Here is a 72,089-nt window from a genome sequence, read left to right as displayed (position 1 = left end):
ATTTTACTTTAGATTCTAGGACGTCTCACCCTAATTAAGCATCTTTTTGAATGAAACCATGGTCTGAAAGCAGAGTGCTCGGCTTGAGACTTGGCCAAGTTCAACAACAGAGCAACCCTTGCGTGATGCTAAGGCAACGGCTTTGAGACACACAAAGAGACTGACTATCTTGTTGATGGCGGTGGTGGGATGGCGCAGCGGATAAGGCGCTCGCTTTCCAGTCACGCAATCCTAGTTCAACTCCCGGCTTAAACTGGTTGTTGACAAACACCGCTCACCTCTACCCAGGGTGTAACAAATTGGGTGGGTGTAGTTGCTGAAGGAAAGGCGGCCGAGAGAAAGGAACTGGCCACCCTACTCTCGTTTGTGCCGAAGGCTTAGTCTAATGAGAACCTTATCTTCTCGTTCCCCGATGCTTGGATCGAGTATGGGACCCACCTTTACCTTTTTTTATCTTGTTGATGATTAATTGTACAATTTTTGAATATATTTTATAGACCGCTACACAGTACACACATAAATAATCCTCCAACTGGTGTGATGGACCTCAGACAGCAATGCAAAAACATAAGGTGTGGCTATGAAATTAAATTCATATTTTGTAGTTGCCCAAATCAAGATGATGCATTTATGGATACTATGAAAAACATTAAAGACTGTAAATTTTGATGCCGAGGCAACTGCATCATGCCAATTTGGGCAGTTTTATAAATAGACTATGATCAAATAATTTCATATTTTTTGTTGCCCAAATCTAAACGATACAGTTATGTAAATGGGAAAAATTAATGAATTTGTTCATTTTGTGGAAACTGCCTCACGCTAATTTGGGCAGTTGCATAAACAGACTAATCAGTTTCATCAGATAATTTCATGTTTTCAGCTGCCCAAATCAACACGATGCATTTATGAAAATTAATAAAATTAGCTGTATATAGGCTAGCAAATTTTGCGTTTTGATTTGGGCAGTTTCACAAAAGTATTAGAGACATATTTTGGTGGCTGCCCAGATTGGCATGATGCCGTTGGTTAAATGTATTTTCTACTACAGTTTGATCACCATTCAATACAATACATCAATACGGGTGTGCCAAATGAAACTTTCGCGGCACATGTCTTGTGCAAATAAGAGGCTGTACTTAGTTTGATAGGTAAAAGATATTAATTTATAGTTTATTTTATTTCATGCAATTTTGTAACTTTTCATATAGCAATTTTTGCCCTAATAATTGCAATATTTTGCCCGAATTCGCGACGTTTTGAAACAACAGGGGGGGGGCAGATGCCCCCCTGGCTCGTACAGCTATGCGCCAAGCAAACGCTCGTGAATTCTTTGCTTATATATTTAGTTTATATATATATGTAATGTCTCGAGAACGCTCATAATATTTTCAGTTCAGTTTGTTTTTATTTCTGACTATCACAACGAAAAAACAATATACGACAAACATAGCAGGAGTCTATAGAAGGTAGAAGCGACAAAGCGCAAACGTTATACCATGCATGATACCAAAGCAGGACAATCAGTTTAAAACATTGCACCGTCGCAAATCGCAACACCTTATTTTATGTGACACTCCGTCGTCCGTCTGCTGCAGCGACCTGCAGACGCTGACATGAAGGCGTAAGTAATTCCATGTTGCTTATGGGTAATTCGACGCTACTTATGGGGCTTATGGGTAAGCCGACACGACTTATGGGGCTTATGGGTAATTCGACGCGACTTATGGGGCTTATGGGTAATTCGACGCAACTTATGGGGCTTATGGGTAATTCGACGCGACTTATGGGGCTTATGGGTAATTTGACGTGACTTATGGGTAATTCGACGCGACTTCTGGGGCTTATGGGTAATTCGATGCGACTTATGGGTAATTCGGCGTGACTTATGGGGCTTATGGGTACTTATGGGTAATTTGTGGGACCGTCCAATTGTGACCCCAGCATTCAGCCAGAGAATTGATTATAACTTTGAACTACTTTGAAAGGTCGTCTTTAAATGTAGCAAACCTCGCAAACCACTAGGTTGCCAGATGGTATTTTTTATTGTATTTTATTTTTATTTTTGGGCGCTTTATTTATCGGGTGCATGTTTTTTAAAGCCCTTTTGAATATGTTATTTGTTTAGTGTTGATGTTGCAGATGTTCTATTCTCATCTATAAAAATATTGCAAAATCTCTGCTTTGTTGGTTATGGTAAGTTTTGATATAAATACATTTAAAGCAATGCCTTTGCGATCAACATTTGTGAGATATTGAAAGTTAATATTAACGCAATATTTGGTAGTCAGACATTCGGATATCAGTACTCCATCCCTTAGAGTTAGACCATGGTTGGATGAGTTCACTAATCACTGGTTTTCTAAAAACTGGGATGCAGACGATAAATAAAACTTAACTTTTGCAGGTGATCGTAGTTCCTGCCCTGGGCTACGCCGTGTGATACACAAAAAAGAAGTTCCTAATGACGAGTTTTTGTGTGTGTTTAGAAAGTAAGGGATATTTTGTGAACGAAACCGGTTTTTCCAAGTTTTGGCCATTTGAAGTGTGTTTAAGATACCTATATATATGCTTTGGCTCTTTTTTGGGCTACTTGCAAAAAAATTAGTTTGTTTTTGGGATTGGTTTGAAACGTGTTTTTGGCTGGATAATTTTGTTGAATCTGGCAACTCTGCAAGGTTTGCTTCTTTAAATGTAGCAAACCTCACAAGGTTTGTACAATTACCTAGTGAAGTGATGGTAACTACTATCTATGGCAGCCGTGGCTACGGCAGTAACTACGGCAGCCGTGACCGAGTGGTTAGCGCGTTGGGCTCGCAGTCGAGAGCCTGCATGTTCGACTCCAGCCACCTGCACTTGCTGTTGTTTCTCTGGGCAAGAAACTTAACGATAATTGCCTCTACCTAGTGATCGATTTCGAGTAATGGGTAGTACCAAATTTAAGTCATAAGTCAAGTAGACAACCGGAAAACAGACATTGCCGTCGGCTGCAGCGTGGGTCAGGTGTATGTCGGAAGGCGTACACCGATGCATAGCGCTCAAGTCCGCTTTCCCGCAATGCAGGATAAAGATAAACAAACAAACAAAACAAATCTATGCTATGACTTTTAATAAGGTTTGTGCATACGTCAATTGATAATTGTGAGGTTTTCTCAGCAGGCGTCTTTAAATGTCGCGAACTCCGAATTCCTCGAAGGTTTCTGCATTTGAAAGCCTACCCCAATAGGTTTTCATAGTCTCCCTAAAGAAGATAGATTTAGACTAGCCGCAAGTAATGGTAAGGTTGTCTGTAGTCTAGGCCTATCTATTTTATGCAAACTATGAACAGTTGAAAACCTCATCGGCCACCAATTGTAGAAACTTTTCTCAAGATTTACTAGGTTTGCTACATTTAAAGAAGCAAACCTTGCAGAGTTGCCAGATTCCACAAAATTATCCAGCCAAAACCACGTTTCAAACCAATCCCAAAAACAAACTAATTTTTTACAAGTAGCCCAAAAAGGAGCCAAAGCATATAGGTATTTTAAACACACTTCAAATGACCAAAACTTTTGGAAAAACCGGTTTTGTTTACAAAATATTCCTTACATTCTAAACACACACAAAAACTTGTCATTAGGAACTTCTTCCTTGTGTGTCACACGGCGTAGCCCAGAGCAGGAACTACAATCACCTGCAAAAGTTAAGTTTTATTTATCGTCTGCATCCCGGTTTTTAGAGAACCACTGATTAGCGAACTCACCCAACCATGGTCTAAGGGATTTAGTACTGATTCCCGAATGTCTGACTACCAAATATTGCGTTAATATTACCTTTCAACGTCTCACAAATGTTGATCGCAAAGTCATTGCTTTAAACGTAATTATATCAAAACTAACCATAACCAACAAAGCAGAGATTTTGATATCTTTTTATTGATAAAAATAAAACATCAATACCAAAAAAATAACATATTCAAAAGGGTTTTAAAAAACATGCACCTGATAAATAAAACGCCTAGGAATTAAAAAAATACAATTAAAAAACATACCATCTGGCAACTTTGTGGTTTGCGAGGTTTGCTACATTTAAAGACGGCCCTTTGAAATTACAGAAGAAAAAAGAGTTAAAGCAGGGGTGGGAGTCAAACCCACGTCAATGAAATGATTACCACCGCCCTAACCCTCTGCACCAAGTCAACCAATGGCAAAGCGATGATTTAGTTTAGCTAGAATTTGCATTTTTCCTTTGTTCTTCCTAAACGCAACCTTGATGATGTCATGAACAGTGTAGCTTCTGATTGGTTTATTAGAAATAACCTTGAGCTCGAGTTAAAGCCGCATAAGCCTACCATTTTCAAGACTGTGTTTTTTTGTAGGCTGTGGCTATATTTACACTATATAGTGTAATAATAGCCTTAATAGCGTTGCCGAATAAGGAATTCCGCCCTAATTTGAGAATTTTTTAATGCCTTTGAAAACAAAAACTTGTATTTTGGATTTTTTTTTAGTCCTGACAAAGATCAAAAATGTTGCATTTTTTTATCTAATTTTAATCCTTTCCTGTGCGATAGCTTACTTTGATCAAGCGCTTTATTTTATAAGCAAAAAACTTCAACATCAGTTGGCACTGGTTCAACTTTTGGATTGTGTGCTTGAGTAAAGCAGATCAAGGATAGCTCTCCATTCAGAAGCTGCTGGTGAATAGAATAATTCAAAGGCAATACTTTAATAACAAACAGAACCTTCAGTTTGTCAATGTTGGTGACCGGGCCTGCATCACTGGTTCAAAACAATCAATTCTACAAGTATGCAGCACTCTCAGGATTCAGCTCTCAAAAAAAGCTTTCTTAGTCCAAGCATAAAAATTCCTGCAATTTTGAACGTTAGAAGCTTGGGTAACTAATAGAGAATGCAGTAAGTACTGAGCAGCAACTGAGTTAAGTAGCCAGCACTACACTAGGATGTTGTATCAACAAATTTTGAGCACAGTAAATTTGTTTTTATATCTTCTGTAATTAAATATTTCTCGTCAGACTTTTAGAGCTTTCAAAATTGGTAGTGGACAATGCACCTCTAGGTGTGGTAGGTTGTGAGTTTGTGACGCAAGCTTTTCAAACATGTCAACTTTCTGCATCCATTTTACGATATAGATCATATCCTAAGTTGATTTGTTCAGACATATAAATCAGTAGTTACACACCTATAATAAAACTTAAAGCATGAGTTATCAACTGTACCGAAATACCACTCTTGGGAATAGTTTGCAAGAATCATTAGATGAACTTATCCAAGCACAACAAATTACCCCACAGTTGGCTTTGCGTGTGTTGATACAGTTTGACAAGGCAATCAACCATGGTCTATCTTCTCGAGTGAAAAACCGAGTAAACTTTAAAGGTGATTTAAATACCTATCGATTCTGTGACAACGTTTGGACATTTGTATTAAAAAAGGCAGACTTCAATGACTGTATTTCAAAAGTTAAAGTCGATAAAGTGAAGATTGTTGCGTGTGATGGCCGCAATGCAAGCACTACAAAAGAAGATTAATTCTTGACAATTGACATACTACCCAAAATCCAGCAAGAATCATTCTGTAGTATTCGGAGATTAACTTTTCTACTGTTGGTTCCAGAACTTTGTGTTTGTCATGCAGGGAAGACATGATGACTTGCGAAAATTTTATATTTTTAATTTGTTACGGTATGCAATATTTGTGGCATATTAAGATAAAATTAGTGAACCAGTTTCAAAAACACTTGAACAGTTTGTGAATTTTTTCATCTTTATGAAATTGCTCGTTTTAAACCGTCAGAGTTTTTCCTGTTTATTGACATGCTGATGTATCGCCTGCTGCAGCTGGACATGTTAGTAACCGTAAATAAAACGGTGAGAACTTAAATGAAAAAACTATCGTATATTGGTAATTTTCATTACTGTACCGTATTCCTTGATGCTATTTGAAACAAAGTCATCAAGTTTTGATTGCTCTTTATTTACTGAACAAATTGTTCTGCTTTTTGGTGGCAAGATACAATGATAGAAATTGCAGTCACAATGTGGAAAGCCTATGAAGTGGCATGTGTAATTGTATATACAATATACATGTTTGAAGCGGTGGGATGGCGCAACGGATAAGGCGTTGGCTTTCCAATCATGCAATCCTGGTTCGACACCCTGCTGATGCTAGTTATTGACAAACACCGCTCACCTCTACCCAGGGTGTAATAAATTGGGTGGGCGTAGTTGCTGAAGTAAAGGCGGCCGAGAGAAAGGAACTGGCCACCCTACTCTCCTTAGTGCCGAAGGCTTAGTACAATGAGAACCTTATCTTCTCATACCCGACACTTGAATCAAGTATGGGACCACCTTTACTTTACCTGATTGAATACCTTTGTTTCTGCTTTTGTGTGATTGTACCACAATTTTAAAGTGAATGCCATAAATCAGTTGTGTTGAATCACATTTACTTTTTATTTAAATTGCCAGCTGAAAATAAGATTGAAATACAGAAATAAGTCAACTGGTTGTCATCGTTTTCCTTTGCATATATTTTTTATTCACTTCATTTGCTTTCTTGTCGTAACAGCTCAGTGTTGTTGAAACGGGTCTGCTACTATTCGGTGAGTTCCTAACCTCTAAACCTAAAACGGCAATGTTATTTAGGCTACGGTACCCAATAATTTAAAAAAAAAATTGAAAAAATCACCGAATAGGGATCGGACTCACCGAAACGGACCATTCCGTGTTGAAACAATATTACATCAACACAAACTGTAGTTAAAAACAAGAGTATATTATTATATGCGTTTGATAGGTCGAAATATAAGATGCAGGAATGTATATTTTTGAGTTGCACCAGAAGATATTCAGTAATTCCCAGAGTTTAACGAAGTATAATCACAGGTACGTAATGAGATTGATTTGTTAAAACAATTTTATAATCAAGAAATCTGCATAGCCGAGTCGGTCGGCTGCATAGCCGAGTGATGAGAGCACTGGAACGGCAATCGAAAGGGCGCCGGTTCGACACCGCTCAAGACCATGCGGCTGTGTCTTTGGCGGGACACTTAAAGGCATGCCTGAAGGTGGACATGAAGATTGGCTTCCTTGCCTTCCCGTCCACTTAATCTAAATTTTCAACCACCGGGTGTAAGCCTGGATACGACAAACATTCAAGAAATGAAGTATCTTCTGACAAGTGTCAAACTCACAACAATGTTCGATATGAACGACTCGGTTACGTGTCTCGTAATGCAAAGAAATTTATTTTCACGCGAGTCAGTTCAATCATGTTTGCTGTCAGCTTAACTGAAGATGATCTGGCCTAGCTGATCGAAATCGATTTTTAGCTGTATGTGATTGAGCTGACTCGTGTGAAAATAAATTTCTTTGCGTAACAATTTCATAAGTTTTTATTTTAGAAATCACTAAATGCAAGATCGTTTTTTTCGCTTCCCAAAAGGCTGTTAACTGCTCATGTCTGCTCCCTCTTTTCTATTACAGTAATATCGAGCGCAGGTTTCCTGAGAAATTACGGAATCATTGTTGATATGCTCCATCAGTTAAACAAGAAGAAACTTCTTTGACTGAATAAGTATGAATGGTTCGCTGCAGATGAAAAAAAGATTGTATACGGTTGATAAATCGCAATGTCGAGAAGGATCAATGCTTATCTGGAAGCTGGAACAATTGTAATAGCAGTTTCCAGCGGTTCAAAGCTTAAGCATGCTATACCATTAGTGAACAGAAATTTACAGTCAGATACAGAAAATGACTCGGGATTATTAGACTGGTGCAGTTTTCAGTACCAGCATAGCCTAAATATCAGTTGCTTTTATCATTGAATAGGTTACAAAAAACCCTTTGCAAACAAAATATTTGAATTGCTAACGCACGGTTCAGCAGTTTCACGCCAAGGGGTAGGTCAATTCCACTGCAGCGGGGATTACCTTCCTGAACAAAAAAGACTAACTGCTCAGACCACATCATTGTTGCGTACTCCATTCTGAGTGGTGCAACAGTGAGGACTGTTTAAACATCGTGTGTTTTCGCGTAAAGAAAAACTGTTACCTATTGCATGAATGAAGAAAATAATCATGTAGGCCAGGGGTTACCAACCTTTTTTGCATGCGGGCCACTTTGGCACTAAGGAGAGCTGTGGCGGGCCGCACTAATAAAATGTTAGGTAGGTTGACTCTTATGCTAGAAAAGAACGCATTTCGTACCCAGTATCCAGCGTTACATGTTGTTCATATTTATGTTAGAATACCGTAGTAACAAAATTAATCGAACAACGCTACTGCCAGGCCAAGCTCCTTTTACAACACTTTTGACTTTTTTAACAATGCCTAATAAATAGAGGCCACTTGTTTTGTGCACTTATAGCGAGGCGAGCGGTTTCATCAGAATATTCATCGCCAAGCAAGAGTGGTGTTGTCACTTCGCTTCGCAAAAAATATCTTGCAATTAACAGTTTCAGTAAACAAGGAAATGTTTGACACATCGCAATACAGGCAACAATAGTGACCTGCAAACATATCAGCGAAAAATAGGCTCCAATAACAGGGAAAAAGAAACCAGGTAGGCTACCATCTTCTCTTCTCTCGTGTTGTCGCTATATGTCCAGGGCATCCGTTGGTTAACCACTGCCTGGTGTCGTCATCGATGAAAATTAGGCATTCCATACCATGAGGAGGTCTGTATAGCCGGCAATCCTTGATAATGTGTGCTGCCGTCTGCATTTCACCACACTCACAAGCAGCACTCTCTGCCGACAAAAGCAAGTATGTCCACGTGGCCGCCCCCGCAATGCTACAACTGTCGCTATAAAGTTATGCGGAAAAACAATCATCAGAATGGCACTCCCAGACCAAGCACAGCGCCCTTGTCAGGGCAAACAGCACCAGCTATTGTAGGTCAAGGAGTGACCATTCTGCAACTAAATGTTGAAGGCACCACCAACGCTAAACTAGACATCATCACACCAGGTACCATGAAACAAACGCTTGTGGAAATCACCGAAAAATTGTAATTTATGAACAGTCTTCCCTCTAAAAAAGCAATGAGTTGGTTTTTCATCCTTTTTGTGAGAATCTATAAAACCGTTTTTCTTTTATTATAGACAACTGTCACTTGCGGTGCTCATCAGCGTGGCAAGAATTTGTTGATTAACAACATTTTGCAGTACTTGCTTCGGCAGTACATATACTATAATAGTCCTGTAGAATTTTCGGTCAACCTAGAAAAAATTCTTATAAAGACGAATTATATATCGTTGGAAAGATAATTTTATCAGCTTTTCAATGATGGGTTTTGTCATTTTTTTTACCTTGGGGAAAAAAGTTACGGTCAAAAACGTGCCGGGGGGGGGGGGGGGGGGGGGTAAAACACTAATTTGCTCAATATTATAATACAATTATAAGCTAAAATACGTTTCCTTCGTAACATAATACAACACCATACATTGGAATATTACTATCAACAAAGCAAACTAACAATCGGAAAGCAAAAAGATTAAACATAACCTAATTAGGAGGTATTTAGGGGAAAGGTGTGTATTTTGAACCCCTTAAAGAAAAATAAGCACAACTCAGCCAACTTCCGGTCAATGTGTATTATTTTTCACCCAGATTCAGTCTAGGTACTTGCAAACCAGTGTAGAAAATATAAATCACATACAATAAAAAAATACAGAATAATTAAGCAATAAAAAATGTTCAAAAATGGTCCAAATTACACATATGGTGTGTATTTTGGACCATTGGGGTGTGTATTTTGTACCATTGGAGTATGTAATTTCAACTGAAGTTGCTTGAGGTCTTCGAAATGAAATTTCTGGATGACGGTTCAAGAATCCCTTAAGCCAATCTTTTTCAGCCAGACCCTTTTCACTGTTGAAGCGGGTATTGATATTATTGGCAGACGCAATGTCATATGCAAGCTTTCTTAAATCTATGGCCCCTAAACCATAAAATCTTCACTCCATTTCCAAAACATGTTTGACCAGTTGATCTTCAATATTTTCGGGAAGATCAAGTTGTCGACCAATGGTTTTTGACACTTGTGTAGCATATTTATTGGTAGCCTGTTATGGACATGTTTTAACACTACAGCTTTGGGAATTTTGAACTGACGCGATGCTGCATAGGTGAGATGACTGGTCCAAATTACACACTGTCATGCACTGTTAAAAATTACCAATTATGACTTCCACACTTGGTTACAAGTCTTGTAATTGAGCACAACATCTCCTTATAGGTTAAAGATAATACCAACATCATATCAGACTCAAACGTCATGCCAATAACGTCTCAGCGCTTAGCAACCAACTCCCCAAAATAACATCAGCATACCCAAAACCACAAATTCCAATCTCCCGTCCACGTTTCTAAACCTAATGAGCTGAGTTTTTCACATCCGGGCTATTATTATTTTTTTCTTTCAAGCTGTTCAAAAATACTGACAAAACGATTTTTATTTTTTGAGTTAGGGGACTGGTCCAAATTACACACTGGTCCACGTTACACCACTTTCCCTATCACACGTCTAAGGAAGTAAAAGTTGACCGAGACGGAGATAACAGGATAAATTTCACCGAAATAAAAGGTTTTTCTTTTATAAGCAAGGATATGTAAGCAACACATAAAAGCTAGGACGTATTGAAGAAGGTTATAGTTAAAATGCTATTTCATAGGGTGTTTTGTTACAAAAACACTGTGTCCCCCAAGTCCTGGAGTTCCAAAAAAGCCCGGTCTTGCTATAGGGTTAAACCAGCTGTGAAGATGTAAAAACGACATTTACAATTTTTAGTTCTAATAAAATGTAAACACATTTCAATCAAAGTAATGCAAACGCATCCATAAAATTTCTCTTTTCTCCCAATTCGTCATCAAACACGACTGTAATATTTGTGCATGTCTGATGATGGGCTATACTCTGAAGCCGTGGTGGTATGCAGCTCGTGGTGATTGTGGAAGGAGAGCCGGATCAATGTGAGAACGATTAGACATGACCATTTCCTCGTACTTCTGTTTAGTGATTTGTGGTAAAGTATATGTAGACAAGTTTAAAAATTCGAGGAACCGTATCCAAGCCCTGCCAACTTGGTGTGGAGACATGTCGTCTTCGTAGAAACATCGGCAACATTTCGCAAACTTGCTTGATTTCAACTTCTCAAATAGACATCTTGCCGAATTTATGAACTGCTGAAGTTGTATCACAGCCACTCCAAAACAAGAACATCTACCTTCGCAATAACATCTCTAACTCTGTGGCACTGTCTTTGCTGATAGTTTTTCCCTCTTGTAATGTTTGGCAAGAATATATTAGAATAGTCGCGGATGCACTAGTAAGAAAAGGACATCAGTATCGTCAGAGTACACAGTTACAGGTGTCCTACCAACCGAATCAAAGCAACTTGCACGATTGTTGTATCTGCAACACTAGGGCACAAATGAACTTTAAAACCATTCAACTCCAGTTGTTTCGTTAAAGCCACCACAAATCTTTGTTTGTATACTGTAGTTTGAGAAAAAGATGTTCCTTTCAGTTTGGCAAGAATTTTGATCATTCAATTCAACAGTTTGAGACGTCGTACCAGAGCGTTTTTGATGGGTGGAATCTTTGGTTGACACCGTGTCATTCTTTGCTTGATGATGTGCCTGTTAAGCCCGCTTTCCGACAAGAGCAGCGTCTGTCACATGATTCCTTACAGCTACATCGAAAGATTTTCAAGACATCTTCTGGTGCAGCAGCTACATCCGTCATGACTGGAGAAAACATGTCATCTTTCTTCTGCCAACCCCATGACAATGGTTTCAAATCTGAGTTGCTTAAAGTTCTCCAAACTTTCAGCTGGTGATATACTCTGAGGCCGTGATAGTAGGCTATGCAGCTCGTGGTGATGGTGGAAGAAGAGCTGGATCAACAGGTGAACGATTAGACATGACCATTTCCTTGTACTTCTGTGGTCGTTGCCCATGTGAGTCCACCCCGATAGCTTAATTGGTTAGCCCGTGACTTCGTGAACGAAGAAGCTTCACCAAGCTGCGCTGGTTCGACTCTCGGTGTGTGCGGTTGAGCAACACATTTCAGGACTGCTTTCCATTCAGTGGGACCTAATGGATGGAATAATTTCCCGGCAATAACACTTCAACAATCAGAAACTTCACTCTGTCAATCTCGGTAACCGGCCCTTCGTCAAAAGCCTCTACAAGTATGCGAAACTATCAGGAATAACCTGTCAAGGCTTTGTCAGTCCGAGGATAAAGATTCAAAACCAACCCTGTAACCATCAAAAACAATAACGTAGGCGCGCAAGTGCTGAAGAAAACTGATGTATTTTTGAAGATCTCATGGAACTTCTCATTCTTCTATCAGTCACAACAAGGCACCGCCATCAATAATTTTAATGAAGTCAGGTTCTTTTGTCATTTCAACTTTGTGCAAGATGTATGACTTCAGTTTTGATTTTTGCGCAGTTCGTAAAACTCCATCTTTGAACAGTGACATTGGGTAGCCTACGGTGATAACTCGTAGAAGAAGTAGCCTATCGGTAGTCTGCAGTTTCGTTTTCTGGCGATATGGATGGTGATAGTGATAGATGGTGATAGTATCATGATCAATTTTTAGACTGGCATAAAGGCTCTGTCTGTATAGCATTTATTTGCTTCTTCTTCTTGAAGGAACAACTAGTAAAGGTTTTATCATCAAGTTCAATTTGGATAAACGTCCCTATCTCCTCAGATCGGTCACAGGTCACACTGTTGTTGTTATCAATCAACCCTGAGTCAATAGCCATAAGCTGAACTCCAACGGATTATGTGAACGAAACCAGGTTTGTACTTTTTTTAAATCATCATTATCACGTTTGATTCTTCCAGCAAATGCCTCTTTGTGTTTATCATCAGAATTTGACAATGATGAGACTGTACTGAATGCATCTGTCACTTCTGCACACCTGTGCATGGTTTTATTCCACACCCTTAATGCATTATCATCGGTGGTGCCCTTGCCGATGACTCCGCCTTTTCCTTTTAAAGAGTTCATGAGAATCAGTTCAGAATTCTGCCCATACAATTGTTTGTTAGAACGCCTGACGGTGTGATTTTCGTACATAAATTGCTGGTAGACATCTGGGGGACTTGTTTCCAATTCTGCTACTGTTTAAAGATACAGGCGACATGTTTTGCACAATTGTTGTGACCTGTGGCAGCAAATAGCTTCAGCATGCTTTTTGACGCAGAAATGTGTAGTGACCAGTTGCTTGTTCTCTCTGCTTGAATAAACTCCAGCACAACTGAAATGTAATTAACGTGGCCGAGTGGTTAGCGCAGTGGCCGCAGTGTGCCGAGTGGTTAGCGCGTTGGGCTCGCAGTCGAGAGCCTGCATGTTCGACTCCAGCCACCCGCACTTGCTGTTGTTTCTCTGGGCAAGAAACTTCACGATAATTGCCTCTACCCAGTGATCGATTTCGAGTAATGGGTAGTACCAAATTTAAGTCATAAGTAGAGTAGACAACCGGAAACAGACAGTGCCGTCGGCTGCAGCGTGGGTCAGGTGTACGCCTTCCGACGATGCATAGCGCTCAAGTCCGCTTTCCCGCAATGCAGGGTAAATATATGACAAACAAACATAGATCAACCACAGAGCTGATGTAGCCTACGTGATTCTCGTGTGAACTGCTCCTTTTTATCGGTGAAAAATGCCATCATTTTATGCCCAATGTTATCATTATTATGATCAGAAGGACTGTCTGACTGCTGTTGCGCATTGGTCACAGCGGTAAACCATAATTTCTTCGTGGGAAAATTGTAACTTAAAGTTCCCGGATCCTTTCGTCTGCATATAATGACCGAAGAAACACACACTTGAACTTCTTTTCAAACAGTGTATTTCTGTAAAAATTAGCCCACGGCTACCAAAAAACGAGGGGGTGCAACGCGTACACCACTGAAAACTGTCACTACAGAACAGATTACTTGGATAAAAGACGGAACCTTTGTCCAGCTAGCAAGCACTAAGCCAACAGTTAAATGTGCGGCCAACTTTCAAACAATCATTTTACGAATGACCAGAATAGATATCAATATCTCAAATTCACGTAGAAAGTAACTGTGACGCAATAAATGAAAGACAATTATGAAGTCATTCCAACAGGTGTTTAAAGCTGATGTAATATTTCCTGTTTAAACAGGCCCAAACAAGTCCAAACAAGTTTGACACAAGTCTATGAACGATGGTGCAATTTTGGCACATTTTCTAGGAACTTCCATGACGTAATATTCAGTAGACTTGAACGGTTTTATATGACGTTTGATTTGTACAGAGATTGGCCGTAACATAGCGGCCCCTAGTTATGACAGTCTAACATGGCATAACTAAAAAAGAATTGAAGGACAATCGTGAGCCAATGAATAAAAACACATGATACACAAATTGTTTGAATCACTCACGTTTAAGTTAATACGCAAATACAAAGGGCATGCAAAGAATGAACAGCAATACGAAATAATACACGATACATGAAATTGGTACCATAGGTACACGCTAAAATGACGCTATATACAATGGTTGCGCTAATAACCGACTGTTCCGGGCTCAGACAAGGGTCGGCCACCGCAGACAAAACCAAGCTCAAACCCTAACACTTAGGTGTTCTTTACGGGGGCGAGGCACGAAATATCCCTCAACACGTAGTCTACTTTTACTTTCCCCGTACTCTCATCATAGTTGCAGACGGCAACTTTGGCTCTACGAACCACAGGCTTCCCTTTCCTAATTTGTGGAACTACCTCATGCACCCTCCCAAGTTGATACTTCCCACGTTTACCAATGTCCTAGAGAGAACCTACCACTACAAGTTGACCAGGCTCCAAATTCTCGGCCATTTTTAGCCATTTTTTCCGGCCCTGAAGACCTGGCAAGTAAAAATCGATCCATTTACTCCAAAACTGCTGAGAAAGTGACAAATTGAACCGATAATCCCTTCTTAATTGGTCACGATCATGTGGTTGCCCAACAGCACAGTATGGGTCTAAGTATGGGGTCAAAAGTGAGGCAGGGGTGATGACAGTAAAATCCCTAGGGTCGTCACTCAAAGGTACCAAAGGGCGTTCGTTCACGATCCGAACGGCACTGCCTGTGTACGTAAGCAGTTCAATAAAATTGGGCTTACGAATTGAAGAGTCCAAAATGTGAAAAAAGTATTTAATCACATCGGCCATGAAACCAAACCTACCAAGCCGAAATCTAGCCAAGACATCTGCCAGAAGGTTTAACAAGGCAGACAAGTCAGGACAAGAAGACATTACATCATTTACACAAGTTCCTCGGAATTCAGATTGTTTTAAAGCCTTCTTCTTTAAATCAGCAGCTCTATCTGACGCAAACACAAATTTGTTAGGTAAATCAATATCTTCCTTCAACGGTACAGGTATCTCAAATCGACCACCTTTCAACTCAATATTCGGTTCGACAAGTTCTCTAGCCAAATTATCATTGCGAGACAATTCACAGGTTTCATTTTGCAAAGTCAAATCCTGAATGACTTTATTCAGGTCTGCTATTTCCATATCGCGAGACTCAATTTTACGCTGAAAGCCAGAGATGACATCCGACTCTCAAGACGTCTGCACTCTGCACACTTTAGCAACGCTTTCAACTAAGGGTGACTTACCACCACATGCCAACCAACCGAGAGGAGTGAGTAAAGCATGCGGTTCACTGCGATTTTCACCAACACGTTCTTCTTTTGTCCACATCAAATAAGCGTTGTCATTGCCAATCAGTACATCTACAGTACTACAATCATTCAAATGAAACATATTCACGTCATGGAAATGACGGAAACCACTTAAATCTTGTTTATGGGGTAAAGTTTTAACATCGTCAGCCCAAGCTGGGTTAACCACCGAGGTTATATCACAAAACAGTTCATCAGTCTCTAACGACTGGATGTTGAGTTTAACAAGGTCAGCACAAGTAGGTTTCTGACCAGCCAGAGTATCTATTTTAAACGACGCTTTATCATACGGTTTAAGACCAAGTTCGCACACCAAGTCACTCGAAACAAAGGTCAACTGCGAACCAGGATCATGCTGACAATACACCAACTTCGATTTGCCAGTCATTGGATTCAAAACACGAGCAGCAGTAACGCGGTTAAAGGCTGCTTTAACATTTCCAATCTTAACATTACGCACAGGAACTCTGGCACCAGCATCATCTTTACCGACCGAATCCAGAGAATCACGTGACGTCACATAAAAATCATGCAGAAGAAAATAGTGTTTCCTATCGTTGGTAGGTCCGCACTTACGACAGTTATTTGCATGATTACAGTCTCTAACCATATGCTGGCGCAAACAATTCAAGCATTTGCCAGCTTTCACAATGACATCTCTCCGACCTTTCGGTGTCAAGCGCAAAAATTCTTTACAATTAGACAAAAAATGATATTCAACTTGACCACGTGACGAACAACAAAAACACGCCGGTATGTCACTATGTCTGGCCACACCGCCGCGCGGTGCGCCAACAGCAGTCGAGTACTGCGAACTCCCTGAAATCACATTATCATGGGGTTTTACCGACGTCTGCCTAACCGGACATGAAGGCAAGTTTCCTTTGCCAAACTTTTTAAAATGCTGCGACTCACCAGAATCGCCCATTAGCATAATGCTAAAATCAGTCGACTTGCGCGTTTCCTCCCGTACTACAAAATCAAACAAACTCTGAAAAGTAGGTTCCTCAGTGCTACCATACTGATCACCTAAAAAGTCAAGATAACGCTGCTTAGCGTCAAACGGGAGTCGTTTAGCCAAATCCAAAACAAAACGTCCTTCTAATTTATCACGCTGACCATAAGCTTTCGCGTAAAGCAAACACTGCGACAATTCATCTTTAAACTCTTTCAAATCACTGGAAGAGATAGAAGTCAATTTGCTACCATAGCGATACTTTCTAATTTCTGGTTCTGCGAAAAGACCTCCACGAACTCCAAAACGTTGGGACAAGCGAGATAACGACATTTCTATCCTGTCTTCCTCTGACAAGCCAGGAGTGTCGGAAACCAAATTAGCAATCGTTTGTGCAGCTGTTCTAACACAAGCTGCTTGCAACAAAGTCAAACGAGTTCCCTTAAAGGGCGAAGCTGCCATCAAGGCCATAACACGATTTTTAAAGAAGACAAATGGCATATTATTACCATCGTAACCAATCAAGGCCGCCTTATCGAAGAACGTCCTACTATTTTGGTATTCAAAAAAGCAATCCTGCTGTTGAGAACTCGATTTAGCGGGAGAAGACAAGCTATATCCCTTAAGGGGCTGAGTGGGCTCAGTCACATGCACAGCCCGATCACGATCCTCACATACGTTAAAATCAGGAGACGCGATACGCCTCTCACAACCACCCAAATTACGTGTAGCTGGGCGATCAAAAACTAGCGGCGCTGAAAACTGTGAAGGGGGCAAAGCATTACTGCTAATGGCGGCCCCGTGACCTGTACGCTCTGGGGGAGGAGTTCGGTTGTAATTTGCAGGCCTTGGCTCTACAGCCTTCGGAAGACCCTTAGCCGCGGCCCCGAGACCTCCTGAAACAGCTGGAAAACATGTGGATTGTACAGGTCCACTTACGGATTGAACAGGCGTCTGGAAAAGGTTAGGTAAATTAAACTGTGATTGATGTTCACTTCTGGAATGCCTAGAAGAGCCCTTCCTAGAACTACGCCGGGAGCCCAACTCAGAACGATATTCAGCTAAAACTACCTCTTTACGTTGTTCGGCCCTCAACTGAGCGTCTTTGAGTGCGAACTCAGCAGCTCTAGCTTCGGCTCTCGCGGCGGCCTCAGCAGCTCTCGCTTCGGCCTCAGCTCTCGCGGCAGCCTCTGCTCGTGCGGCCTCAGCAGCTCTCGCGTCGGCCTCAGCTCTCGCGGCAGCCTCAGCTCGTATGGCTTCAGCAGCTCTCGCGTCGGCCTCAGCTCTCGCGGCAGCCTCAGCTCGTATGGCTTCAGCTCTTGCGATGGCCTCAGCAGCTCTTGCTTCGGCCTCAGCTTGGATCTGGAGCTCCTCTCGTCTTAACTGTAGGTTAATTTGTGCAACTATCCGTGACGAGCTCTCAGACATCCTAGTGCTTACATTTGAGGCGCTATCCTCAGGATGTATGTCAGCATCCAACCTATCTGAGAACTCACTTTCTTTTTGTTCGAAGTTATTTTTTAACGAGTTAAATTCGGGATCTACCCTATCACGAAGTTCTGCCAAGATTGCAGAGTTAACAATTTTACTCAAAAGAGCATGGAAATGCCGTAATTCCTCTTCTAAAGTAGATAACTTAGATCTAAAAATTAACAGTTCCTGCTTATCACTCAAAGAACCTAGGGCTACAGAAAGTTTCCCAATTTGAGTCAAAATATCCCGTCTAAGATGCCGGGCCTCTCGAACTGACTTAGCCTCATCGTTAATGGGTCCCTCCCCAGAATGGCCTGCCCGACCGCAAAGAACATCATCAGGCTTAAACTCAGTCGAGTCGACGGCGGTCGAGTCCCTGTCACCACCGAGTGTAGACATATTAAATGTTAGGGCTAAATTTAACAATTAAAAAATTAAGTTACACAAACACACAAAATTACAGTACTTATAAAAAACTTAACTGCAAAGACCGTAAAAATACAAAAAAGAATTTAAATGCACGATACCGTAGCTGTACGAGTATGTGAAGTCCAAACGTCCACAAAACTTGCTTGGATTCGTTCACTTGAATCTTCAAGCACAGATGGATTGCCTTTAATCTTCTTTCTTGCCAATGAATGTCAAAGTTATTTTTTTTTTTGTACCAAACTGAGAAGAAATGTCTTTAATTTTCTTTGCTTCTTTAGACTACCAACCAACAAGATCTTCTTTTATTATTTCTTTGCTTCTAAGTGCTTCTTGGCCTACCAACTAACTAACTAACTTCGTCTTTTATTTTTTATGGTCACAGCGGTAAACCATAATTTCTTCGTGGGAAAATTGTAACTTAAAGTTCCCGGATCCTTTCGTCTGCATATAATGACCGAAGAAACACACACTTGAACTTCTTTTCAAACAGTGTATTTCTGTAAAAATTAGCCCACGGCTACCAAAAAACGAGGGGGTGCAACGCGTACACCACTGAAAACTGTCACTACAGAACAGATTACTTGGATAAAAGACGGAACCTTTGTCCAGCTAGCAAGCACTAAGCCAACAGTTAAATGTGCGGCCAACTTTCAAACAATCATTTTACGAATGACCAGAATAGATATCAATATCTCAAATTCACGTAGAAAGTAACTGTGACGCAATAAATGAAAGACAATTATGAAGTCATTCCAACAGGTGTTTAAAGCTGATGTAATATTTCCTGTTTAAACAGGCCCAAACAAGTCCAAACAAGTTTGACACAAGTCTATGAACGATGGTGCAATTTTGGCACATTTTCTAGCAACTTCCATGACGTAATATTCAGTAGACTTGAACGGTTTTATATGACGTTTGATTTGTACAGGGATTGGCCGTAACACGCATAACAGATGACCTCGAACAGCGCGGGAAACTGCCTTCCCACTAAACATGTGCCCTCCTTACAGTTACAGGAGCGTATGCTGTCTCAAGAGCTCTTCTCAAGCCACTTCCTTCCATAAAAGAACCAATTGATCCCAGAAAACTCATAAGCTGGTGTAAGCCGACCAATCGAACAAATACGCTCATGTTCTTTGATGATGATTCTATGTCGTATGCATTTATATGAAGCTGTTGGTCGAAGGTTACACATGCCATTCGGACATACAGTTTTTGGCACTGTTCAACCACAAATGATAGAAACAAGTGTTAAGCTGTTAAATCTGTGGCGTGTAAGTTGATCACCGGTAACATGGTTACAACAGACTTTGGCTTAGATTGCGATGTTGTTTTCGCACTCATGTATCCAGACCAACTGGGGGTGACTTCTTAAAGATGTAAGATGCGCTCCTGCCTATCGGTAGTCTGCAATTTCGTTTTCTGGCGATATGGATGGTGATAGTGATAGATGGTGATAGTATCATGATCAATTTTTAGACTGGCATAAAGGCTCTGTCTGTATAGCATTTATTTGCTTCTTCTTCTTGAAGGAACAACTAGTAAAGGTTTTATCATCAAGTTCAATTTGGATAAACGTCCCTATCTCCTCAGATCGGTCACAGGTCACACTGTTGTTGTTATCAATCAACCCTGAGTCAATAGCCATAAGCTGAACTCCAACGGATTATGTGAACGAAACCAGGTTTGTACTTTTTTTAAATCATCATTATCACGTTTGATTCTTCCAGCAAATGCCTCTTTGTGTTTATCATCAGAATTTGACAATGATGAGACTGTACTGAATGCATCTGTCACTTCTGCACACCTGTGCATGGTTTTATTCCACACCCTTAATGCATTATCATCGGTGGTGCCCTTGCCGATGACTCCGCCTTTTCCTTTTAAAGAGTTCATGAGAATCAGTTCAGAATTCTGCCCATACAATTGTTTGTTAGAACGCCTGACGGTGTGATTTTCGTACATAAATTGCTGGTAGACATCTGGGGGACTTGTTTCCAATTCTGCTACTGTTTAAAGATACAGGCGACATGTTTTGCACAATTGTTGTGACCTGTGGCAGCAAATAGCTTCAGCATGCTTTTTGACGCAGAAATGTGTAGTGACCAGTTGCTTGTTCTCTCTGCTTGAATAAACTCCAGCACAACTGAAATGTAATTAACGTGGCCGAGTGGTTAGCGCAGTGGCCGCAGTGTGCCGAGTGGTTAGCGCGTTGGGCTCGCAGTCGAGAGCCTGCATGTTCGACTCCAGCCACCCGCACTTGCTGTTGTTTCTCTGGGCAAGAAACTTCACGATAATTGCCTCTACCCAGTGATCGATTTCGAGTAATGGGTAGTACCAAATTTAAGTCATAAGTAGAGTAGACAACCGGAAACAGACAGTGCCGTCGGCTGCAGCGTGGGTCAGGTGTACGCCTTCCGACGATGCATAGCGCTCAAGTCCGCTTTCCCGCAATGCAGGGTAAATATATGACAAACAAACATAGATCAACCACAGAGCTGATGTAGCCTACGTGATTCTCGTGTGAACTGCTCCTTTTTATCGGTGAAAAATGCCATCATTTTATGCCCAATGTTATCATTATTATGATCAGAAGGACTGTCTGACTGCTGTTGCGCATAACAGATGACCTCAAACAGCGCGGGAAACTGCCTTCCCACTAAACATGTGCCCTCCTTACAGTTACAGGAGCGTATGCTGTCTCAAGAGCTCTTCTCAAGCCACTTCCTTCCATAAAAGAACCAATTGATCCCAGAAAACTCATAAGCTGGTGTAAGCCGACCAATCGAACAAATACGCTCATGTTCTTTGATGATGATTCTATGTCGTATGCATTTATATGAAGCTGTTGGTCGAAGGTTACACATGCCATTCGGACATACAGTTTTTGGCACTGTTCAACCACAAATGATAGAAACAAGTGTTAAGCTGTTAAATCTGTGGCGTGTAAGTTGATCACCGGTAACATGGTTACAACAGACTTTGGCTTAGATTGCGATGTTGTTTTCGCACTCATGTATCCAGACCAACTGGGGGTGACTTCTTAAAGATGTAAGATGCGCTTCAGAGAAGATCAATAAAGCGATTGTGAAGGTCCTCCTGAAAGTACATATGAAAAACAATACGGTTTGTGTGGCATTCTGTAATCAAATCATGATTCCAATCGTACACTGACAACGGTGTACAAGTCCATATCATGTTCCATTTTTTTTACATACAGTATTAAACAATGTCATTTTTTCAGTGGATGTTGGACGACCAGGTGTTGAATACCGAGCAGGATTTTCAAACCTTGTTCTGCATGGTATCTGGCTTCAGCAACTAACAGGTCGTGTGCACTAAACAGTCGTTTCTGAACAGTTTTAGCAAGTACCATATCACGTTGAGAACACCCCATCTCGTCCGATCATCGTCTCTACTTTGGTATAAAGCAAGTGTTACATAATATATTCCTGACGATTTTGTCTGCACCTCTTCAAATTTATTTCGATCAGGGTGCCGTTCATCAAACATACAACTACTGTATATCCACAGTAAAAACACTGCTTTTTAAAGTCGAACGACTGTTGATCTGACCTGGTCGATACTGTCTTGCTACTGGATTGTTCATTGCTTGAGGCCGGACGTTTCTTGGATCTCGCATAGTTTCTCAAGAAATTACGGCATGATGTATGGATGTATGTAATATGGCCACTTTCTCTATTTTTCTCCATTGCAACCAGCGTTTCACAATCTATTTTCAAAGCATGACCAATTATAGTGTCCAAAGGGTGTGTGGTAGGCTACTATCACTCTCGCAGAAATAAGCTCCAACATGACACAGTGAATCACCAGTCTGATAGACACTTAACACAAATTGCTGTTTCTTCTTAACTTGAATCTATCTGCAATGTATCACACTAACCGTAGTAGCCTAAGTATACTATAATAAAGTTATAATGAACAACGACAGCTTTACTGGTGCCCCCCCTCCCCCCCCTGTCTTGCTCACTCTTACCCCCTGAAACAGATATATATTTTCATTTATACCTTTTGCATCTATATTCTGCTTTACTGTTAATAATTCATAAGTTTCTAACCTTTTGTTCACCTATTACAGGAAAGATAAGAAAATAAATATTCTTATGTTAATTTTTTTCCTAATTTTAATTTTTACCCCTCTGGCACGTTTTTGGTCGTAACTTTTTTTCCCCAAGGTAAAAAAAATGACAAAACCCATCATTGAAAAGCTGATAAAATTATCTTTCCAACGATATATCATACGTCTTTATAAGAATTTTTTCTAGGTTAACCCATTTTTAGACCAAATTCTACAGGACTATAATTGGAACGATACAGATTAGCATGGCTCCTGCGCAAGGATGACACGCAAAATCGTGAAGCGTTCCATATTTCTTAAAAAAAAAACGTTTTGCAGTAGACCTACTAAGCTAAATATTTTCATAATACAATCAGAAAAAGTCTCTCAATTTATATGTAATATATTGCCAATTTTTATAAATTGAGTTGGCACACCGACCCATTTTGCCAACAAAAACTTGCATAAAGAGAACATTGCTCGTGAAACACAATAACGGTGAAACTCGCACTAGTGTTTACATGACATTTGCAAACTTAAAATAAGCAACCCTATGCTCACAGACAATTTCAAAATTCGAAAACAGACGTTTTAATCAACCACTGGGACAGTGTGGCTAGACATCGCATTGGAATAACTTTAAGCAACCCCCACCTAGAACTATAATCTGATTGGTCGGTTGGTGGAATCGTATGCAATGCGAAAATATGCTTCCAGGAAAGCATGGGCGCCGATCGCTCTCTAAGATTGGTGGGGACATTTACTAGGAAAGAAAGAGCAGACGAGCGAAGCGAGCTGAAAGATTGGGGTCTGTTCAACAAACAAACAAATAGGCCTACAGTAGATAGGCTACAAGTCTAATGCGATGTATTTTAATTGTCAGTGTCAGCATTGGACAGCAGAAGTCCAAACACTGCAACTCGGCAACGAGTCTCCGGCGAATTAAAAACGAAGTCCTTGGTTGATCCTTGGCTTGTAATGAAGGTTGATCGAATTCAAAACTTTATTGTGCACATAGCAGACCATTGCATGATTTGGCCGTTTCTGTGTCATGGTAGATCGTAACAAAGTTTTGATACGTCGCAAAGTTGAAAATGAGCGTTCAGCTGAACACGAGCGGGCTGGTGATATGAGCAAAAGTTCCACTTGCGGAAACATTTGCCCAACAGCGGATGGTATCTTCTTGAATATCATTCGAAAATCTTGTGCAAGGGACTCTGTGTCAAAGAACTGAAGATAATCGTCTCCCAAATGTGATTGTAGCTTTCCACTAAAGAGTGATTCTTGTAGAATTTTGTAGTGCTCAAGATCGGTCGACTTGAAATAGTCAGTGAGATTTTGCTGCGAGCTGTCAATGACTGCAAAATACTCTGACCGATCGATCTTGAAGTTTAGGAGGTTGACCAATGACCATGGCCATGTCCAATGTCCATACTGAAGACGATTTGGAACGTGACAAGTCTTTTAAAAATTGGGTAGGGTAAGAGTTTTTTCAATTGAAAAAAAGCTGCCTGCCAGCCTTCCAACTGCTGATTTTCCTACATACAATTTTTTGCCAAACCGGTAAAGACATTTCAGCAGCTCTTAACCTCAATGTAATAATAACTGAAAAAATAGCTTTTTTCTTATACAAAAGTAACACAAGCTACACTTACTGCACTACATGCTTGTACGACTCTTTCAAAGTAATTCTAAAACTCTGCACTGTGTGGCCCTGCCGTAACCAAATTAAATACAATTTGCGAGTTACACCAGGGTTTCTCTGCCTAAGAAAACATTTCTACTACGGTTGGGGCTTCCTCGCATAAAACAAAAATGTTGTCCCCTCCTTTCAATATATTTTAAACGTTTGACTGGTAAAATTGTGACATTCGGGTAATATTTTCCCTTTTACGTTACAAAAATAATGTAAAAAGATGATGGGGACATGTAACAAGATGGTGGGGACATGTAAAAAGATGGTGGGGACATGTCCCCACTGTCCTATAGGGATCGGCGCCCGTGCAGGAAAGTATTTTTTGCCTTCGTGCTCTTTAACTCCCTCAAGAAAAGTATTTTTGGTTATACTTGTACGCTGATACCTTCCGCGGGCCACAGCGAAAAAGCGTGGCGGGCCGCATGCGGCCCGCCAATTGGTGACCCCTGATGTGGCGATTAAGGTCAAATAATACTTATACAGCACCGTACTGGGCGAAGCTAACCTCAAGCAAATTTTCACAATCTGCCGTGAAATTTGAAGCCTTCCTAATACTAAATGCCTAAAGAATACCACCGATTGGTTTGTACACAATATGTATTCAAAGTTCTGCTGGTTTAGCCCAGCACTGTTGGACTTTCATGGTACAGTAAAAACAGTGTCACAAGCCCGATACAAAGCGAGAAACACAGAATTTACAACTAATCTAATTTCTTGATTAGAATCTTAGTAGACTTGACGCCGGTATTCTTTTTTAAAACACGTTTGTACTTCTTCAAAACGGATTTTGACTTTGATGCCACTTCTTCATCGTTGCTTTCCACTAATCTGCAAGTAAACATTTGTGATGTGAACACTTTGTACTGCACATTGCACAATCTATTAACCAGTTTCAGAAATATCTAATTCGGGTATTCCAGCCATTTAAACATTTAAAAAGTTGTTAACCCATTTGATTCAGAAGTTGTTTACTTTTGATTAAATTTGCTTCATTGCATTGTTGGCGCAAACACGAAGAGAATGAAATATTGTTGTAAACAGTCGAATTTGGCACCAAACAAAGGAAAAGGTGGCAAAACAAAAACGTTTACAATATGCATCAACAAAACAGTCCTTGCAATCTAATAGCACACCCACCCAAACTATTACAACTACACGTCCAACGAAACAACAGGCTTAGGACTTACGCAAATAAAATCTGTGTCCCTCGGTTACAAGCCGCCCACGAGGCCAATGTTTCGCCATCAATCTGATCTAGCACGGCGTGGGAGAATATTGACTCTGTTAAAAATAAAGAACATGAAATACTTGACTTTAAATCTTAAAGCAGATGTGGTTTATCCACTGATACGTACCACATTCGCCACCCTTTTCTTTCTTGGCCTTTGACTCTGCTGTAATCAATCGTTTGACGACCATGTGACCGCATGGATCTTCTACGATGTGTAGCTGTAATATGTCAAAGTTCTATCAGATTACCAAAGTAGAATTCTTTACTCAGACAGCAAATCAGTGGTTTTTTACATTGATTCAACGTCTGACGGATTTGGCTGTCTGGGTAGGAATACAGTGTTCCAAGCAGCAGTGCCGGTCTTAGGGTATTTCGGGCCCTGTGCAGAATATGCTTTGCGGGCCCCAATGACAATGATCCAATTCAGTAGCGTAGCTAGGTATTTTGAAAGGGAAAGGGGGGGTGGTTTGACGGTCGGCGGGCGAAGCCTGGCTGTGTATTCCCCGAAGGCGACACCTAGCGGCGGAGGGTCTCCCCCAGAAAATTTTGAAAAATTGCTTTGAATTTGGGGCATTCTGAGAGCATGTTCAACAAAAATTTGGGTATGAATATTACTGTAAAATGGTGCTGTCCGGTGGCATAGCAAACGGATAAGATCATGTTTTCTTTGGCATTTTTCGGAAATAAAGCTATGTGTCTATGTTGAGTCTGGATGCAACCTATTTCGTCCCCTGAACAATTCGCATCCCGATTTCGTACCCTAACCCTGGTACGAAATAAGTTGAATCCTTAAACATTTCTAACCCTGACGTGATTGCATAGCACGAACAATGGTGGAGAGAATATATTTTCCAGCACATTCTAGGGCGCATCTAAAAAATGTCAATACTGTATCCCTTAGCTTCCATTTAAGCAGAAAAGCTTTGGATTTTTAGGTTGCTCCAACGTTTGATGACATTGAATCAGCATAATCACGGTGAATTCTTCGCTAAGAATGGATGGGAGTAGCCTACCTACTTCTACACTCATCCGCGCAATTTAGTTCAAGTGTTACATCACAATGTCTGGCTTTGATCTCCGGGTAATATTGATAAGGCAAGGTTGGTTACAAAATTAATTTATACGAGTAGGCTAAGTTTTGGTATTACAGTAAGAAAGAAAAAGCCCAGGAAAAATTCTATAAGTGAGAATGGATACGATGAACCTACAGTACTTGCTCTCTATCACTTTCGCTCACATGACACGCAAAAATAAACCTAAGGATAAAAGCCTAGTGAAACTTTGCACAGCAGAAAACAGTAACGTTAGTGCAGAAGTTTCCCGACTCCTGCCCAGAGCAATGTGACGGAAGAAGCCACACGACCTTGTTCGGTGGAAGTTGATCAGTTATGTTGTGTATTGGGCATCTACAGGGCGCTTTGACTTTTCAATGGTCTGGTCTGATGAAGGCCTTTCAGAGTTAAGAATTATCAACATAAAGTGATTAAGCATGACAATCGAAGTTAAATATGGTGTGTCCGCCATGAGACCTAATTTTTCCGCCGAGATAGCTGCTCAGACCGGACACGTTTGTCCGCTGTTAACAAAATCGAATTTTGACCTATTTCGCCCCCTGAAAAAAATCGAGAGAAATTTTGAAATGTTTGCGGCAACTCCGATCAGCGACTTCGGCTAAAAGTTGTTTTTTTTCTCAATCTTTTCAGGGTACGAAATGTTCAGGGACGAAATAGGTGTTGTTATTCTATGTTTTCTTGTTGCTAATTCCTTCGTTGAATTCACTTGTTGAATTTTTTCATTGGAAATGACAAAAATTACTGCATTTTCTGAGTAAATTGCGGGCCCCTTAATTTGCGGGCCCTGTGCGATCGCACGGTTCGCACACCCCAAAGACCGGCACTGCAAGCAGTTACAGTAGGTGGTTGAAATTCTAAGAATGAATTGTGAATAAGCGATGTAGAATAGCCAGCATAGATTAAATAATAACCAAAAAACATCACCTATAAACTAAACCCATTATTTTATTTACGATGATGTATGTATTGTATTGAATCACAGTGCATTTAAAGAATTTCATACAAATGATGATTTCGATGACAAAAAAGTAACATAGTACACACGTGATCATTTTCATCTTTTTGATTGGGCTCAAACTTGACTTGCAGAAGCTTCAGCAATGAATCGATGATCGGGGTCTTGTCAGCATAGCAGTGCAGGAAGGCAGATTCAATAAGCACAAACAGCGAGTGATCAAATACAAGATCTTCCATAGATTTAGCGATATGATCAATGATTCCCGGAGAAGCAGCTTCGGCGAGCTCACGATGACGCACATCCATTGGCTTTTTGCTGCACACAAATCATAGGCTACCTTGAACTTTGCATGAGAGTTATTTTGTTAAATCATGAACACACGAAACCAAGCAAGAACACGGTATTTATCCTGTCACAATAAAAGGGGGTTGACGTGTTAATTTGTGCAAACATTCTTCCTGTCAAATATCTTGATATCATTGGGGTGGTTGAAACAAGCGTCATATTGCATCATAGAAGATGATAAACGTGATATTTTGCGTCATGCAGGTTGGTGATGACGAGCAAGAAAATGGAATCATACGATGCTTGAACAATCCGCTGCCAGGCAGTTTCATCAAGTTAAAGTAAACACAAGTTGAAAAGACACAAACCAACCTGGCAGTGTTGCCATCTCCGCTGCTTAGGAGCTTAACGGTCTCGGGAAGAAAGTGCGATGGGTTTCGAGGTGATATGAGATAGAGAAGTACTTTTCTGCCGTACTTGTTGGTTATTAAATCAGCAATCACTTTGATAAGAGGCTGAAGAAAATATGTTTATTATACGTTTGTGAGTGAAATATATAACAAACAGTATAAACAAATTAACAACGCTTTTGAACATTTCTATAATGAAATATTACTTGAAGTTTTACACCAGAGAAATTCCTTTGAATATACGAACGCCGGCAAACTTTAGGCAAATCGAAATGAAACTAAAAATATTTGTAATTTTGGTTACAAATACATTTGTAGCCAAACTTGCAAGGCCTAGTGCGTTTTAAAATGGCTTTGCCCGTGGTATGATTTATGTGTGGTTTGCCTTGCTCTTCGTAAAGAACTAAACACATCAAGAGTGTTCCCCTCACGAACACCAGCACTCCTGATAACGCACCAGGGTTGAACAACACAGCAATTGTCCATTTGTTTCACTCAAATAAACTTTGAAAAGACCATTTTGTTACTTCGCCTGGTTATATTTTTTGAATTGTTGCGACTTTGTCAAAGTTTAACATTATGAACCTATTTCGGTCTCAAGGACGTTATAAAGTTCGTGTTTTGTCGCTTCTAGCCTTTTTTAGACCTTTGCTATGATTGGCATGTGTTGCTTTTAACTGTGAAGATCAAAAATGAAAAATAAACTGAACAACACTTGTTAGCTCATTGCAACACTGTGTAACGACGAATAGTCCTGATACGACTCATCCTACATTTACAATAGTGGGTATATGCAGAATAGGGTACGCCATGGAGGAAAAACTTACTTGCACAAGAGCTTTCTTCACAAATACTGTATCGTCAACACAGTCAAACGCGGCAAGTATGGGGAGATGTCCGAATTCTTCACAACTTAATTTCAAAACGAATTCCTTCATGGTTTTGATAATGACCTGTGAAAAACATGTACTGCATTCAAAAACATTGAGTGTATTTTTTAAAGATTTTGAATCACAGTAAAAAGTATATAAACAGCAACCTTTCGGTCCTTTTTTGTTCCATGCCACAGACACTTCATCGTCACGTGAGCGCCGTCGTGAGTGTGCATCATGTGAATAAGAGACTCACGCATGGCTTCTATTAGTTCCTGAAAAGAAGAATATTTACGCAAGGCGGGCTTAGATACGTTTTGTTTAAGTAAGTGTGTATTTTTAAACAAGTTTAGCAATATCAGATTTGTTGCCAGAAGAAATGAATATCACCATAAGGGACTGTCCATAAAATATGTCCTTCGTCGGGGGAAGGTTGCAAATTGTGGACGTTTCATTAGCAGAGCGAGGACATTTTTCGGACATGGGGGGAGTTGATCATTTTGTTGCAGTTTTTTGAGGACGCTTTTTATGGACAGCCCCTAATGTGTTCGCTGCATTTGCTACACGGCTCCACCAATATTGCCTGCCATCTGCAGTGTTAAGACCAACGAATATCTGCAATGATAACGCCATAAAAACACACATTTATGACTTTTACAGCCATCATCTCAAAGCTGATAGTAACCACGAAAATTTTAAAGAAACTGACAAGTATAAATAATATGGACTGGTGGCTTCTGAACAACATGGGTCCAGTCGAGGTAGATCGCACTGCTCTCATCTGGCAAAATTGGTCCTTTTTACATTGATCTGCAAACCCCGAATGAAATAATTTTGCTAGCCGGATTAATGATAGGCGTACCCCATGTACCACCGGATACAAAAAGACACACGGATACGCTAAGTATCAGAAAGGTTACATTTTGACTTTGTGTTTCGCAATAAACTGACACAGTTGATTAGTTACCTTCCTGATGTCGTCATCATCGCAGTTTTGGAAGAAATCATAATAAGCTTTGTGAACAACCGTGTGTTTAATGACTCCTTTCTCTACAAACGGTTCGAGAGCATGCTTGAAACTGGCCAGCAGAGACTTTTTCCTTTCTGGTTCACCTTCGAGCATTTTTGCAAAACTTATGGTGCCGGAGTTCTAAAATATTCATTGAAACATGAATCGGATTTTCAGGAAAAAAGAAAACAGCATTTGTAAATTGACATCTAGTTCAACTTACGTCACATGATTGAAAGACTTTTCCGTACAACTGGCGGACAATAGCATCTCGCTGTTGAGCTGTGGCATAGTTGTTGTAGGCGTATTCGACAACGCTGGCAGACCTGGGCTTTCTGATCATGCGGTACGCGTGTCCTTTGAAACTCGCCATGACGGCTTCACGTTCCTGCGGTGTCCTGAAGACGCATTGTTTGAAGAGAAATTCGCAAAAACTTCAGCAAATTTGAATCAAATACAAACGAGTGAACTTGTAATCTAAATTATATTCTGGAAAAGTTAGCGCCTGTACAGAATAAAAACACGGAACAGAATGTTCAATATTGGTAAAGCTTTTACTAAAATATATATATCGCTTAATCAGCAAACGAATCCATTGCACAAGTTTTTTTTTCATTGCACAAGTATTTGCTGATAAATTCCCATGAGGTATTTTGGTATTTCATTTAAAAATATCAATCCAAAAAAACTTTTACTAAATGCTTTACAGGAAGATGAGAAAAATTTCTTTTAGGATATGAAAATAATGGGATGGAATTGCATTAAATGGGATGGAATACTTACCCATACTTAAGCATTTTCCATACAATGTTCTTGGCATACTGATTTTTACACATATCCACAATGTGCTGTTTCAGTTGCATGAAGACTTTTTGCCTTTGCTCACGTGTGCCTTGCTTCAGGCAAGTCTGCACTACTCTGCTGGTATCGTGGGCGAAACACAAGTTCATTAACTGCAAACAGGAAAAGAAAAATTAAAAAACATGATTGCCCTGTTAAAGGCATACTAAATGAAATTTTCAAACGGGAATTAAGCATTAAAATGCGTAAACTGAACATTCAAGAATACATTTCAAAAACAATTACCGAAAAAAATTTGTTATTAATGGCGCTGGCAAGGCCCAAAGTCCAATGTTTCATTTAATTTCATTTTTTTTTCAAAATGACCAAAAAGTGCAAACACAGCTCGAGAATACGTCACAAAAGACAGCAATAACAAAAGCCACGTTACAACATCTGATGTTTTAACATCAGATCTGAGGTTTTGAGCAAACTGTCTGATGTTTTGACGTTGAAATCTGATGTTTTGATGTACATACATACATAGCCTACAGTTAAATCGTCGGCAGTAACAACTGTTGCGTGATTAGCTGATTGCTCGTCTTTTGTTACGTAGACTGAACAGTCGCACGCTTCGCTGCTCAGGCCCATTCTGGTTTTGAAAGCTCTGACGAAAGCACGCGCGCAATGATGGTCAGACCGCAATGGGGCAAAATTTTATTGAAAATCGTTTTATGGTAGCAAGTTAAACACAAAGAACGTGGAAAATCGCCAAGTCAGGTTTTTCCTTTAGTACCCCTTTAAAAAATCTGTGAAATTGTGAAAACTACTGTTGGCAAGTTTGAAACTAGCATCCGAGGTCTCAAAGTGTGTCTACAAGCGACATACTTCTTCGTTGAGTTCAGCACAAAATACAGCACACTTGTTTGCTCAAACACAGCTACCTTTTTATCTTGTTCTTTTACCAAGCTCATCAGTTCTTCAACCAGTTTGGATCTTTCCTCCTTCGGTATTTCACTTTTCTGTATTCTCAATTTTTCCCAGATCTTCTTAGCTTTGTAAGATAGTTCATAGTTTGGGTTTTGCTTCTTTCTAAAACCAATGCTTTTTATTATTTTGAACAAAACTGTCAACATTAAATGTTGTGATAGTAACCTCCTGAAAAGCCAGCAAATTGTAAAGCCATGTACAATCGGGTCTGCTACTATTCGGTGAGTCCGATTCGGTGAGAGCCTTTTTCGGTGAGAGCCCTATTCGGTGATTTTTTTGAATTTTTTTTTGAAAATTATCGGGTACCGTAGCCTAATTAAAACCCCTAACCCCAAAACCCCCAAAAACTCCCAAAACTCCAACCCCAAACCCCTATCTCCTATCCCCTAACCCTATAACGGGAATGATAATTAGGCTACGGCGCGCAATAATTTAAAAAAAAAAAACTCACCGAATAGGGCTCTCACCGAAAAAGGCTTTCACCGAATAGGGAACTCACCGAATCGGGCCATTCCGTGTACAATCACATTACCTGAACAATTTCCGTTCTTTACGTGATTTTGCTGTTTCTTTTGGTAATGGCTTTTTCTTGATATTATTTTGTTTCGCCTTGTACCCAGGTTTAAATTTATTAAAAGGCTTTTTGAAAGATCCTTCAGTCTTAGCTTTCTTGAACGGTTTTGAGGTGCCATCAAATTTGGCTTTCTTTGCTGCAACAGGTTTTTCACTTTCTGGAAGCAATAAAAAAGAGCAATGCTTAAATTCATAACCATTGCATTGAAATTAAACGTGGGTTTACTGGACACGAAATAAATAATCTTTTAGATTGATGGGTTGGCTCATTTCAGTACGGGTCGCTTCGTCAATGGGCTGTAGCCCTAAATAGGTTGGTGGAAAAATTTGGCGAAACCAATAATTGCAAGAAGTTATGTGTAAATTGTCTTATGGACCCGTCATTATACAAAAGCACAGGCTAGCACAGCACAGTCTGACCATAAAAAGTTAATTAAATATGCAAGCTTACAAAAAAATAAAAATTTAAGTAGCCTACTTTACTCTAATCCAGCCTACTTAACACTAACAATTGACTCTAGCTATGGATGGAAGATAATTCACATGAAATATAGGTATCAACTTTTGTAGCCTTTACCATCATTCAGTTTATGGACTTCTGTGCCGCGCCTTCTATTGCTACTTACTATAGTATTTCAAAAGTGAGCTATTTTATGTTGAATATATTTACAGCACAAAGCAAAACAACAATCATATCGCAGTGCCGAAGCATTACAAGCAAAAAAAAAACAGAATTAAAAGGCAATTGCATCTAGGACAAACCAAGCACATTGGTCTGTTATCTAAAAGTGGTTTTAAACGTTATAGTTAAAACAGCCTTTTGTCAACAAATTTCATATTTAATAGCTAAAACATTATTTCAGCATAAATTAACAACTATGCAATTTATGCATGCATAAAATTGTATACTGTGTTATATTGATAACGTACCATGACTTTCTTTTTTTCTTTTCACTTTGGTGTGTTTTTCCAAAGCAGCCATGCTTTAACTAGCAATTGCAAATATTAGTACTACAGTACTAAAAAAGGAAATAAATGACGACATGATGGAAATACAATATTGTAACTTTTGTGACAATTAGTTTATACTGATGAGCTTTTGACTAAAAGATGGTTGCATTCACAGATTCAGCATGCCTGGGTTGCCAGGCACACTTGAATTCTTACAAATATGAATCTATATTTTTATTTTTGAAAAGTAGGAAAGAAGAAATAGCATGGTATTGCACAAACTGACAAACACTACACAGTACATCAGAAAAGCATCTCTTTCCTAATTCTAATTGACATGACTATTGACTAAGCAGCCAGTTTTTATGTATTCAGCTCAGTATATTTTGATGAACAGACTTCCAAACATCAAAGCCTTTTAATAATAGCTTGAACACCCAAAAAAAAGAAAAACAATGTTGAATGTTAGTCAGCAACATATTCTTACAACAAATATCATCTTAGGTGTTTTTAACGCTGTACCCATCACAGATATGAGTTGCTTTCAGGGTTTTATAAAGTAGCACATTGTAGCGCAGCCAAGTGCATTGTTATTCTTAATCTATCGCTTGAAGTCGTTGGAGTGACCTGACAAGAGTATCCACATGCCTTTTGCAGTCCAAAACTAATCCCTTTTAATGAGATTGAAATATCTGTCAGCATTGAAAAGAGATCTATGTTGGTCACTAACTAGTTCTTGTTCCTAATGGCTAATGCCAGTTGAAGAGAACCATTTTCGTATTTTCTGTCATACTTGATAATGAACTTTTGCACACTTCGGATTGTTCCACTACAATATAAAGTTTTCAACATGCAGTTAAGGGGACCAGTTGACGTTTTGATAGATCTAATAAAAGGCAGTGTGCACCAAAACTGTCTGTGAAACTGACGACGGACCTTGACAATAATAAGGTTCGTCTGAACATTTATGTATTTCACACTCAAGCCCGGAATAATACAGCCAATACCTAGATCTCCGTGTATAGTTTCAACAGCATTTTTGAATGTAAGAAATGCATCAGTGAGCGTGATATTACCACCTTTTCCTTTGCTGCTTGAAGGAATGACTTTAAGTAGAAAATATCTGTGTTTCAGGCGAACCATATTTGAATCTTTTTTGGTGAAAGTCTTTGCAGCCAAACACAAGATAATCTATTATGTAATACTTTATTATTATCCAGAATCCAAACCTAAATACAACAAACAAGATAAGCAAAGTTGTCTGGTTCGTACAAGAATGCATAAAAATTGTAAAGTTTTAATGTTTAACTTTCTGTTCAGCTTTGATTTTACCATTGGTTTAATTAGTTAATTAAAAAAATGTGTGGTCATAACTTTGCCTGACACAAACAAATTCTTATACACAAAAAAACAATCCCAACAAAAGTTTTATCTGCAACAAAATTGCAACAAAATTGCATTTACTTTAAATCATTTAAAAATGATACATACGCTGAGTAAAACTATTGCAATTATAAGTCAAAACATAATTAAACATATATACCGTATATTATCAACGAAATCAAGTGTGTCTTTGATATCAATCCAACCAGAACATTTTATTACTAGTGTATATTTATGTTAACCAATGCTTAGAAAAGTTCCGCGACATATACAATACAATCAATACATATACCCTACTATGATGATTACACTTTTTACCTCATCGATATAAGTGATATATACGTTATTTCATCTTCTGAAGCAGCTTTTTGGACATGTTTTTACAGGAATGTGCTGCATTGATAAGTGATAAATTGCTATGAAATTTTATCCACATAATTCCTCAGTAAATTATACCAGTATGATACATTAAGAAAAGTTTTTATGATGCAAGTTATGGGCCAGCTCAAAAAAATTTCTATATAACAAGATCAATAATGAAAATGTACAGCAATAAAACAGCTTCGCATCAATAACCTTCATTAGACCATGTAACAGTATAATCTGGATATAATTGTTTTAACTTTTTTACGGTTATGGTATGCTCCGCTCTTCCAAATCCTATTGAATAACCATATACATGCAACGTTTTTTTGGAGGAATTATGTTCTATCCTTCCGCCACCAATGCAGTCCACATCAAACCCAAGGCTCTTTAATGATGGAGAACACTCGTCAAATATATCAGCATGATAGTCTGCATTTTTATTTCCTCGAAAAATAATCTTTTCACAGCCTCCAGCACTTATTCGAATTTGTATGTACTTAAATACTCCAACATCAATTTTAACATCCTCAACAGCATTAAGCTTGGCCTCCATTTGATGCTTGTGAAGAAAATAATATATATATAATTGAAATTGCCTGTAAGACAGGCTATACAAAAAAGCATAATTAGTGATTTATCAAGAAAAGATGTCAATGAGCTACTTTGAATTTATATCAAGTTTGACAAAAAGCTCTTATGTGTTCTGAGCTGTGTCAAGTCGAGGTTCTTTGAAATCTTGCAAAAAGACACTTCACACAAGCCACATAGAATGTTAAAGCAAAAATTTAGTCTATTAAAACGGATGCAACCTAGTTTGTACCCTGAACAGTTCGTACCCTGAAAAGATCGAGAAAGAAAATTAAAAAAAGCCGAAGTCGCTGATCGCAGTTTCTGCAAACAAACAAAAACTCTTAGGATCATTACGGTAGCGGAAATTTTAAAATGTTTGCGCCGGAAACTGCAGAAAAATGGTTCTATTTTTTTTCTCTCAATCTTTTCAGTTTGTTTGCGGAAACTCCGATCAGCGACTTCGGCTTTTTTTTAATTTTTTTCTCTTGGTCGCTTCCTAACCCTAACCCCTTTTAAAATGTTTGCGGAAACTGCGAGCAGCGACTTCGGCAAACTCTTAGGATCATTACCAGAATATTTAAAATGTTTGCGGAAACTGCAAAAAAACGGAAACTACGATAAGCGACTTCGGCTTAGTTCTATTTTTTTTTCTCGCAATCTTTTCAGTTTTTTTGTTTGTGGAAACTCCGATCAGCGACTTCGGCTATTTTTAATTTTTTCTTCTTGATCTTTTCCTAACCCTAATCCTTTTAAAATGTTTGCAAAAAACTGCGATCAGCGACTTCGGCAAACTCTTAGGATCATTACTGGAAATTTAAAATGTTTGCGGAAAAACGGAAACTCCGATCAGCGACTTCGGCTTTGTTGTATTTTTTCTCTCGATCTTTTCAGTTTGTTTGCGGAAACTGCGTTTTTCTCTCCATCTTTTCAGGGGAGAAATTTTAAAATGTTTGCGGAAACTGCGATCAGAGACTTCGACTTTTTTTAATTTTTTCTCTCGATCTTTTCAGGGTACGAACTCGGTTGCACCCTATTCAAACCAGTTTTTTCCATTGTTAAAGACAAAAGTTTAGAGACTATGGCTGGGTGCAACCTAATTCCTACCCTGAAAAGATCGAGAGAAAAAATTAAAAAAGCCGAAGTTTGCTGATTGGAGTTTCCGCAAACAAACAAACTGAAAAGATCGAGAGAAAAAAATAGAACAAAGCCGAAGATTGCAGTTTCCGCAAACATTTTAAAATTTCCGGTAATGATCCTCAGAGTTTGCCGAAGACGCTGATCGCAGTTTCCGCAAACATTTTAAAAAGGTTAGGGTTTAGAGTTGATCGGAGTTTCCGCAAACATTTTAAAATTTCCGGTAATGATCCTGTTTTTTGCGGGAACTCCGATCAGCGACTTCGGCTTTTTGTTAATTTTAAATAGAACAGAAGCCGAAGTCGCTGATCGCAGTTTCCGTTTTTCCGCAAACATTTTAACATTTCTGGTAACAATCCTAAGAGTTTGCCGAAGTCGCTGATCGCAGTTGGCACTTAGCAGTTTCCGCAAACATTTTAAAAGGGTTAGGGTTGATTGGAGTTTCCGCAAACATTTTAAAATTTCCGGTGATGATCCTAAGAGTTTTTGCTTGTTTGAGGAAACTCTGATCAGTGACTTCGGCTTTTTTTAATTTTTTCTCTCGATCTGTTCAGGGTACGAATTTGGGTGCATCCACTATGGCTATCAGGGTGCAAACTAGTTCGTACCCTGAACAGTTCATACCCTCAGTTCGTACCCTGAAAAGATTGAGAAAAAAAACTAAAAAAGCCGAAGTCGCTGATCGCAGTTTAATAGCACAAAGCCGAAGGGTTAGGGTTAGCGGAAACTGAGGAAAAATATTTGCAGAAACTGCAATCAGCGAGGGTTAGGGTTAGAGAGCATAGATTACTAAGCTGCGCCCTTTTGGGGCAAATTTTTAATTTCAATTGGGGGGATATCTAAATATCTGTGTATGCCTGAAAAATGAAGGCATGCAAAAAAAAAATTTTTTTGGTCAATGTTTAGACCCTGCTGTCGGCCCCGGAACATTTGCAGGTTACCGGAATTTTGAAATCCTCATAAAATTTTAATCTTTTGTGCTAGGTATGGCATGTTGGTATTCATTTCTATTGTTTTTGGATAATTAATCCATTTATTAAGTTTACAGACAAATTTAGACATGTTTTAAAATTTTAATTTTTTCAACGATGTCATATTTTCTTGCATTTTATGTAAATTTCTGTGGTTTCTGAAGGTTATGATGGTAACAAGTTGGATTTACTGGTTCACATTCTGAAGCAGTATAAATAGACTCATTAGTTAAACATTTTAACCAAAAACAATAGCTAAGGAAGTCCAGATGAAAAGTAGTATTATAATTCTTATTTATGTAACAAATTACATCACAGGCATGTAAGTATGTATGCTGCTTCTCCACCCATTAACTTGATTCCGATTTTACCTTCCAGAATACTACGAAATATACCTACCTGACTTATTCTATTGAATGTATTGTATTATATTAGCTGAGTGTAAGAATGGCATAACGATCTTCAATAAAGGATGATCCTTTAGAAATAGGAAAGTATGAGCCAATGAAAACATCCCAACTTCTGCTTCGTTTGAATGTACTCAGACATTTTCTCTATCACCGTACATTTCAATTTATGAATTCCACAACATCAACAACTGCACAATCAACTCTACGAAGACATCATCAACATATATTCATCTGCATCTATAGCAGCCAGAAAGTGCAAGAAGACCATCATGGACCAAATAAAAGAGATTGAAACCAAAAGAAAGACTGTGAACAAAAACAAGAATAAGCAGCAGATTCTTAGGTTCAATAAGTTTTTTTTGGAGGTCTTCACTTTAAAATTTGTATTCTACAGGAAAATGTGTTACTGAAGGAAGGTGTCGTGGATCATCTAACCTCAATGGAAATTAACATATCTAACAATATATCATATGTGCTATTGGAGGAGATGGTACAAACTCTAATACTGGCTTAAAGAATGGTTCAATAGCCCACATCGAAAGAAATATAGGAAGACCTTGTCAGCGTGTAGTTTGCTTACTTCACCACTGCGAGTTACCACTTCGCAAACTTTTTAAACACATTGATGGATCAACTTCAGGGCCAAACAGTTTTAATGGTCCAGTTGGAAAAATGCTTGCCAAAAATATATGGGAAATGGAGCCTACTTGAACTATTTAAACCACTAAATAATAAATATACCAAAATATCCTGAAATTTCGGTTCAACTTGAGCAGAATACCTCAAATGATGCAAAGCACCTGCATAAGCTGCAAGGCGACAGTGGAAATCTTCCAGAAAGTTTGATTAAGAAAAAAATTGGCCCACTGTGACACTCGCGTTGCTTAACTCTAACTTATTGAACCTAAGAATCTGCTGCTTATTCTTGTTTTTGTTCACAGTCTTTCTTTTGGTTTCAATCTCTTTTATTTGGTCTATGATGGTCTTCTTGCACTTTCTGGCTGCTATAGATGCAGATAAATATATGTTGATGATGTCTTCGTAGAGTTGATTGTGCAGTTGTTGATGTTGTGGAATTCATAAATTGAAATGTACGGTGATAGAGAAAATGTCTGAGTACATTCACGAAGCGGAAGTTGGGATGTTTTCATTGGCTCATACTTTCCTATTTCTAAAGGATCATCCTTTATTGAAGATCGTTATGCCATTCTTACACTCAGCTAATATAATACAATACATTCAATAGAATAAGTCAGGTAGGTATATTTTGTAGTATTCTGGAAGGTAAAATCGGAATCAAGTTAATGGATGGAGAAACAGCATACATACATACTTGACTTTACATGCTTGTGATGTAATTTGTTACACAAATAAGAATTATATATAATACTATTTTTTCATCTGGACTTCCTTAGCTATTGTTTTTGGTTAAAATGTTTAACTAATGAGTCTATTTATACTGCTTCAGAATGTGAACCAGTAAATCCAACTTGCTACTATCATAACCTTCACTAACCACAAAAATTTACATAAAATGCAAGAAAATATGTCATCACTGCTAAAATTAAAATTTTAAAACATGTCTAAATTTGTCTGTAAACTTAATAAATGGATTAATTATCCAAAAACAATAGAAATGAATACCAACATGCTATACCTAGCACAAAAGATTAAGATTTTATGAGGATTTTAAAATTCCGGTAACCTGCAAATGTTCCGGGGCCGACAGCAGGGTCTAAACATTGACCAAAAAAATTTTTTTTTTGCATGCCTTCATTTTTCAGGCATACACAGATATTTAGATATCCCCCCAATTGAAATTAAAAATTTGCCCCAAAAGGGCGCAGCTTAATAGATTACTCGATGGTTAGAGTTAGGTAAGCGGAAACTGCGGTTAGCGGAAACTACGGAAAAATGTTTGCGGAAACTGCGATCAGCGAGGGTTAGAGCATAGGTTACTCTATGGATAGAGTTAGGGTAAAGGTTAGCGAAAACTGCGGAAAAATGTTTGCGGAAAATGCGATCAGCGAGGGTTAGGGCATAGATTACTCTAAGGGTAGGGTAAGGGTTAGCGGAACTACGGTTAGCGAAAACTACGGAAAAATGTTTGCAAAAACTGCAATCAGCGAGAGTTAGGGTTGGAGCATAGATTAGTCTATGGTTAGAGTTAACGGAAAGTGCAGAAAAATGTTTACAGAAACTGCAATCAGCGACTTCGGCTTTGTGCTATCTTTCTCTCAATTTTTTCAGGGGGAAAATTTTATTTGCGGAAACTGCGATCAGCGACTTCCGCTTTTTTTAAATTTTTCTCTCGATCTTTTCAGTGTACGAACTGAGGGTACAAACTGTTCAGGGTACGAACTAGATTGCATCCGGCTATTATACAGTATATACATACCGGTAGACACAAGCTAGTAACCGCAACTACTGCAAAGAATTTTAAGTATATTATCTTATGCAATAATAACAGCTCTGGTACTGTTTACAGATACACGGCCTAGTCAAAATAGCAAATTAACTGAAACTTTATTTCTTCTAGGCAATTAACACTAACAAGCCAATTTTTTAGGCAGTGGCTATTTGACCGGCTCCGGTCTTTGAATCTGAAACACTATTTGACCGGCCATGACGTCACTACATAAGCGCTTTTTTTCTTTTTCTCTTTCAAAACAACAAACGAGAAGCGCCGATATAAGTTCTAACTTCAACACGTATTCTTCAACTCAGACCGTGGCGCGTGCAATACGTATCCGGCTGCCAATCTAGAGGGGATGAGTTCGATACTATCCGGAAGCTTTCTTTTTTTTCATTTTTTTTTTTATCCAAATTTTGACCCGAAGCGCATTTTTGTGGTCAATTTTTAATTTGAGTTGCCTACAGCCCAATTTTTTATGTCTTTTCAAATGTCAGTAATAAATAAAGTTAGAGTTTTTTTAATTTGCTGGAATTTGAGAATTTCTCTGGGTAATTTTCTGTTTGTGGCCGTGCTAACTACTGATATATAGCCTACTACATAATTTTTCATTCAGGCACGTTTTAAACCTTTCAAGGTTTTGCCACCTTTTCCCGTTCATCAACGTGCTGGTAGGTCTATATCGACTTTTATAGTTAGTATCTTTTTCTTCCCGGACGCGTTAATGACGAAAAATAAAATGATTGATTGATGTGACCCCGTGTTTGCCGAACGAAGCATTACATTTTTGCTCTCAACAAGTTAGTTATATACAATGCTTCTTTTAAAAAAATAGTAATGGTATGTAAATGTAATGCAACTCAAATTAAAAATTTACAAAAATGCACTTCGGGTCAAAATTAATTAAAAAAAAGAAAAAAAGGAACGCTTCCGGGTAGTATCGAACTCAGTCCCTCTAGTCTAGGAGTCGGCGACGTGTCGCACGCGCCACGTAACGAGTTGAACACAAAAGTCGGATTTAGAAATTATATACATACGCGCTTCTCGTCTTTTGCTTTGAAAGAGAAAAAGAAAAAAAGTGACTGTATAATGACGGTCAAATAGTGTTTCAGATTCAAAGACCGGCGCCGGTCGAATAGCCACTGCCAATTTTTTATTGATTATTCATTTAGCTTTTTAGCTAATTTTTAATTGTTAACAAGCCAGTGTAAAAAAGAAGAGAACATATCCTCGGAGGTTGTTGTAACAATACTGGTGTACAGTACATGGAAACTATAGCCACTGCATTCTATTTTTGGTACGTAGCCGTAGTCATCCAACAACTATTAGCCAAGGCTAAAATAATTTCAGCTCAAAAAATAAAACATTGTAGGCTGAGCTTACTGCAATCAAATAGTTTTTGCATTTATAACTGCAATTTATTTGATTGAATCTTTGTCCTTGGACTGGGAAAGATTTCATATTTTAGTCCTGGTTACAAAGTTTAAACTGGCAAGATTTGAAAATAATCTTTCTGAAAAACTTCCGAATTTACACAGCTCACTAAAAACTGTTCACGCGCACACAGTCCAAGTCACAAAAAAGTAGGACCAAGCGTCCACTGAGACTGACTCTATCCTAAACAATTCAGATTCCTCAGTCCTTACTCCTGAGTCCTGAGTTCAGTTGCCAGTTAAGTTACCACGTGAGCCAGCGTTGCCAGATGCTGAAAGCTGCTTGGCACCAAAAGTCACTAGGATTTCACCAGATTGCATACAATTTCACCAGATATTAATACCATAAATAAAGCAATTTCACCTAAAAATACGAACTTTTTTAAGACTAAAGTGAAACAAACATGCAAAACACATGTTTTGTCACACATTGCATACACGCCACGGATTATAACTGTAGGTAGGTTTTGTTTTGTTTTGTTTGTTTTATTATCTTTATCCTGCATTGCGGGAAAGCGGACTTGAGCGCTATGCATCGGTGTACGCCTTCCGACGTACACCTGACCCACGCTGCAGCCGACTGCAATGTCTGTTTCCGGTTGTCTACTCTACTTATGACTTAAATTTGGTACTACCCATTACTCGAAATCGATCACTGGGTAGAGGCAATTATCGTAAAGTTTCTTGCCCAGAGAAACAACAGCAAGTGCGGGTGGCTGGAGTCGAACATGCAGGCTCTCGACTGCGAGCCCAACGCGCTAACCACTCTGCCACTGCTGTAAAGTTCCCATACTCAGATACTGAGCTTTGGGGAATGGGAAGATAAATTTCTCATTGTACAAAGCCTTCGGCACTAAGGAGAGTAGGGTGGCCAGTTCCTTTCTCTCGGCCGCCTTTACTTTAGCAGCTACACCCACCCAATTTATTACACCCTGGGTAGAAGTGAGCAGTGTTTTTCAACAATGAGCTGAAGCCGGGAGTCGAACCAGGTTTGCATAATTGGAAAGCCAACGCCTTATCCGTTGCGCCATCCCACCATTATAACTGTCATTTAAACATCGAAAGTTTCTAACCAGAAAAGTTGCTGATTGGTTGGTTTTGAATCTTTATCCTCGGACTGACAAAGCCTTGATGGGTTATTCCTGGTAGTTTTGCTTACTTGTAGAGGCTCTTGACGCAGGGCCGGTTACCGAGATTGGCAAAGCGAAGTTTTCCGATTGTTGAAGTGTTCTTGCCGAGAATTATTCCATTCACTAGGCGCCGCTAAATGGAGAGCAGTTCCGAAATGCGTTGCTCAAACGCACACCCCGAGAGCCGAACCAGCCTCGCTTGATGTTGAGTCGGACGCATAACCAGCTGAAGGAGGTTGTAAGAAATCGAGAGCTGTAGAGAGAGATGATTTATAGAGTGACCGAGAGACCAAATCGACTAAACGGATGAGGGATTATGCTATTATAAGTTTATACGTTTTAGAAATCGTTCAATTGTTAGGGGAGACTGGGGTTTGTTGGAACATTTTCTAGAAAAGTCCACGTAACAAAAGAACCCTTTGCAATTCAAAGGAAAATTTTCTCAATAACCTTGATTAACCTGTTGTCTAACACTGTAATAAAGAAAAATTCACCACACATTAAAACATTTCTCATAAATTTAATTTTACCAACAGCAGTCAAATGTTCCAACAAACCCCGGTGCTGGGGTTTGTTGGAACATCACACAGGGTTTGTTGGAACATTGCTTTTTCTTTACAAATATTTCACAAAAAGCAGTATATTATTGTATTTTGAATAAAAAACGTGGAAAGGTTTATTATGTTTTCACTTAAGGTAGAATAGTGGATTACCATGTAAAATGATGGATTACCATGGCTTTTGCAAACAAACAATTTTTTTTAGTCCAAACTGTTTGAAATAAAAAAAAAAATATTGCTTGTTTATGATGATGGTCTAAGAAAATGATATCACAAGCATTAGTACACAACCACAAACAACACTGAATTTAACAAATTTATTGGAGATTATATCTAGCTAATTCCACAGAAAACACAAATTTTTCTTGGCGACGCTTAGTGCCTTTTAGATTGGAAGGTTTCGGTAACTTAAAGACAATGTCACAAAGGTGATGAGTGAAATCAGAATTGTCACTATTTTTGGAACAAATGCAGGACATTCATCAAGCATTTTGGATTGCCCACAGCATCGTAAGAATCGAATAGTCACATCACTATCATCAAAAACATCAATAATTTTCCCAACAAAGTGCTGTAAACGCTTCGAAGTGTTGATTTTGACAAGAACAAATTCTCCTTCTTGAATGTCAGATAGTTTACTCTTGGAAAGATAAACATAGGTGGAATTGAATTTCCAATTGCACTTATTGCACAACACAATGTGACAAGCTTTCCTCATTCTGCAGAAACAATAGCGCCTACTTGTTTTACACCAGATGGAGCCACAACCTTACAGGGCTTTTGCACAGTAGTGCAACCTGTTTCATCCAGGTTCCATATTTTGTAAGGTGTGAAAGAATCCCTGTCTATTACAGAGGAGAGGTTATTAAAAAATGTTGTCACATTTTGTACATTAAAGCTGGTTGCACGGCTTAAATGATGTACTTTCTGGTGTTTGCAACAATAGATTTGGATGCCTCTTCATAAATCCTTGCAACCAGTCACATCCAGCTGACTTGCCTTGCTCCCAAGAGCCTGGAAACTTCAGGCCAAGCTCCTTGGCATAATCATATGCCAGCTTTTTAACTTCTTTAGTTCACAAGCCATAATATAAAGCTGATGCTTTCAAAATATAATTCATTAACTCAGCTTCTTGAACAGCAGTAAAAACATTTCTGTTATTGAAACATCCATAATGAGGTAAATTTACTTCATCCGGATTACTATTTGCAGATGGTAATTTCAGTCGATGCTTTAAGCAATACCTCCTTAATGTCACACGAGGAATATCATATACTGTTTTGCAACAGTTCGACATAGTCTTTTTTGGATTAATGCTTCCATCATCGCCCTTTCCATAACATCTCTTGGCATTGTAGCACATTGTGTTTTTCGCTTATAAGTACGCATACTGATTATCAATTTAAGAAAGAAATTTTCTATAATTGTTGACAACTAAAAAGTATAATATTGTAATAAATAAGTTGTTAGATATGTATTATTAAAATCATTGGTCATTGAAAAAGACAAGTTATGCACAAACACAAATTTCACTTAATTGAGGTTATTAGAACATGTTCTAACTAACCCCATGAGAGATGTTCTAACAAACCCCATAAGCTAAACTGAAATAAATAAGATAAATTTGCAAATCTGGTCACAATTAAGCAAACTTTTTTTGTACTTTGCAACAGCTCTACCTTTGTAGGTAACACAAACAAAAACTTTTTTTTATTATCTTCCTTTTTCCTTCAGGTAGGCAAACTTTTTAGGCGGTACCCAAATTTACTTTTAGACATCAAAAACAAACAAACACTTTTCCAGTGAGAACTCCTGGAAGGTTTGGCCAAAGAAAATCACAGCAGCAGCATTTCAGTGTTTCCAGTCGTAAAATAAAAAAAAATTCCTGTAAAATATTTTCGGGGTGCAAAAAAAAGCAATGTTCTAACAAACCCCATGTTCCAACAAACCCCAGTCTCCCCTACTTACAAAATACCGTTTAGTTTCGTCCCCGGTTTAAGTTCAAGTTCGATTTGACTCAATTCGTTTTTATTCTTGACTATCATAACGAAAGCAATAAGCCAATACATCCTATAAAGTGGCGCTTTTTTGTGTACCATGCCTGTTCTTGGCTTAGGCGTTCATGCAATAGTTCTTTTTATGTAGCCTATGGTAGCCTATCTTTGTGCGACGCTCTTTGAAATTTTAAATGCCTCGCCAGGGCGTCGCGCCACACAGTTGGGAAATATTGAAATAGCCTACACAAATAAATCATAACAGATTCTGAAATGTTGTAATTTATAAATCATGATGCAAATTCGGAAAATTTCACTAACGCCCTGAAAACGCTTCGCGGCCCCTTAGAAGACTGCGGACCCCAGTTGAGAACCGCTGGTTTGGAGGCTTAGCTTGGGAGAGGCAGCAAAGCATTTCAACCGCTGATGTAAACTTGGCCATCAAAATTGACAAATTAGGTTAAATACGTTTTCTTAAGTTTGCTTTTGACTAAGTTATGAAATATTTTCCGTACGGTAGGTCTATCTGTACTGGAATGGATGGCTGTTCTCGAAATGCGCTTTCAAGTGCATGGGCTGCAAGAGGCCTACCCCATGAGTTGAATCATCCTTTCTTGATCTTACCGTATTTTTTTATGTAGCCTACCTGTACAAGGCTATGCACACCTACAACTGAGCTATCTGGGGGGAGGGTTACTTTTAGACCATTTGGAATTTAGTAAAACTCCTGGGAGACTGGTATTTATTATTATTATTTATTATTTATTTGCAATCAGACTCAAAGTCCATAGAATTCAAATTTTTAACAGTCATCACACAAAATATCAGACTAACACAACATCAAGCAGGCTACATCAAACAACGTACAAAATACTGTTGTAGTGAATATAAAATGTAGAATTAAAGTAGTAATCAGAAGACATAACATTGCGCAAAAGTGGATTAATTGATCTTTTGCAACGTTCTACAAATGCATAGCAATTTTTTCTTAATAGAGCATCAAATGTTAACACGTCGTTCTGTACCTGATACACTCTAGCACTGTCGCATCTCGACAAATTGTGGATAATTCTGTACGAGTCGTTGTAAGCAACTCGTATGCGATTTAAAGTAGAAGTTTTATAGTTACACCATAGTTGCGAACCATACATTGGCATACAATATGATTGGTACATTACATTTTTAACTTCGGTAGAGCAATTTCCAAACTTGGACCTAAGCTGATTGGCAGCGACATAATTATTAAATGCAATTAGTTTTTTTTATGTAGGTTAAGCCTATTTTACGTCTAGGATGCGTTATACATAAAACAATTTCTTTTTTTCCTTTTCTGTCATAAACTAATCTGGGCTACTTTTGCGCATTAGGCAGTTTCGTAGTTCTAAATACCGCCTTATTCTATGCTGGAAACTAGCTTCTTATAAATATGGATCGTAGGAGTAGACCAAGGTTGTTTTGTACTTGTACACAAACATTGCAGCCTATGTATTCGGATTGTATTTTCATCTAAGCATATCAGGTAGCCTATAGTCTAACCTATTTTTGATTAACAAAGTAGACTTCCATAGAACCATTCATGTCGGATAAATACTTAGGCTACCAGGCCGAGTCAGATCGGTTAATGAGCTGATTAAAATGTGTACGCCTAGCAGATGATAGGGCTGTCTGGGTTATTGGTTGATTGTTTTTATTTTGTTACTGTAGCCTGTACCTATGCGATAAAACCGAACTTCTATAAAAGTTACACTCATGAGTTAGCTTACTTGTTTACAAGATAAAAGGTGGTTTACTTCTTTTTGCACATGAACAGCAATACACCCGAGTGTGGAGACAAAATTCATTAAGCCTTTCGTATAGGCTACACCAATTTATAAACGACATCTAAAAACAGAAACGACCAAATACTTCACAGAATAACAGTAACAGCAGGTATGAGACTAAGTGGTTATAGTTGTGTGATGTGGAATCTTGATGCACATCGTTACATACAACGAGATCCGCGACCACCGGCTTGACATCTACTTCTTCCAGGACAAACACAACTGGCCCACCTGCGATGCCCTCTCGAACTCATGCACGGAGAAAAGGGAAGACACTAAAACATATCATGAAATTAAATTAGAATTCATTAAGAAATTTTTTGTAAAAGATTAGCTTGTTGTCGCACTTACAGCAGCTAAACCGTAAAACTTAGTAGGCCTAGTGACAGAATGAATAACGAGGGTTCAACAAGCAACATATAGGCAGAAATGTACGTATACGCCGCAAACTCTACGCCGTAGACTTGCGGCGTAGACTTTTTGTTTACGCTAACGCTTGCGCCACATTTTTTTGGATAATTGTCGCTTGAGGTTGCGCTGTAAAGTTTTCGCGTTTTTTTAGCGTATAGCGTCAACGCATACTTTTTAATGTCTTAGCTGTTGTTTGCATTTTTTTTTATCAAACTTTATAAATTTTGAATAAGTTGAAAAAATATTTTCAATGGGCAAAGACATGTTGAAACCAAAACGCAGCAAAATGTCAGATGAACCCTTTCAGATGCTTCTGTTTCTTCGTGGAAATTCAAAATAAAACTTGTTTGTTTCGAGTGGTTTATACCGTGTGAATGTTTGGCGCCAAGCCAACAAAATGAGTTTACGCTACTAAATGTGCTGACGCTGATGCTGCCAATTTTTTTTACAAGTTACGTTGACGCATACGGCGTATGGTTTTTCAAACGTTTGCGTTTACGCTGACGGCGTCAATATTTTTTTGTATGCGCGTACATCACTGCATATAGGCTACCGTTTTCACGTTGTTTCATCGCCCATCGATGTTTAAAAAGTGTAAAATAGGAAGGCTACCTTTTTCTGGCTGTGAAAATAGGTTACATTTTCAACTTTTCTAACCTGATGGCTTTTTGTAGGTCCATCAATAAGTAGTATTTGCTGCGGTTAACAGTTTTTACTTTCTTTGTGGGTTGCTTGTGGTATTTGATGTCATATTATAGCCTACCTCATCTTTTTAGTCTTCATGTCCTGGACAACAAAGATCGTAGCCTACGCTACAGTAGTCCAAACAAAACGACAGGCTATCTACTGTGGGACTGTGGGTCCCATACTTGATTTAAGCATGAGAAGGAGTATGAGAAGATAAGGTTCTCATTGTACTAAGCCTTTGGCACTAAGGAGAGTAGGGTGGCCAGTTCCTTTCTCTCGGCCGCCTTTACTTCAGCAACTACGCACAGTCCTGTATTCGTAAGGTAGGCTATACGGCGGTATACTCTCTGCTTTTTCGAGCAATTATAGTATACCCTCTGGTTTTCCAAATAGAGTGCCTATGCTATCCTTAGGCTACTGATTCTTGACAAATACTAACTAACTAGCCTACTTAACCCTTTGAGGACCAATGGTATACGGGTGTGCAATGGTACATGGGTGTACCATGAACCTTTTCTGAGAGTTTTATCATTCAATCAATTCATTCAGAGCATTGTTAGCAGAATGCAAATGAGACTTTGTGCTAATGCCGACACTAAAAATGGTCAGCTACTGGTTGATATTGCTAACTTTGCAACCTGAACAAATGATAGAAGGAAATTTGCGTCATGGAGAAGCAGAGGTGAGAAGAATTTGTAGACGCTTTGACATTGATGAAATACAGTCAATCCAAGGGTTAAGAGACTTTAGTGAAAAAGTTGAAATTGTGCCCAATAATTTGAAGCCTCTCTTGACAGCTATTTCAACTTTCCTTGATCTACATCAGAATGTGAACGTGGTTTCAGTTTATTAAACGATATTATCACAGGTTCAAGAGCATCTTTGCTTATTGATAATGTGGGCTGTTCGATGTTTACTAAACTTAGGCTAATTGCAATAGACCACCTGTGGCTCAATTTATTGCTAAAAAATGTGTAAGATCCTGGCAGCCAAACCACCGATCAGCTAAGGATAGGCCTACTAAATCCCAAATTTGTAAAGAGGATAAGGATGTAGATTCTTCTCAGCAGGCTGTTTGGAAAGTAGGCCTATTCATAAAAAATAAACAATTTTGTACCTCTCGTTCAATTTCGATGTTGATAATTCATGTTATGGTAGAATAAAAATTAATATTTTGCAAGTTGTGTAGGGGAGATGTGGGACCAATGAACACCCATTTTTCTGATCCTTGTTAAACACTGAAAAAAATCCAAGAGCACTTTGCTTATTTCACAAACGAAGCGTTATAGCCTATGATGAATTTATATTTAATCAAGAAAGAAATTTTTATTTTCCATTTTTTAGTCCTTAAAATAATATATTTGAAAAAACAAACAAATGTTCATTGATCCCCACTTTGGTGGGATCAATGAACAAGGAGGTGGGGACCTATGAACAAATACAAGCCAACGTCAAACTTAAGCAAGTTAACATCAAACATTGAGATTTTACAATTAACAAATTAAAACATAATAAGGTACAAGTAACTGTTCTTATTTGGACAAACAAACTGTTCATTTCATGTTGAATTCTAACAGGTCCACGGGGAACCTCATAGCGTTGGCCAGTCTCTTGGTGTTGGAACACGAAGAGGGATTGGGCAACACAGTAAGAACGTCTTCATTCGAAACGAATGCCAGGTCTTCTGTTTCTGGCAACATGAATCCATTTTTTACTTTCTTGTAGAAAGATACTTTAAAATCGTTATCGTCAATGGTCCCACCCCGAAGCCTGTTCATTGGTCCCCTTGTCAGCCATGTTACATAAAATGAAGTCTATAGCTGTACCTGATAAAGTTTATTCCTCTTCAATTTCTATAAGAAACTATTATGCTAATGTTATCCACCCAACACACTGAGAAGGTTTTTTAACTTACAGTCAAAAAGTAAGAAAACTTTTCCTGGCACCTCCAAATTTTACTTTTGCAACACAAAACTAGAATAAGTGGATTTTTTTCTTCTACTAATTGTCGACCAACTTGCAAAGTAACTCATATCTACACATAGAGCAGACCGCAAAACCACGTGATAGTAACCAAGCGTATCCTTCACACACAAAAAAGAAAACGTCATTGTTCATTGATCCCAACCTGTTCATTGGTCCCACATCTCCCCTATTTATCATTTTATCAAATCTGAGACAGTGCTTTTTTTACGAATACCCTGTGCTTTTTCTACGAATAGGGCTACAGCACTGACTACGCCCCACCCAATTTTTTACACCCTGAGTAGAGGTGAGCGGTGTTTGTCAACAACCAGCATAAGCCGGGAGTCGAACCAGGTTTGCATAATTGGAAAACCAACGTCTTATTCGTTGCGCCATTCCACCTCGTCTACTATATAACCTTAGTCTATAAGCCTATCATGCCTATATGCTTCGACATAAGATAGGCTAACAAAAACTAACAGACCACTTTGGAAACAATCATATTAATATATCACCTTCTGTTTTCATATAGGCTAGGTTATTTAACAATGGATAACTCAAAAAAAAAAAAAAAAAAACTAAACCATCGCTATTTTGAAACTTACGTATCGTGCTTTCACTCGCATGTAATACCGTTTGGAAACATCGGCGTCTTGATCAAAATCGTCGCTGCTCTGATCCGAGTCTTCTAAAAATTTGAAAATTAAATTTGAAAGCTGTGACGTGAAACAAGCTGATATTATTATCAAACTTGTTTTATGTTACGTTGTTTATTGTGACAACTGACTAAGTGGACTGTACTGGTGTGGCTTACACTGAAAAAAAAAAATGTACATGAATCACTTAGCGACCAACCTTCAAACAAATCACTGTTAGTGTCATCAGCATTACCAAAAAACTTTGCTTCTTGATTGTCTTCTGCAGGGTAAGTGTTGCTCTGAAAGATGAACAAAGTTGACCGATAGAACTGTCAAATTTCATAAGTGACATACCAGTTTACTAGTCATCACCTATAGGAAAAGTGAAAAGTGACCAGATAGGCGAAATGACAACTTAGCCGAAGACGGCTTAGGCAAAAACTGTAATCTATTATCTTATATATTTCAGTCTAATTTATCAAACTTTTAAGTAGCCTATTGTTACCGTTTGTTACCATGGTGCAGGTAATTTACTACCCACAAACCTAATAAACAACCAAAATAACAAACAACCTAATAAACAAACAAATAAACAACCACTGTTAACTATAGGCAATGCCGTGTTAACCGTCCTTCGTACCCCCAGCCGGGAGAGACTCACGGCTGATTAGGGGCTCGGTCATTTTAGTATCTTTTTTTTTATTGTTTAAAAAATAAAATACTACAGAAACTCGATATTCAATAGCTAATTCAGCATTTCTTAAACTTGGGTAAATTTACCCCTAGGGGTAAATTTCCTCGTTTTGGGGGGTAAATGAGCTATCAATCAAAATATCCGCATCAGCTGATGGGACAGAAAAATTGTGCCAGCTGTTGGTATTGTAAATATCATTTCACCGCTTGACGCAGACAGCTGGAGATGATCTCAATCAAAACCTGAAGGATGACATCATCAGTCATCTTCAAAACTTGCAAGAGAAGCTTGAACGATATTTTTCTGAGATAAATACTGGCTGCATTTTGATGAAAGTAGCGAGAAATCCTTTTGTATGTAAAGTGAAGGATGTTCCTGAAGCAATCCAAGAAGACTTTATAGAATTAACAAACGATTCTTTTGCAAAAGATGAGTTTCACTCTTGCAGCTAGAAAAGTTTTGGGTTAAAATATAACATCGCTATCCAAGGGTAGGTATTCAAGCTCTGAATGTTCTGGTCACGTTTTCTTCAATTTACTTATGCGACTGCGGCTTTTCTGCATTGCTTACTATCAAATCTAAAGCACGAAACCTACTTCATGTTGAATCCGATATTTGTTGTGCATTATCTTCTACTTTACCAGACATTAAACAACTCGTTGCCAAAAAGCAAGGGCAGCTGTCACATTGAATATAACTGATGGAATTTTTTACTTTCGTTTTGAATAAATGAGTAATATTTTATCTATTGGAGGTTAATCTGATATTCATCTTTGTTAAAAAGGTAAAACATGCAAAAAAGATTATGAAACCACTGAGCTAATTGAATCATGCAAGGTCATATTTACTACTTTCCAAATGCCTGTCTGGGGGCCTACCTCTAAGTAGGGCCTGGTCATATTTAATTCGTGCAGCATTTTTTGGCTGGAAATGTTACCTTTTTTCCTTTTTTTTTTGCTCGCTCAACCACATTTCGTTCAATTCGGCGATAATGGGCAAGCATAGTTGGGGATTAAGGGAGTGAAAAAACTTTTGTGTGTAAAAAAACTAACAAAATGAAGCAATATTTCAAAGTAACATCTGCTCACTCAAACTAATTTGAATTTTGTTTAATTTGACTAATGTTCTATGGAACACCGGTCGAAAATCACAAGAGCTTTGCGTTTATCTTTCTTGTCCGAATATCAACTCTGTGCTGATCCAAACAGGCCCTGATATCTCCATGAAAAAAAAAAAAAACTGGAGTTGATAAATTGTTGTGTTGTTTGTTTTATTGCATCACTAATGAATCATTACAAAATTTTGCTCTGTGTTCCGCAAGATTCTTTTAATGCCAACTGTAAAGTGTTGCGTGACTCAAAAAGGTTGAACAGCCCCACCTTGTGAACACAAAGAAATCCTTAAAAAAACTTTGAATAGGTTAAGAAAAAACAAATGATTAAACCTGCAATAAGTTACAATATATTACTGTATAGAGCTTCGGTAGAGAGTTTGTCTTGTTGAACCATATATAATAAACTTGAATATCTTAAACCTGATAACATTTATTACTGTATAGGTTAGGCCTACTTACTTTTTCCAAAGCTTGAACTAAATTCTTTAAATTTTCGAGTAAATTTTCATCGTATGATTCTTCCCCGTATTGAGCACAAAACACATCATGAAATAAAAAGCAGAAACAGATAAAAATAAATTGATAACGCATTTTAGCCAAACTGCAGAGAATAGATGTTATTGACTATATCTGCAACACAATTCAGCCCAATGACGATCTGGTGAACTGTTTTGAATATCTCAAAAATATATAGATAATACTTTTAGAAAATACGTTTTAGAAAATTAGCAATAGCTTTACTGTATTTACTTTAGACACAAGAACAACTATAAGGCAAGTTTTGAATTATGTAATCAAATGAGTTTAAAAAAGTCTTGATTGATATCTAAAATGACTTCAAATGAGTTAAGAAAGATAAACTTGGCTGTTACATAACTCTCTTTTTACTAACATTCAGCCTATTCGTATGCAGTGTTCGGATGTCTACGTACATAGCTATGATGGCATAGTGAGTACTAATAGAACCCCACTACGTATATATATGAATTGCAAAACATTCTTTTTTTGCATGAGTATAATTGTTTAGCTTTAAAACTGAAAAAAAAAACCTTTGTAGCTTTTCAAACCGAAAAACTCATTCATTATAGATAAGATAATAAATATTTTATTTTTTTAGGTAGTCGGGAACAAGTCCATTCATTATTTATATTATTTCAAAAGTTGTTTGAAAAAAATTATTATTGTTCACCATTGAAGCAGGTTTTTTGGTCACTAAATAAACACTTTACTTTGCAAAACTGATATTATTTTGACTACCACCAGTGAAGTGTTGTATGTAACTGATAGCACGCGTCATCAACATAAGGTAATGGCGTCGCTTGTCATCCATACAGCAAACTGTAAATTCAACGTCATCAATGGCGCAAATACAGTATAGCAAAAAAATTATAGCATCAGCATTAAAAGTTTATTAAACGATCGATCACATTTGCTTTCTTGCAAAAATGCAGCTGCAAGTTTGTTTGACATAAGAGCGAGATGTTTTCTAAAAGACAAATAAACTTTTAGCGGCTTAAACTTATGAATAGGTTTATCTTCATGTGAAAAAATATAGCCTATGGGACTAAAATAAAAAGTAGCCTATAATAAGCACCGGTTCAAGACATTTTGGGTGATTAAGTACGAGGCTATATTACTCAGCTCTCTCCTTTGGTAAAATTAATCACAACTATCCTCTTGATAAAAGAACAAAAACTGCTTGATGGAGGCTCGCATCTTTCCAAGAGATTTTTGCAAATTACTGGCTCACTGTTGATATGTCCAAGTCGGCAATTGTGCTAACTTCAAACATAAAGTAGGCACAGTAGCTACAAATAAATCAAGGCAAAGGACAAGAAACTTTTTTGATGAGAGGCTCGAATCTTTAGAGATTTTATCTTACGCATTTCTAGCGAATTCCAAGATATGTGCCAGCCTGGACAGTAAAGTAATTTGCTATTTGCTTCGATTCATCTCTCTTGGGAAGTAGCTTGAAAATCTTTATAGTCTTTGGCTACAGCTCGCGAGGCTAAATGGTGGTTGCTGCCGTAATTCATGAAACAAAATGAAAATTTCAGTCTAATCTGTGTCTGCTTGTCATATTTTTAAGAGAATTGAGTGCCGTTTTATGTGCCATGTGCATTACCATTGATTTACAACATTAATGATTTATGAAAACAGTCAAATCCTGCAAAATTAATCATATATTTTCACAATATTCAGCTTTTAGAGTATAATCTCAAGATTTTACCAGAAGAAATTTTGTTTAGACGCTTTAGCTAAGGACTAATTCTTTTTATTCTGAATGTAAAATGCATCTGTGACATAAAAACATTGTTAATTTTAAACAGGCTGCAATGTGAAGTAGGTCAGGGACGTAGCCACAGGGGGGGAAAGATTAGGAGACCCACCAAAATTAAACATTGCCTCTCCCCCTCCCCCCCCCAATAAAAAACAATTGTTTTAATACTAAGTTATTACAAAGTTTCCATTGTAGCTTAATTCATATTGAAAGTGTGCGCTTGAGCAACGCATTTCAAGGACTACTCTCATTCAGCGGCTGCTAGTGGATATAGCGTAATTTACAGACAACAACATTTCAACAATCGGAAACTTCATGCTGTCGAAATTACGGCCCGTAGTTTGGCTATGTGCTAATGGACGCGGTTAATTGGGCTACGATTCATTTTTACTTTACTTATTTTTTGTGTAAGCTTTCCAAAAAAGCTTAAACACAAACGAACTTATTCACCGGAAAGTTATATAGAAAATTAGTTTAATTCAAGTTTTAGAAAGGGTTGTTTAAAATATTTATCATCTGATAGCTATAAAATCATTTCTACTTCCAACCATTTTCTCAGCTTGATTCAAAACGCTAATAACATACTGTAATTTCAAAATCAATACTGCAGACAAAGCACGATTTTCGAATGTTTATTCCTCAAAGTTCAACGATAAAAGATATTTTTATTTTTACATAAAACTGTTACTTTAATGCTTTAGATTTGGACTAGGCCATGTATTGCTTAAAGTTTTCTTTGGGAGCAGGATTGGATTGGATTGGATTGGATTGGAGAAATAACAACTGCTTGCAGTTATAGCATCATAAGCAACAATAACGCTATAGCGATAATAAAGACTTAATTTTAAAAAGTTTGACTGAAAACTTTTCTAAAAGCATAACAAAATATCCACAGCATGTAGCCTATTGTATAGATGCTAAAAAAAATCGCATAAATAAATAATAAATTAGCTAACTGTAAGTAACTTTTGATGAAAAAAAATTGTAACTCGTTTTGACTTAAATTTTAAGTTTAAAACAAAAGACTCTTCTACAATGAAAACAAACGATGGTACACGTTTAAACGATGCAATAAAGCCCGAATTTTTCTTACTGGTGTGACAATATTTTAAAGCCTTAGTCATTATTTCAACAGCTGACAGGCAAAATAAATAATGCATTGCATTGGTTGTGCTAATAAAAATGCAAATTTCCACTGCTTGAAACTCATACAAAATAATAGGATGATATAAGACAAAAAAGCTTGATAAAGCGACGGAATAGTACAACCGAGCTGTGCCCGCTTTATATTTACTGCAGAAGTAGCTATCTATGTTTGATTTTTTTGATATCGGAAAAGAGTATAGAATGAGAGTCATTTTAGTGCCGTACTTGCAGGCGCATAAGCTAAAGATTATTTTCCTTCCCGACAGTTAGTTTAGTAGTTTTCTTTCCACAAAGATAAGGATTCAATTGACTGACAAAAGCAGCGGTTGAAAACTATGCGGCATGAATTAGTGGTGCGATAATGATGAGCCCAGCCTCATGGGTGAAACACGTGTCTGTCGCTGTAAATTCTTGCTACACTCGACTGTCGAGAAAACTACATACCAGCATATTAACCTCCATTTTGTGATTTGAAAACTCGGTATAAAATTTTTCTAAAGCTCTCCTGGGGTAGTAATGACCTCAAAAAAAATAGAATGAAAAAAAGTTATTTGTTTGTTATTTTATTCAGTGTTGCCGAACGGCAACACTGGGAAAGAAAGGGATGAGCGTTCAGTGCTGTGGCGTCACTCACATAATCAAGCGACAAACAAGCTTTTTAGGCCATGTCACGGGGAAGGAAAAGTTAGATCACACCAGTGGCGTAGCTAGGGAATGTGCCGCCCGCGGCGGATTCAGATTTTGCCGCCCCTTCAAGAAAAAGTATGTAAAAATGAAATGCGTTTTTTATCAGATTATAATCAAAATCAAAAATCGTAGTCTGAAAGTGCCGCCTCCCCCCCCTAGCTACGCCACTGGAACACACTGCTGCTTGTGAAAAGATTAAAGAGAAACGAGCTCGTGGAAAACAGCGTCTCACCTTGTTCAATAACTTCAAGGATCATGTTCACTTTCCAAATACAACAATTTTTAATACAATCAAATACCGAAATAAATGAAAAAAAATGCGCATAAACGCCTAAGTCTAGAACAGGCATGGTACACAAAGAAGATTTCACATACGGTTACAATTTAAAGTGTGGAAATACAATAATTTATAAACAGCTTTTCCTAAAGTCATATCGATGCTGCAAGAGTGGATGTAGGCTATTTGGGACGCTTTGTATTGGATTTCCATCTAGTCTATTAGTAAGCCGATTAGCTACGAAATAACTCTGCTGTTTATAACTGAAAAGCTCCTAATCTGTACCCGTGTTCGATTCTTGGTCGGCTCAGACTAAAGACTAAACAAATGGAAAGTCAGCTCATCATATTAGCTATACTGCGAAGTCACTCATTGGGATCAAACTGACATATTTTGTTGGAAGGTGTAAGGCTGGCAGAAAGTTTTAATTACAGAAAATAGGCAACGCTTTGTTAAATTATAATTAGCTTATGATTTTTAGATTGCGTTGCTGCCTCTACATCAAGTTATGTCAAAAGAAATGTACTGCACTCAACACGATTGGTTGACTTCTTTAGTGAAGCTTATGATATCTGGGATTTGCAACAATAACTTTAACATAGAAAAAGATGAGAGATTTTGGATAAAAATGAACAAGCAGATAAAAAGTTTGATAAGAACAGCTAAAAAATTACACTTAGTAGGATTGGTTAATGAAAATTTAAGGCAACAAGGCTTGTAAGCACATACGTTACCGGTAATTTTGTTGTTTAATTATTTAAAAGTAGGCCTATCGGTGTATAGGCCATAGAGTTTATTTAAAGTTATCTTTGCTAGTAATAGTATAAAAGCAAGCCACTGCCGATACTTTGGATAAATGTTGTGATGGCAACTTGCTTTTGAGTTACGAAATAATTTCACCAACTTCCTTTAGATTTCGAAGAACTATACAAATTGCTCGTGTAATCATTATATTATAAATGATTTTCTTTTTCCGTACACTTTTTTGTTGTTTTTAATACAGTATGATATAATGATGATGAAGGTACAAGGAGATAAAAAGCTTTGGAGTTAGCTATAACCTATAGACATGCTGTTACTAAACTTCTCCAGCAAAGACTCATGCATATTGTAGACTGCATCTGGTAAGGTTTTGGAGTGGTGGGTAAATGAGAAATTTTCCGTATTTTCCTATTTGTTAGCATATGGATGGCAATATCGTGCAGTTTCGCTTTTCCGGCAACATTAGAAGGCTCAATTGCAAATTTGACAATTTTTTACGCCTTGCTACATGCTTGCTTTTAATAACAAAAAAATAAATTATTTTAAAATCAACATAGGCTATATGGCATTAACGGTATAACCCAGAAAAAGTACATTATTTTGTCAATCAAAATAAAGTATAACTCGTAGTTTCGCTTTATTCTCTCCATCATTTGAAATCCCAATAGGGCGGCAAAAAAATAAATTTACTAGAAATACAAATAAGACAAAATAGATGAATGGAATCATCTGTCGTTCAAGTAAGCTACTTTCTGATTCATCAGAATAAATGTTCTGACCTGTTGGACCTGTACTGACGCTGAATCAGGTTGATGTTTGGGCCACTGAAGACTTTCGCGTCAACACAGGAAGTTGATCATAAATGGAGAAACGTTTGGATAATTAACTTGCATTTGAAAAAAATCAGTTTAAAGCATTTCAATTGATTTAATTTTTAAGGAAATCACAATTTCAACTTTCAACACATGTTGCATAAAATTAAATGTAGGCAAAGTGTTTTATTAGTTAGTCATGGTATAGTTTTAAGCCTAAATAAGAACGAACTTTGATTTTCATTAGGTTATTGATTTTTTTTACGTTCGTTATTAAGTTTAATTCAATTTGAGTATTTTATTGACGTAATATTTAATGCATTTTTGGCTTTTTTCAAGAGCATTAAAAAAATTTAAAGATCAACTTAATTCGCGGCTATAAGGCCTAGCCTTCTATCCCAGACTTTTACTTGTTGAGACCAAGCTTATGTCGTGTGGTTAATTTAGATTAAGGAAACGGAAAGACAAATTCTTTGTCTTCACTTTTAAGAATGTCTTCAGTCTGTTTTTATGTTCAGTATGTTTTTAATTTTTTATTTCTGTCTGTAATAGCAAAGTATTAAGCTACACTTCTAGCATAGCATCTACAAAAAGGAAAAACGACAAACTGGAGAGTTGCTTGTAGCAGAAACAGATAAAGTTTTATAAAGAGCTTTATGTTGTACCTGGGTGTCAAAGTAAAGACTTGTTAAACAAGTAATTTGGTCTCACAACTCGGCTTTGTAGCTGGTAATCTCAAATAGAACCACTGACGATTTCAATTGAAAATTCAGGAAACGATGTTTCAATCAATTTTGTCAATAGAAAAGAAGAGCCGCGATTTTTATTTCTATCTGCAGTGGCCTCATCGATTTTATTTCAATAAACTTGTTAAAAATAACATTAGTCATTTTATTGAGAACCTTAAGTCCACAACAACTATAGAATTTAGTTTTATGATTTGTTCCTACTGGAATAATTTTGAATCTAATATAAATCATAAGAATAATGTCGTAGCTGACAGAAAGAAAACCACTCTCTATAAAATACATAGAATCAAGGTATCCAATTTTGGGTCAAAGATAATGTATTTGCATAACACATGATGGTGATGGGTGTTTGTTTTAATGGTTTAAACTACGCTTTATCTCGTTGTACAAACTCGGTTATGTTAGGGCTACCATACGTCCTCTTTTAAAAGGATTTGTTCTCTTTTTTCAAGAAAAATGAACTGTCCTCTGAGGACACAAAAAAATGATCAAATGTCCTCTTTTTTGACAGTTTGGGTTTTCTTGCTTATATTTTCAACGGGATTATATTGGTTGGTTGGTTTTGAATCTTTATCCTCGGACTGCCAAGCCTTGACTGGTTATTCCGGGTAGTTTTTCGCATACTTGTAGAGGCTCTTAGTCTTGACCCAGGACCGGTTACCGAGATTGGCAGAGTGAAGTTTTCCGATCGTTGAAGTGTTGTTGCCAGGGAATTATTCCATTCGCTAGGTGCCGCTGAATGAAGAGCAGTCATTAACTTGCATTGCTCAAGCTAGGGATTGTAGATCATAGAGATGCGAAACTTCATCCGCTTTTGGCTTATCCGCAACACTAGAAGGGTACGTTTTTTTCTAATTTACAAAATATTTTACTTTTTATGGGTTATATAAGAAGAGTTAAGTTGGTTTTAAAGTAATTTAAGGTTTTTAGTTGAAAGCAAGCCTGCAGTAAAGCGTAAAAAAATGTCAAATTGGCAATTGACCCTTCTAATGTTGAAGGAACAACGGAGTTGGCCGTCCCGTAATGTACCGTACCGTAATACTAGCGTACCCGTAATACTAGCTCAAGCGCACACCCCGAAAGTCGAACCAGCGCCGCGTGATCTTGAGCCGGACGCGTAACCGGGCGGACGTGTGCTTGATGACGTTTTAGAGACGGCTTGCAGGCTATTAGTTTTCTAAACATTTTGTATGGGCTACAGTATACCAATGTAGCCTAAAATGCTGATTTATAAATTCTACAAGAAATTGGCGCATTTTATGGAACTGTTGTTGAACGTTCATTGCCTAGTTCACTGTAAGATATTAAACAACATTTTAAAGGTCAGGCTCACACTTTCACAAAAAATTATTCTTTTACTTATATAGGCAATGTTTTATTTTGATACAACGCTTGTAGATATTGTTGATTACCAACTCAGTTTGGTTCGTTTGTTACTTGAAACAAATCGAAACAAATGTCTAATTGTCTATAAGTAGGCTACAATGTGTATAGATAGTGTATACCACCTAACCTCCAGCAAAAGAAATTGTGGCATGGGTAGGCCTACAGCTTTGCAAGGAAAGGGACAAATTTTTAGTTCATGCCGTTTTGAGCATCTTAACGGTTAGGTGCACTGTGCAGCCTACTGTTTTAGTCATATTTCTTGCAAGTAATTAAACAATTTCCATTCCTAATTGAAAAAAATTAAGGCTTGGCTACCTGAAGGTCGTGCCTGATTTGTCACATTTTGCAGATTTTTGCGATCATTGCTGTCTGACTGAAACTGTCTAAAAATTAGATATTTTTTTCACTTTTTGCTGACTCTTAATAATGTAAAATCATGTGTTGTCTTAAAGGCATAGCCTACTAAATGAAAATTTCAAACGGGAATTAAGCACTAAAATGAGTAAACTGAACATTCAAGAATACATTTCAAGAAGAATTACAGAAAAAAAAATATTTTGAATGGCGCTGGCAAGGCCCAAAGTCCAATGTTTCATTTATTTTCATTTTTTTCAAAATAACCAAAAGTGGAAACACTGCTCGAGAATACGTCACAAAAGACAGCAATAACAAAAGCCACGTTACCACATCTGATGTTATGAGCAAACTGTCTGATGTTTTGATGTTGAAATCTGATGTTTTGATGTACATACAGTATATACATAGCCCACAGTCAAATCGCCCGCGGTAACAATTATTGCGAGATCAGCTGATTGCTAGTCTCTAGTGACGCAGACTGTACAGTCGCACGCTTCGCTGCTCAAGCCCAATCTCGTTTTAAAAGCTCTGACAAAAGCACGCACGCAATGATGGTCAGACCGCAATGGGGCAAAATTTTATTGAAAATCGTTTTATGGTAGCATGTTAAACAGGAAGAACGTGGAAATCGCCACGTCAGGTTTTTCCTTTAGTATCCCTTTAAGGAAGTACTAAAAAGGAGAAAAAATAAGTTAAACGTTCAGTCAATTTGTTTTATTGTTTTTTTTTCGGTAACTTTTTCTGCGTAGGCCTGTACTGTAATGATCTAAAATGGCAAACAATTTTTCAAGCGTAAAATTCTACTTGCTGGCGAAACGTGTCCTCTTTTTAGGCGATGAAAATATGGTAGGCCTAGTATGTCATCGCACAAGCTTATGTTGGGCTCCCATATTTTCGTGTTTATGCTGCAAATTGGCACAGAATCAAACGCATGAAATACACAACTTGTCATATTGACAAAGTTCCCAGACTTATCATCACATCCGATCAAACTTTTTATGCATATTTGCTTTAAATTTTTAAGGCATAAAATTTAGAGATTAATTTAATTTAGAATTTTTGTACTTGTTGAACTATTTATTTGCTTTATACATAACTGCTCACTTTTTTTATAAACTTCAACAAAAACATAAGCGTGGATATTACAAAAAGGATTTTTTTCACATTTAGGATACATTGCTTGGACAGCTACAGCTTTTTCTACCGTTCTAAGCCACAAGTAATGAAAAGGACGCTGATGTCAACCTCTATTGCATGGAACCATACACTCTTCACTAATTCTCTCATTACTTTATGGATGTTGCCGTACGGTTCAAGATAAGTGGATGGAAAACGCAAGAAACCCAATCACGGTGTTATATTTCATGGTGTTTACTTTCTATGTCATTTCTTTTCAAACCCATTAGGCTGACTTGGGCGATCGATGAAAGCACTTAAAGACCTATATACAAAATAAAATTTTTACAGCCTGCAATATTTTAGTCTTGATAATACTTTTGTGCGATGGTTCAGGTCAGCGATTTGTTCAGGCAAGACTCTTTTGTTGGAAGAATATTACTTAATCAATATGGCTGAAGTAGTTTTCAATTGCGCTTTAGCGAGAGCTAGCGGCCTAAACTGATTGTTAAAAGATGATTCAGACAGCAGTGTACTGACAGTGATCTTGTAAAATAAGCTCTACACGACTCATACAACTTGCACGGAAAACTGTTACTGTGTTACACATAGACGAAAAGTCAGGGATGGATCCGGCAAGTAGCCATAAAGGGGGGGGAGGATTTCAACAAAACACAACGATGTGTACGTTTAAATTAATCCGACCTTGCAAATACAACATGAATAAAGTTACTTTTTGTGTTTTAGGTGGGGACTGGGGAGATCTCACATCTCCCCTGGATCCGCTACTGCGATAAGTTCAACTTAACAAACAAACGTAACAAATCATTTCATGAGAAATAAATGGTGTAAGATCGATACAAAGTTTTCAGTAGACTATTGAGTAAAATAGTAAATGCAACATGATTAGCCAATAACCGCACAATCATCACTGCTCGTTGCAACACTGAAGACAAGTTAGTGCGTAGATAGTAACCGAATACGGCAAATAGAAAACTTCAACTCCGTATCAATGATGGAAGCCCAAGTTGCAAAAAGTGCTATGCCATGGATAGCCAATGACATATCAACCAGTGTAAAAGCAAGAATGAGGACTCCATCTTTGAATAGCTTCAATATTGCACATTTTTTACCACAATCTGTATATTTCTGTAGCAAACTTTCCTTTTTTAAAACCAAAATTTTGAAATTGCAAGGTTTAGGTTTATTCAACAAACATGTAAAATATAAGCCTAGCTGCAAATTTAGCGAAAGAGCTGAGTCAAAATAATTTAAGCATCATATTATTTTCCAAACTACAGGCTAGAAATTCATCCTTTTATGCAAAAGTGGATTGTAACAAACAACCAACTTTCTTCCAAGATTCAACCAAATTCACAAAAAATTTTCGACGCTTGTCAGAGTACATCTTATCAAGTCCATATAATGCATTGTTCCTTGATGAACATAGCCTACTTTATTCAAATTATAGGTATACAATATACATGCTTTATTGAGGTAGTTTAATGATAACGCTGCAAACCAGCACATACAGGAAAAGTACGAAAAAAAAACAATGGAAAACATCACTCAAACCATCGCTTCATTGCTGGTAAAATGCTACGTTTAAAACGAAATCCCTTGTCATTCTCTGGCCCTTTCGGTTGCCTTATCACAAACACTTGCTTTGGATTCGTCTTGACAACAACGGGACGACATCTAACAGATGGTGGAGAAAAGGAAGTTTGGAAATGGGAGTTGGATGAACAGCGCGAGTTGCTTAGATCAGTATAGCGCTCCTCCTCCCTGCTTTTTATTGCATCGTTGTCTTCATCTGTTTTAGCTCTGTCGCGCTTGTACAAAGTTCTTCTCACACGGGGACCAAGCAAAGCCAGTCGCATGCCGGCCAGGGAAGGCTGATCTGTTGCAGAAACAAAACATTTATCACTTTGAAAGCAAGGAACATAGCAGACAGTGGCGGACGCAGGATTTTGCAACTGAGAAGAGGGAGGCATTCGATCCAATTTGACATTTGTTGGCAAAAAGTAACACTTTCATAAGTCTGGTAAAAGCGGCGGTCGAATACCCTTGTGGCAAGAATTAGTGGTGTGATACTGACGAGCCCAGGCTCATGGGCAATACAGGTGTCTTGGATACAGATATAGGTGTCAATTCTTGCTAGAATCGGCTGCCGAGAAACTTTAATATCTTATATAGCCTGTTAATTTACTGAAATATTTACATTTTTTTTATCTAAAAATATTATTAAATGGGAGGAGGGGTCATGGCCCAATGGCCTTCCCGTGCGTATACCACTGTCTTTAAACTAAGATAAAGCAAACCAGCTGTTAGATTACAACAAATTTTTGTTGCAGGCCAAGTAATAATGATAATAATAACGTAGAGTGGATTCTGAAGAGTTTTTTTTTACGTGGTAAAACCTGGCTATAAACCCATTTCTTATAAAAACCTACTAAAAGGACATTTCGAATCACGTGACTGCGGACTTGAGCGCGCTAAGATTAAGCCTAATGAGATAACAAGCCAGTTTTATCAATAATTTAATGAAAAGCTGCTCACTATATATAATATACAATACAAAATAAAAACTGATATATAAAAACAAAAATGGATATAGGTCTAGATGCATTTTGGTGACGCAAATTTATAGTAGCGTAATCTTTTTACAGAACATTGTTGTGGCAATGTACTACACATGACTGGCTCTTCGTCTAACTAGTCTTACAAAATGGAAAACTAAAAACAATTCTTAAATCTTTGTGATTTCATTGAAAATGTTTTGCAGAAATTCGAACAGTTGTGGGACTTTTTCAAACACTTCACGTAATGCTATGATTAAACTGACTGCTATTAATAGGCCTAAATTCTTTCATTAATGAGAAAGCAAACAATTTCTTAGATCTATCAGCAATCATAATAATTTTACAAAACACACCTACAGAGAGGAACTGTAATTTAAAAAAATAATAACTTACAACTTGTTATTATCCAACTGCCAACGCCTTTTTTCAATGTGTGGTTACAAATTGTTCTAACCTTTTAAACAACAGGTCAAAATCTTAAGAACTTCTACTAATCAACGGACAAATTACAAATGATTATCGTCAGAATAGTAATTTAAATTTTGTCCTACACATGAAGCAAATAAACGTAAAGCTTAGTGCCAACACTGTAGTAAACATCAATTAAGCCCTGTTATATTTACTTAAATTAAAACATGATAAGCTACCTCGTGGTCATGGTCTTTGCTTGTGTTCCATGCCACAAGGAAAAAATAAAATAAAACAGCGACTACCTTTAAAAATATCTTTATAGTGATCCACTGACGACTGCCACGCTCCAGTGCGTTCAACATCAGTGGTTTTGTCAGTGCAAGAAGGTTTTTGCAAGTGGTTCAATACCTTCACTGCCATCAGAGCATCCTGGGCAGATTCGTAGTTCACTACAGCGCACAGTGATTGTCCTGTGAATAAAACAATTATTTGCCTTGAATATTGTCTATACTGTGTATAATGAGGAAAATGTTGATGCAAATTTATTTTTGCGATACTGGCGATAATTGTTTTTGTAAATAACAGTGGCCAAAGTCTATATTTTGTTGAAGGCCAAATGAAACATTTTGCTCTAATCTAAAAATACCTTGCGGACTGTGGTTTAATCGTAACGACACCAAAACTAAAACACGTCACTGAATGCCTTTGCAGTAATTTTTAAAAACATATGACATAAATCACATAGTTTCTACTTATCAAAACATTACTTTTTTATAAAAAGAAAAACATTGACCAAGGAAAAAAATCGATATTTTATATAACATAACCATGACCATGAAAGCAATGTTATCAAAAGATTATTAGTAGAATTATTAGAAAAGTATTTTGTTATCCTTAAAACCAACCTATGTCAGGAACTTGAGTTGCGTAGTTACGTAAATCTGCTGGAACTTTACTGTTGGGTCGGATAAGTCGAACGTAATCGAGTTCACCAAAAGGCCGAAACAAGGTATTCACTTTTTTAACAAAGTTGTACTCTTCCGGTACACGGATGGCCTAAAATTACAATATACAAATTTAATTGCGTTAACTTGTGCACATGAGTGATGTTTTAAAAATAAGATTTTTAACTTTAAAATAAGCAAATATGCTTCGGCTATTGAGAAATGATTCAAAATCTTGCTTCGTTTAGACAAAAAATGCAACCTGGGCAAATCAGCGTGCAGTGCCCTATGCGTTTTGTAAAAACGTAGGCCTAATATAGTTTAATGTAATTATGGGACAAACGTAACGTAAGTATGAAAACAAAAAAAAATTTCTTACCAAGACACTGGTAACAAGCCGTGGTTTTCTTAAATCTTCCGAAAGACACGATCTTCTTCTAACGCGTAGTCCTTCCTCACTAACTGCAAGAATTTGCGACTTTCGCACGATAGCGCTACGAACCGTCGTCCAGTCTTTGGTCAACTTCTTTAGTCTTTTGAACGATGTAAGCAACTTAATGCTCACGTAACCATCTTTTTTGCAGCGCACTTGGCGAAGCATGTATCTGTCCCTAACAAGGTAGTCATCTGAAAGGTAGTAATCCACTTGATTTGCTATCGTGGTGATGAGATTTTCACACGGAAGTTTGCGCTTCATTTTCCTCCAGTAGAGGTCATCCATAGCGACTGTCCAAGAAGTTTCTTCGTGAAGTGACTAAAAAAGTATCAAAGATTATGAATTTTCTGTTCGATCATAGTGTTTCATGCTACAATATCGTTTGTAAAATTTTGGAAAGCAAATAGTGGTAGGCTCTTATTGCTGGAAAATTTTAATTTGCATACTTTTTCAGAAAATGGCGCTTCAATGTCTTTGCTAATTTGACTTGTAGAGCTCTTGTTTCCAACAGAAGATGATCTTTCATTCCAAAGTTCGTCTTCGGAAGATGTGTTTTCATCAAAGTTCAATGAGGACGGTTCGGACACAGAGGAGGAGGCTGATTCAACCACCCCACTATCATCGCTATCATATCGATTGAGTATGGTCTTCGTGTTCCTGTTTGAGACTGGGATTTCTTTAGTCGCCACTTTGGTTTCCTAAAGACAAAATAAGATACAAACTTTAAAATATACAGCATTAACTCTGGAGCAGCTGACAGGATGACCAAATGGTCTACCACTGCTCCTGACTAAATCGATTTAATTGTTTAACACTGAGCGTACTTATGCGTTTCTCCATGTGTGTGAATTTTATGTTATTGTGATGTAAGTTAATGGTGTACAGTTACAGAATCTGTTTGACAAATAAAGTTATTTCTCTCTCTTTTCCAAAGAGTGGCAGCGTTATTTGAAATGCTTACAGCCACCGGTAAGAAACAACTTAAAACGAAGCACTTGTTATTTCTAAAACATTGGTAGCACAAGATATCTCACGGAAAGACAAGTTATTTAATTATTTTCGTGAACTGAGTTTATACAAAAATATCAACGTTGGTGGCAATAGATAGGTAATGGTTCATTGGTGCTACGAAAAAAATTTACGATAAATGATAAATCAAAACACAGCGTACAACAAAACTGTTGAAAAGATCACAATTAAAAGCAAATTTCTACGCAATGCATGTCAATTTTGAAAAACTGTTTTCAGCACAATGCATTGACTTCACGGCATTTAAAACAAAAAAAATTCTCAGAAAATCGACAAGTTATGTCAATTTTAATTTGAGTTCCAAGAACGCATGACGTGGAACTTGTGGCGAGATCAGTGAAGATTTTTGTGTTATTTATCAAAAAACAAAAGTTGAATACCGATGGCCCTTTAAATGCACAAGACTTTAATCCGCACTAAAAAGCACGTAGGTTTTCAAAATAGCACTTTAAAGCATTATGGAAAACAAAAAATGCAAACTTTGTCTTATTTGATGGTTATTAATTCAAGTATCGTTCTGATGGTCTCAACATAACTTGTGCGCATACTTTTTCTTTATGGCAAGAAACTACATCCTTCGTCGCCTTCCAAGTGGCATTTGTATTCTCTAAAACTTTATTTGAGATAGCTTGAAAATGTCTTGACGAAGATGGCGATGCTTCGACTTTTGGGGGATGAATTATCGCTGAGAAGAAAGATTTTTGTTGATGAGGAAGAGCTGTTGAGGAAAAGGGGTGATACAGAACCTCCTGATTCGGCAGTGACAGCATCCCATTGTTATGCGATTGATCTCTGTATTGATAATAAAGTGGATGGGATTCAAACGTTCCAGCTGCAACATAACAACAAACACTTGTACATTGGTTCTTTTTGATATCACCAGCGCATGCTTGCTAGTTGAACGTTTTAATTAAGTGACAGGAAGGTAAGGAAGTCAATCTTCGTCCAACTTTAGACATGTCTTCCTGTCGTTTTTATAGGTGTTTTCCTTCACTTTATATATCGCATCTTATCCTACTCATTATATTTATTTGCAAATCTCAAGTATACACGAGTTTAACCGAACGAAATTAGCTACTCGTTCAACTAACCATATGTAGAGACCATTAAAACAGGGTGAGGAATGCACTGGTAGGGGTGAGGGTAGACCACAAGCGATGATGAACTGCCGCGTTGTCCAGAAGTATGAACAACCTGAAATTAAAATTCATAAATTTTGCAAGATTCTGTCATGCTGACTGAGTAGGTTAATGTTTGGGTTTAGGACTTCGCCACTAACAAAACACCTCTGTCAAAGTTTAAAAAGTAATTTTAGGAAAATAACGTTTTGTCTCAATGCTCATTGACAAATTCCTCATACTGTGCCAGTGTGCCTCATACCGTGCCATGCAAACGGTGCCGACTTTTCTAAATCGAATGTTGGCGAGTAAAGTCCTCAAATTTTACATCAAGGACTAGAAAACCTAATATCGCATCTAGTCAACTAGTTTTTTTTTATACCAACCAAAGGTTTGATATTGGTTAATATAACTTTTACTTTGAAGAAAAAAAATCAAGAACTCATCCAATATCTTTAAGTTAAACTCGTGTACCTGATCCATTGGTTGTTCAGAGTGATGGGACATAGTGTGGACAATATGGGTTAAATACTTGCAATGGTTTGTATAAAAATTTACCTGGCAAATTTCTAAACATTTACTGAACAAACATAAAAAGACTTTTTAAAACATAATCACTTGGTTTCACTGCAAGTTAAAGGGTCTTCATTTGCGTTCACGATAATTCATTACAAGAAACCTTGCAATATATCACATTTGATTGAGCATAAAAATACAGTAATTGTGCAAATGTGCTGGACAACGTAGGATTGCATTATTTGCCAAGAAAATACACATAATGGCAATTGCAATCCAGACATCCATATACAAATAATAGCCTATCTTTCTATACATGTCGTATAAATTACAGTAATAAAATGCATTTGTAGTCTAAAGTTTATTTCATTTATGTTTCATAATTTCACTAAAATCTGAGACAAATTAGACTAAAATAACCCTATCGATAACGTGATGGTGAACACGTAGATTAGCACATGCGACATCGCGTTCTTATAATTATATCTAGGGGTAAACACCGATTTCTAGTAAGAGCTACAGGAACATCTTGCTTTGCTTTGCTCTGCTCTGTGTTGAGTAACAAGACCTCTATTTATCTATCTCGCTTTGATTTACTTATCGTGAAACTGTCACATGTAACTTCCAGAACAACATCAGTGTTATGTATAAATCTAAGTCTTAAATCTGAAGATAAATGAATATTACTAATGCTACCAACTAGATGCTCACAGAACATCTTTTAGAAACTGTTAACTATTCGCAAATGAGAACGAAATTAAATGTAAGTTATAGCAAAATAAAAGAAGAAAAAGACAGAGTTCTCTCGCAGGCATATCGTCAAATAGAAGTCTTTTAAGAATCGTGTATTTTTCTAATGCATCTTATAATTGAACCAAGCATGATACTTCTAAAACAAATGCACCGGCATTCTATTGTGTGAACTAATAGCATTCAGACAAGACAAAGATTTTTCAAAATTACATGCAAAGTTAAACGCAAATTTAATGTAACGAATCGTTCACATTAACCAAGAAACTATTATCAATTGACAGCTTGCTGTAGATGACAACTATCAATTTTAACTACATAAACTGACTTCAGAGTCATACGAGTTCCGGACAAAAACTTAGCAGCAAAAATGTTCAATCCGTTTGTAACAGAATTGCACTATCACAATTAGATGAACCGCAGATTTCCTCCAACATTAGATATTCACTAGCCTTCTTCAAAAGCAACGTATTCAAGCTACAGAAAGATTGATTGTTTGCAGGAATTTTTATTCTCAGTCGGAAAAAAATATCTTCATTAACGAAATACTGTAGGCTATATACTTTACTTGCATTTTCTTGAAAACTAGACTGATTTTATAATGATTTTGGCCAGCAAAACAGAACTGTTATCTGAAAAAATCACTACAATCTAGAAAATCTCCGAAAGCACGCTTTCCTCAAAAACATTCTCTCAGAAATGGACTTCTCCTTCGAACATAAGCGGTAAAACGAACAGGTAATCTTCAATGTGTCATTTGTCTGGAATGCAATTGCTCTTTGTAGATATGCGACGTATAAACACCGGATCTGTTTTAGAAGAAAACGGTAATTTCCGAAACACATTGAACAGTGAAGACATTTGTAAAGGCCAATGTTGTTTTCTCATTTTCTTTCCGATGCTTCAGCTTCTTCAAACATCTCGTCTACCATTGTGGTAAAAATAATATATAATTAGATGCGTCACTTTATAGTGGACACTTCTTTGAATTTTACCAAATACCACATTCCAAAATAGCTTTGCTCCTTTTAATTTATCGCAGTTACAAATTAGAGAGGGTTCAAAACAGACATAATTCGAAAAACTAAATCGACGCAAAATGCATTTTGTTCTGACGTAAATTTCTTTTGGATAAGTTTGTTTCAGAATAAATTGCTCCATGAAAAATTTCACTTTACTTTTTTAATACAGTAAAATTTGTTCTAAACAAAATTGCATTCCAATCGCATTCCTAATCATACAATAGCCTATCCCACTATGTGGCCTATAGGGCAACAGGTAACCTACTAATTGCTGTAGCCTGTATAAACCTTCGTACACTAAAATCTTTCGGCCTACGCCACATGTACCGGAAACATAACATCGATTCTCTACTTTGTTTGAGTGATATAAACAAACACTGAGTTTTTAATTTGCTTGCCGACATACGGACTGACCATCGATGAATAACAAACTAGAAAGTTTTCTAACAGAAGCACGTGGCAGTGAGACCCCTCTCAATAGAGCCAGCACGCATGGACACCATTCAGCTACAATTTATGACGTCGCA

The 72,089-nt window shown here is 37.7% G+C and overlaps 2 protein-coding genes and 1 pseudogene across 3 annotated transcripts; 1 reads left to right on the top strand and 2 right to left on the bottom strand.

Annotated features, from left to right (window-relative positions):
- Positions 1 to 22,881: 22,881 nt before the first annotated feature.
- LOC145784929 (U6 spliceosomal RNA) lies at positions 22,882 to 22,978 on the top strand (annotated as a pseudogene).
- Positions 22,979 to 24,941: 1,963 nt separating this feature from the next.
- Positions 24,942 to 33,583, bottom strand: LOC145784499 (pumilio homolog 3-like). Its single transcript, XM_082596328.1, has 13 exons — positions 33,468 to 33,583; positions 32,497 to 32,695; positions 31,919 to 32,066; positions 30,978 to 31,147; positions 30,418 to 30,592; positions 30,153 to 30,335; positions 29,353 to 29,460; positions 29,141 to 29,266; positions 28,276 to 28,418; positions 27,705 to 27,933; positions 25,712 to 25,805; positions 25,544 to 25,637; positions 24,942 to 25,184 (listed from the first exon to the last, which is right to left on the bottom strand). The coding sequence occupies exons 1-13, from the start codon at positions 33,517 to 33,519 to the stop codon at positions 25,058 to 25,060; spliced, it is 1,848 nt and encodes a 615-aa protein (XP_082452454.1). The 5' UTR covers positions 33,520 to 33,583; the 3' UTR covers positions 24,942 to 25,057.
- Positions 33,584 to 46,702: 13,119 nt separating this feature from the next.
- On the bottom strand, positions 46,703 to 53,807 carry LOC145784807 (uncharacterized). Of its 2 annotated transcripts, none has more exons than XM_082596651.1 (4): positions 53,641 to 53,807; positions 51,591 to 51,672; positions 51,341 to 51,423; positions 46,703 to 47,947 (listed from the first exon to the last, which is right to left on the bottom strand). In XM_082596651.1, the coding sequence occupies exons 1-4, from the start codon at positions 53,770 to 53,772 to the stop codon at positions 47,834 to 47,836; spliced, it is 411 nt and encodes a 136-aa protein (XP_082452777.1). In that variant the 5' UTR covers positions 53,773 to 53,807; the 3' UTR covers positions 46,703 to 47,833. The 2 variants fall into 2 exon arrangements, with proteins under 2 accessions (XP_082452777.1, XP_082452778.1); XM_082596652.1 differs by having other exon boundaries at positions 51,341 to 51,420.
- Positions 53,808 to 72,089: the final 18,282 nt, after the last annotated feature.

This window comes from Aplidium turbinatum, chromosome 15 (genome assembly GCF_918807975.1).
Source record: "Aplidium turbinatum chromosome 15, kaAplTurb1.1, whole genome shotgun sequence".
Taxonomy (NCBI): domain Eukaryota; kingdom Metazoa; phylum Chordata; class Ascidiacea; order Aplousobranchia; family Polyclinidae; genus Aplidium; species Aplidium turbinatum.
This window is presented reverse-complemented; position numbering and strand designations above follow the sequence as displayed.

What these genes read in the sequence shown, in the direction of transcription:
- LOC145784499 (XM_082596328.1), bottom strand. Translation starts at nt 33,519, where the DNA reads ATGGCTGCTTTGGAAAAACACACCAAAGTGAAAAGAAAAAAAGAAAGT. An exon ending in AAGAAAAAAAGAAAGTCATG is followed by an intron (nt 32,696 to 33,467) that starts GTACGTTATCAA and finishes TATTGCTTCCAG; the next exon opens with AAAGTGAAAAACCTGTTGCA. An exon ending in AAAAAGATGAAAATGATCAC is followed by an intron (nt 25,806 to 27,704) that starts GTGTGTACTATG and finishes GACATATTACAG; the next exon opens with CTACACATCGTAGAAGATCC.
- LOC145784807 (XM_082596651.1), bottom strand. Translation starts at nt 53,772, where the DNA reads ATGCGTTATCAATTTATTTTTATCTGTTTCTGCTTTTTATTTCATGAT. An exon ending in TAACAGTGATTTGTTTGAAG is followed by an intron (nt 51,424 to 51,590) that starts GTTGGTCGCTAA and finishes TCAAATTTTTAG; the next exon opens with AAGACTCGGATCAGAGCAGC. An exon ending in TGCGAGTGAAAGCACGATAC is followed by an intron (nt 47,948 to 51,340) that starts GTAAGTTTCAAA and finishes GATATGTTTTAG; the next exon opens with TGTCTTCCCTTTTCTCCGTG.